The 71505-nt window shown below is 46.0% G+C and overlaps 2 protein-coding genes and 1 non-coding gene across 4 annotated transcripts; 1 reads left to right on the top strand and 2 right to left on the bottom strand.

Moving 5' to 3' along the window:
* Nucleotides 1-14716: 14716 nt before the first annotated feature.
* On the bottom strand, nt 14717-40948 carry LOC115318951. 2 transcript variants are annotated; one of them, XM_040213826.1, is made up of 8 exons: nt 40620-40948; nt 39779-40126; nt 36521-36571; nt 36309-36368; nt 35833-35889; nt 33695-33781; nt 17438-17508; nt 14717-14996 (listed from the first exon to the last, which is right to left on the bottom strand). In XM_040213826.1, the coding sequence occupies exons 3-8, from the start codon at nt 36567-36569 to the stop codon at nt 14727-14729; spliced, it is 594 nt and encodes a 197-aa protein (XP_040069760.1). In that variant the 5' UTR covers nt 36570-36571; nt 39779-40126; nt 40620-40948; the 3' UTR covers nt 14717-14726. The 2 variants fall into 2 exon arrangements, with proteins under 2 accessions (XP_040069760.1, XP_040069761.1); XM_040213827.2 differs by lacking the exons at nt 39779-40126; nt 40620-40948 and having other exon boundaries at nt 36521-37103.
* A 104-nt stretch (nt 40949-41052) lies between these two features.
* On the bottom strand, nt 41053-51556 carry LOC115330582. Its single transcript, XM_040213830.1, has 9 exons — nt 51545-51556; nt 51294-51448; nt 50797-50958; nt 50621-50710; nt 49631-49650; nt 49433-49578; nt 47846-48064; nt 46112-46198; nt 41053-41070 (listed from the first exon to the last, which is right to left on the bottom strand). The coding sequence occupies exons 1-9, from the start codon at nt 51554-51556 to the stop codon at nt 41053-41055; spliced, it is 909 nt and encodes a 302-aa protein (XP_040069764.1).
* Nucleotides 51557-56209: 4653 nt separating this feature from the next.
* On the top strand, nt 56210-56282 carry Trnak-cuu. The gene has a single exon. It is a non-coding gene; the product is annotated as a tRNA-Lys (tRNA).
* The last annotated feature ends 15223 nt before the right edge of the window (nt 56283-71505 follow it).

Below are 71505 nucleotides of genomic sequence, written 5' to 3' on the forward strand. Positions count from 1 at the left end.
TCGCCGGTATAGTGCTGTTAATTGAGGAAGCGTACCCTCTAAAACGTTTTTCTTTGCTTGCTTTCGAATCCACCTCGCCTGAGCCCTTTTTCTTTTAAATTCATGAAGATTGTGTGTTGTAGGGTAGCGGCTAAAAATACCCCAAGCTCGATTTTGTTCTTTTTTGGCCGAACGGCAATCTTTGTTCCACCAGGGATTAGGTCTCCTGGGTAGATGCGAGGACGTCATGGAGATGGAAAGAATGGAGGCCTGTAAAATGTGTCGAGTGATATGTTCAGTAGCTCTGTCGTTATCGAGATCGTCAAGTGATGTGCTTGCCAAAAGAGACGATTCTTTGACAGTTGACCAGTCGGCGTTTTCGAATTTCCAACGATGAGAGCGCGTGGGGACTGTCATAGGAAGATGGTTAAAATCTAAAATGATGGGAAAGTGGTCCCTTCCGTGAGGATTCGGGATGACCTTCCATGAAAACAATGGGAATAATGATGGGTGACAAATAGATAGGTCAATGGAAGTGAAAGTGTGAGTTGTTGAACTAAAATATGTGGCTTCATTTGTGTTAACTAGGAACAATCCCGAGGAAAGAAGAAAGCGTTCAATGGGAGCCCCTCTGGGATCTGGTCTGCCACTCCCCCACAAAGGATTGTGTGCATTAAAATCTCCCAAAAGCAGAAAAGGTGGTGGGAGCTGACTAACAAGGTCTTCAAGCTCTTCAATCTTTAGCTGATAACTGGGGGGTATATATAAGGAACAAACTGTAATTAAACGATCTAACAAAATGCGGGCTGCCACAGCCTCCAGCGAAGTCTGCAGAGTCACTTCACTACATGGGGTTGAGCGTTGCACTACAACTGCAACGCCTCCAGATGAATGAACGGCTTGTAACCGGTCCTTGCGAAACACCTGGAAGTACTTTAATATATTAGTGTGGCTCGCTTTTAGATGTGTTTCCTGCAAGCAAAATGCAATGGGGCCGTGATCATCTAGTAGCTGGCTCACATCGTCATAGTTAGGAAGGAGGCCTCTACAGTTCCACTGAAGAAAAAGAAAGATTGATATTCTAAAAGGAAGTCAGTTCAATATATGTACAAATATATATATATATATATAAAGGAATATGTGCAGATGAATGAACCGTACTTAATCCAATGAATCAAAGAATCCAAGTTTTCAGGAACCCGCCGAAAGCCAAAAAACGGCGGAGCCAGGATTTGAACTCTGGGCCTCCCAATGTCCGGTCGGGTGTGCTAACCACTCCACCACTCCACCTTGGCTTTCTGGCGTTTCCTACCTGTCTTATTAATGCACAAGAAACGAAATGTGTCCAATCGGAGGTGTTCTGGAAGCACACGCCTCCGATCCTGGCTCCGCCGTTTTTTGGCTTTCGGCGGGTTCCTGAAAACTTGGATTCTTTGATTCATTGGATTAAGTACGGTTCATTCATCTGCACATATTCCTTTATATCCTCCTCGGAGACCACGTACGATGACGTGAAGTGCCAGTGTTGTATATTCAATAACGTGGCTCTTGATTCTCGCAGATGATGATGATACCGCGTCTCTAAAAAGCTCATAAACAAAGAATACTACATGTACACGGGGCGAGACAAACAGTGGGAGGATTTCTGGAGCACAAACGAGCACGTACCACGTGACACTAAGCGTCGTACCGCGTTCCACGCGGCGGCGTGGAACGCGGTACGACGTATATATATATATATATATATATATATATATATATATACACCAGAGAAAGCTAGAACATAAATTTGCGGGGCTTTTGGTGCCTCAACAGGTGGGATTGTTTTTTTCTTAGAAGTGTCCTTTGGTCATCCTACAACCTCAGAGGAGACCAGAGGAAGAGACTCTGTTTCAGGGAGAGACTGGTCGTCTTCAGAGATCGGTAGACTCTCGTCCATTTTTTCATCCGGCGAGAGCGTTGGCCCTTGGACGGAGGAGGAGGTTGTTTTGTCCGCCTGGGCTTCAGGTGGCTGCAGGAAGCACGAGGAGAGAGCCCACGACCCCTGCCAGAAGGGCCAGCTAGTGCCGCTGATGGCACCTCTGGTATCTTGGAGGGAGTGGTACCCTCCTTGGAGGGTACAGCACCCTTAGAACATGCAGGTGACTGAGTGTGCGTCACCTTCAGAGGTTCGGTAGGGGACCCCTATGGAGAGGACAGGTCTTCAGGAGAAGTCTGTGTCGCCACAGATGCCGTAGACAGTGAGGGTCCCCTCAACGCTGCCAGGGCATAAGAATCCCTTGCCTGAATGGCGAGCTGTTCTTTGGCTGCTTGTAGCTAAGGTTATGTTTTACTTTAAAAGTCAGGACATCTTTTTCCTCTTTCCATTTTGGGCAGGAGCGAGAAAAAGTAGGGTGAGCTCCGCTACAGTTCATACATTTGACTTCATTTTCGCAGATGTCTGCTACATGGTTAGTACCACCGCACTTTCAACACGTTTCTTGGCCGCAGCAGTTTCGGGAACCATACCCGAAACGTTGGCAGCGGAAACACCGCTGAGGATTTGGGATGAAAGGGCGGACTCTACCGGTCAAGTACCCTGCCTTCACGGTCGATGGAAGAGCATGGAGCTCAAATGTGAGTATCAGATGGCGGGTTGGTTTTTCTTGTCCGTCACGTTTCAAGGTGATTCGTCGAACAGCAACGACAACACTCTTGCGCAGACATTCGAGGATCTCGTCTTCACTGCATTCGAGAAGGTCATCTTCTGAGATGACACCACGAACAGTGTTCAGGGTACGGTGGGGGGTGACAGTAACCGGGTAGTCTCCCAGGCTTGTCATCTTCAAAAATGCTGTGCTCTGTGGCTTATTTTCTACCTCAACAAGGAGGTTTCCAGCAAGCCTGTTTGCCTTATAACATTTTCCAACCACTTGTTCTAAATGCTTTGCAATGACAAAGGGAGAAACTTTTGACAGATGCGCAGCGTCACTTGTAGAGTGAAATACAAGAAATCGAGGATATTTTTCAGGTTCATTAGCTTTTTCAAAAGTTGGGGGAGCGGGGCGAACCCTTTTCGGGGGTCGCTGTGATCGGGATTGAGAAGAGAGGGGCGCCATAAAAAGGCAAAGGGTTTTCGGAATTTGTGGCGCGCCGTTCACCACGGAGCCCAACGAGGGAATAGGTAACACCCCATAACAAATATGACTTTGCCGGAAGCATTACTCTATTAGCGCTACCGAGAAACTATAACCAAGTGTTTATCCGGACGAGAGTATCCGTCACCACCCAAGGTTAGCCTTTTGCCGCCAAAGGAGTTGAAAAGGAAAGAAGAGAAATGAGAAGAGTGAAAAGAAGGAGAAGACAAAGGTGAAAGAAGGGAGGGGATAGTAGAAGTGGCGACTAGACTGAATCATCCTGGCCGGGCATTACCAGGACTCCCGTCTATGAGAAGCGGGGGCCGAAATGGTGTATTGCCTCACCCGGGGGGCCCCGAAGGGTCCAAACCTACGCCGGGCTCGGCTCAACCACCAGGACGCCCTTTTCCCCAGACACGGGAAAGCAACGCACATCCAGACGTGGGCGGGCGAGCCCGCATGGCTCGGGGTCCGTGGAGACGCCACTCTCCAAACACCTGCTTTCACAGGTGCCCCCTGCGGGGAGTTTGAAATAGAATATTTGATTTGCTTTGAGCATGTTATGCTTAGTAAAAGAAGGACTGCTATGAAATTCGCGAATATTGCCATGGTAGTTTTCCAAAATTCGCAGAAACTTTTTTTTTTAAAGTATATTTAGTGTACCATCGTTTGTATACGTGGTCGTTCCACGTACCATAATTCTATAGGAGAGCCTCAAGTAAAAAAGGGGTAATAGAAGTGTTTGAAAAGCCAATTGGTTATTAAGTTTGCTATTTTATACATGCATCCGACCACCCTTGATAATCCCCCCTTTAATTTATTAATGTGAGTTGTCCGGGTCAGTTCTTCTTTAAACCAGATTACTAGAAACTGTTGTTCTTACTTGAGCTATTGAAAGGCCATTGAATTGTAGATGCATTTCGCTATTGCCACGTTTGTTTATGGGTCTAAACATTATATGTTTTGCTTTTTTCCGCATTAAGTTTGCGTTTGTTTTCTTCCAACCATTTTAAGAGCTTCACAAAGTAATCATTAGCCTGTTGTTTTAAGGATGCTTTTGCAATGCTACTGAAGAAGACATTTGTATCGTCAGCATACGTTACCAGATGTGGAGAATTGGGAACATCGGTTATTTCGTTTATATACACGAGAAAGTGAAGCGGACCTAACATAAAGCGTTGTGGTACGCCATGTTTTATTCCTAATTCCTGGGATCTGATTTTATTGACAGAAACAAACTGTTTACGGTTTGGAAGGTAGGATTCAATTACGTTCGATGCTATTCCTCTTTCGCCATAAGGCTGAAGTTTTGAGAGTAAATTATTATGCTGTATAGAATCGAATGCCTTACTTAGACCGAGAAATAATGCGAGCGTGTACAATCTATTTTGTGTATTTGTCATAATTCTGTCTTTTATATCCGTAAGTGCGAACTCAGTTCATTTTTCTTTTTGGAAACCGTGTTGGGACTCTGTGATTACGTTGTGTTTGGTAAAAACATTCGGAATCTAATGTTTTTCACACCTTCAAATATTTTAGAAATATTGGCAGCACCGATATTGGCCAATATTTCTTCAGGTCATTTTTATTTCCGCCCTTATACACCATGCTAACCTTTGCTATTTTGAGATCGTCTGGGAAAATTTCTGTCTGGAGCATGATGTTTACGATATGTGACAGGGTAAGGCTTATTACATTGAACTCAACTTTAATTGGTAAGGGTTTGATTTCGTCTATCCCAGCTGCTACACTCGTCTTAATTTGTTTCATCAAATCAGTTATTTCATTTTGGAATATGGGTGCAAGCATTATAGATCTTGATATATTCGATGTCTTAGCTATATCAGAAATTTCACAGTCAGTATCTTTTTTCCCGCGGAGCGCCAAAATTTATAAAATGTTCATCCATGATACTTGCAAGTTCTTCCCCGGCTACATTTCCACCGTCAACGGATATTGCCCTGCTCCATTTCTACCGTCAACGGATACTATACGGCCCCTTCTGTCTGTTTATCAGGTTATTTACCATGTCCCATAGCTTTTTAGGGTTATCGTAGTTCCCTTCAAATTTGCGTAGAAAATTCTCCGATTTTGCTTTTTTTAAAGTATATTCATAAACTTTTTTTTTATATTCAGTTAGCAAGTTTTTGTCACAGGATTTCACAAAAGCGTGGTACATATTGTTCTTTATTCTAATTCTCTTGTATAGTTGATCATGCAGCCGTGGCTTTCGGAATTTTAATTTTACCTTTCTTGACCTCTAGGGAAGGCGAGGTCATATATTTTCCTGAAGTCTTCTGAAAATTTTCGAAAGGCAATTTCAGCACTGTGTTCTGAATGGATGTTTGTCCAGTCAAGTCACTCAACATGAAAAGTTTAAACACAAAATAGACAACCTGAATCCGAAAGCTCACATTTAAATACCTACACACTAGTGATGGGGCAGAACTGACTACTTCAGCGGAAAAGGGAGTGAAAGAGGCAGAAAAATAAATGTGGGAGGTAAGAAGGCAGAAGAGATCGGCTCTAAAAACGCACAGGTCACAAGAAGAAGACATAAGAAAGTAAAATATGTTCAACAATTCACTGGGAATTTCTTTACTGTTTCAGGCGAGAACGGGAGTTTTTGAGGACGGAGACGTATAGGGCTAAATTTCAGGAGACAGACACAGTACGTGCTGCCTGCCATAAATGCTCTAGTGATACATTAGAGCACTTGGTTTTGAAGTGCACGGGGATTCTCCTTGGCCTCCCTGAAGGGGTAACAGATTTGGCCGGGGCCCTAGGTTTTGCTAGCGACAGTGGAAGGACAGAAGAGACAAGGATTACAGTCACAAAGAGGCAATTAGACGATGGTGGTAATTATCTAGGGAAAATTGAGTGATGCACAACTAACTAGCACAGCTGCGGACACACGGGACAGAGAAAAATTGGGACTGCCCCCCGCGTGGCTCCGGCTTAAAGTCTCAACCCTGTACCCCAGTGGGTCAGGTGTTGGGGTACCGCCGACAAGGTTTGACCAGAGAAAATTGGCGACTCCCTCGGCGGGGGGAAAAGGCAGGTGTGATGTTTTTAGTTTTTTTTTTGCCCGATCTTCCAAAGGTCATTTTCGTGATATCTCACACTGACCGGTGATAGTTAAGGGGAGAAAATTGGCTGAGAAGGGCGGGAGGAATCATATGGTTGTGTTTTTAGACTGAGGCTAGGTGGCGCAACCTGCCGCCCGTTACGAAGGGTATAGCCATTAGCACCCATCCACTGGAAAAAAAGCAGCATAAACCTGCTGACGTTACCAAACGCGGAGTTGACTGAAAAGTATGCAAAAGCTTCCTCAAAGCCGTCATTCTACTGAGCCGAAGGGCGGTCGCACAAAGCGCGACCGCCCTTCGCGCTTTGTGCGAAGGGCGGTCGCGCGATCAATCGCGCGATCACGCCTAACAGGCTGCGAGTGTTCGCAACGCTAGCGTCACACTTTGACGGAGTCTGGGCATTATGCAAAGCTTCGTTTATTTATGCGAGACGAAAAACCGGGTTTCATTTTCTCGATCGAACCCACCCAGAGTAAGATAAAGCGTGACCTCTCCACATTCTTCTGCCGATTCCTTGCGAGTAATACACAATGCAATCTGCGACATGCCTCTTACATACTACCTTGGTCAATTGAAAACTGGAAATCATGAATTGGCACACTTAATACCCGATGTCCTAAACAAACATCCATCCACCTTAGAGAAGAACTGTGGCTCAAAGCACAGCTTTGAAGACAAAATAGAAAACTACGTTAATTCTACGACGCCCGATGGAATAAATGTTTTAAAATGACACTTATTTTCTTTGCCCGATTACCTTCTCTCACGCCCCAAACAATTGAAGTTTTAAAACGCAATTTCCTTTGTTCACTTGAATTTTAAAAAAAGAAATGCAGCCCATGCTTTATTTCATCTATAATCCTGTACAATTTTGTAAGTAGCTGCAGTAGGTGTGAAGTGCGTTGTCAGCACTCTGGATTTTATTGTCACTCCGCGCTATGTGGGACTCTGGCATTAGCTCATAAAAAAGGCCGGAAAACTCACAACAAAGCAATGAGCATAAGTAAGTCCTGGCCGGCGTTTAATAAGCTGTCAATGGTTGTGCATCCATATTGTCTGAGAAGAATTAATTCTTGGATATAAATACAAGCCTACAGATCGACAACTACGCTTTCCGCTCTTTCCTCTGTCGGCTTTCTGTGTGTAGATAAAAAACAAACAAATAAACACAGAGAAAAAGCAACATCATTATTTTGTTATCTACAAGCTTGATGGGCAGTTTCTTTTGAAATTGCCAAAAGAAAATGCGGAACACCTGGCAAACGGTGGAAACGCAGTTTGCATTTGTGGCGAGTTCATCAGTCTTAAGGACAGTTGGTCAAATTAGACTCGCTAGCCGGAAGTACTGCGGTATTGATGTATGAGTGGAATTCTGTCAAAGTGTGATGATGAATGCGTGATTTGTTTTCAAAATAGAAGCTAAAGAAATATAGGTGAGTACACATATGTTTTGGTTTAGTTCCATACGATTCTTTCGCTTGACACCATTGTGCTACACTGAGGGTTATTTCTGTTTGCCCTCGCCGAGAAAAAACAAACTCACTGGTGGAAAATGTGCGCCGACTTACATGCGCACTCAGTAACAGGACAACACAATGGCAGCTGATATGATGTCGGTGTAAGCCATATATATATATATTAAAATGGGGGTTAGAGAGAATGGGCGTATGCACTTTATGAACCTAGTATGTGCTTTGTGTATAAAATGAAAACAACCGAGAAATCCCACAGGTCATTCATATGTTATACATAACTGCGCTGCTTCGGTATAAGTAGCTCTCTAATTTAAAAATCAAGCTCTGTACTCTGAAAATAAAAGTTTTCCGATGCCAGCAATCTCGTGTCTGAGGACAGACACTGAGAGGATAGGATTCGAAGGATAAGGTAAAAATAATTATATTATTAACGAACACACGATTCCTTAAATTTGATACTATCAAAACTATTTTCGAAAGTAGAGAGTTACGTTTTTCCGTAAGTTTGTAATTTACTCTACGCAGTGATAAGTGTACAATAATTTATAATCCAATCAATATGCTAATAATAGCGATACTTATCAGCTGAACTTATGAACGGTTTTTGCAACTTGTACAAGTCATGTGCTACTAAGGGAGGAAGAAGGGGAAAGGGGGGGGGGTTAATGTAGCGGCTTACGGCAACACCGCGATTCTCCCCCGCAACGCGACCGCTGACTTGACGACGAGACTGTAAGAGGCCTTCGACCACTGGTTTGCCTCGGAGCTCGTCGGATTAAGCAGTTCTAAATTCATTCGGTGGGTGAGCCGAGACTCCAGTGCGTTTTTTGTTTTCTTCTTCGTCTGTCTGCTGCATGTCATGTGCAGTCTTAAGGCCTTAATTTAGCCAATATTAATATTGAATGTTTTCATTTCAGTAGAATCACATCTATATCTGCAGTAGTACTGGAGTAAAAAACAAGTTCCATGTGATATTGAAAAAATCCGCCTATTAAAATGCATTGACAATGCCTAATGTATTGGAGAGACATATTTGTTTCTTTTTTTATGCCAAGCTAAAAACGTAAAACGGTGTTCTTGAAGAAAAAAAACTTAACAAAGTTCGAGTTTGGCTACGACATCTTTCGGATTTCTTTTTTCATTGGGAGAGGGGCCATTCCTGAGCGTGTTCTGTTACCAGAGGAAAAAAAAGTGGACAAGCGTGTCTGAAGTACCTGAAGATGTGAAAGCTCTCAAGAAGGCTTCTGGAGAGCCTTCACGGGGCCGTGACATATCTCGCGAAGCTTTCGATTTTGGCCAAGGATCGATTGAGAGTGATTTTGTTTTGCCGAGTTTTTCTGTGGCTGCCGGTGGCAAATACAAGACGCTCGAAATGTGTGTCGTCAACCGAACGTCGGTTCGGTTGGCCGCGGGCCTCCCGATATATTGATCTATTTTGGCCGCGTGTTGTCGGCTCTCTCGATCACTTAAACACGGAAAAGTTTCCAACGCGGAAAACCTGGCAGCCACGTTGGCTTTGGTGAGGGTCATCTGCCAGCTGCCCTTGAAAATGAACACTATATCGGCTCCGGCACGCCGTTTCTGCGAAACAGGGCACTGCCGAACGTAATGAGAGGGCAGACCAACACCCCGTCGCTTGTTGCGACACAGGGGCTATTATTATGTATTGCTGGAACACACAAAGCTACGAAAGCAGCTAAGCACTCCCTCGGCAAGAAATAATACGTTCGAAATATTATCACGAATGACAGACAATGGGGAAGGAGAGAACTCAATGAGCTAAAGATTTAATGGGGGCCGAACTTCTGCCAAACAAAAGATGAAGTAACTGGGCGTCGCAGGCGTCGATGTCGGCGTAGCAGCGGGATCGCGCGCTGGCGAAAGACTGACTCCGGCCGCCACGCGGAGCTGCTTCTGCACACACGTGGGCTTCTGGAACATTCGGCGTAGAAGGTTTGGCGCATACAGCATTTGGACCTCGAAGAGGCAACATGATTCTCAGATTATCCAGAACGCAACATTTGCAGAAATAACAATAAGGTGCGTCCGCTGCCAGGCATCGAACCTCGACCCTTGGCGTGGGAGCCAAGAACGATACTATTCGGCCATAAGCGCTCTTTTGTTTCTTTATTGTGCGAACATACAAAACACACCAGACACAACAAACAAGATTAAAACAACAAGGGCCCTTACTTGGGCCCGTTGGCGGCGCTAAATCTCTTTCATGCCTAATAGCATACACAGCAGGTCAATCCACTCAGGCGGGGTCTCATTTTTTTAAATACACTTTTTACCTGAATTACAAGCTCAATAAAAAATACGTACGACAATATCGGTTGAAATTCAATGTATCGCACCGGCAAGCGTGACAGCCATAAACTGTACAGCCCTAGTGCCATAAACAAGTCATATGGCTCGTTAACTTAATTGTAAAATGGTCAACGCACAGATGTTTTTCAGGGTACGTTGTAAAACAGCCCTAAAAAAGACACCGTCCTAACAGTTCAAGAACACGTGCTCAATCGTTTCCGGCAGTCGGCAAAGCAGGCAGTTTACGCCCCAAGGGACGTACAACCCACGCTCCTGAAGCCTTCACTGGCAAATTGGAGCTGTGCAGTCGACAGAAAAACGTTTTGACAGCCGGCGGCATACACCTTCTCTTAACACGGGCTAGTAGATCTTGTCCAGGTCTTGAGACGTACTGCAAACGGTACAGTGGCACAGGAAAAGGACAACAAGAACGTTTCGCGTCAGTCTTTTACGCGTGACAGTCGCCAGATACTCACGCGAAAGTCTTACATTCAAAAACTAAAAAAGAATCAACAAACTCCTTTCCGAAGCCAACGCGTTTTGCAGGGGGGCCAAACTCTGAAGTTATAACAAAAGACGGTAGCGCTTCTGGTAGTCGGGTTTGTATCATAACTGGCAACAGTGAGTTCTGTTGATCCCGCAAAAATATAAAACGAAAAACAGTTTTTTGAAAAAAAAAAGGCTTAGGTTGACTCCTCCTTTGGAGACTCAACGGAAAAGGTTACAACGGCACATGGGTTCCCTATCCAACAACCAAACAAAGAGCGCAAAAACTCTGCGCATCTTCTGGATGCAGCTCCTCGTACCTGCAGAACATACCATAGCTTTGCAGTTAAAAATACATTGCAAACAGTCGCGTGAGCAAACATGGACAAATTGTGGTTGCGCCTGGCGCCAACTAGATGTCTTTTTCCTAAGGTCTTCGACGACACTCTCCCCATGCGGAGGGCAAGTTCGTCTGCTTCTTGCGCAGGGGGTAGCGGTGACGTCAGAACGCAGAGCCCTGATTGGCTGATCGCGACCCCCTATCTGAGCGTCGTCTGCTCCTTTGCAACGTCGTCTGCTCGCAACGTCGTCTGCGTCTGTCTTTCCTTTTCCTGCGACATTCGGAAGTGCAAGTCTTTACGAGCGAGCTCGACTTCGCCTTTCAGAGACGGCAGACGAAATAACTCGAGCGGCACGTTGTTTTTTTCTAACAACTGGCAGACGCGCATCAAGAAGAGAAGTCAAAGGACTCACTGGCAAGGTGTCCCGAGGCGCCGAGGTTTGTTTGCTAAGAACCGAAAGTGAGCGTGTTAGTATCCGCAAGTTCCCTCCCAAATACTTTTTCCCTCCTTTCGTGTGCGGCGAGACTCCTCACTCTTTAACGGCGTCGGCGGGTTGGCGCGGTTGGCGCAGTTAACGTCGTCTGCTTTATGTCTGCTAGTCAAAGCAATGGCTGCTTTACCTTCCCTGCGTCTGTCGGAGATTCACCGCTTTTTCACCAGCGAGAGCGCGGCCCTCGAAAAAGGCGAAAGGAAATACCTTGAAGTAAACGTTATTCCTTTTGAGGTGAAGGATTTCACTCATGTCTAGGCGTCGTTTAAGAATCGTAGCTACGCGGTAAAGGTGACGCTCTCGGATAAGGGTGACATTTTAGAGAGTCACTATGAGTGCCTTCGCGGGGCCGCAAAGTGCAGCCACATGGTGGCTACCGCACTTTACGCGGCTCTAAATGTGCTGTCCAAGACGGATTTACCACAACAGTGGCTGCAACGCCCCAAAAGCAGCATGCCGCGGCAGGTCGATCGCTCAGGTAAGAAGTGAACACCATGTTCGTCGCTATGCTAAAACGTTTAGTTGCACGAGCTTCGTGAATGGTGCCTCGCGTTTAATGAGTTGTTCAGAGATAATCAGCTAAAGACAGATGACAGCCGATGTAGTGACTGTAAATAAACAAATGCGGCTGTGCGATCGGTACTGTGAGCACATCATAGCCCAAAAGTGCTCGATCGCTGCTTGTTGTCACAGCTTTCTCGCTCGATTAAAAGACTGTTGTCATTTAGCGTATTGGGGTATGTATGTGTGGCGTAAACCCAAGTGGCAAAAGTTCGAGAACCTGTGCTAATTTGTGGAAGAGAATCCGAGCAAGATTGATCGAGCTACCCGAGCGGCGTCAAACGTATCACGGAAGTTATGTCGGAGACTCGTTGACATTAAGAAGTAAATATTGTTATAATGCAATTAAATGTGAAGGTGCAAGCGAGCTGGACAAGAATGATAAAGGACAAACACAAATCTTTTTCGAAGGCCGCGTTCTCGCTGGGGAAAAAGCGGTGAATCTCCGACAGACGCAGGGAAGGTAAAGCAGCCATCGCTTTGACTAGCAGACGTAAAGCAGACGACATTAACTGCGCCAACCGCGCCGACCCGCCAACGCCGTTAAAGAGTGAGGAGTCTCGCCGCACACGAAAGGAGGGAAAAAGTATTTGGGAGGGAACTTGCGGACGCTAGCCACCCTCACTCTCGGTTCTTAGCAAAGAAACCTCGGCGCCTCGGGACACCTCGCCAGTGAGTCTTTTGACTTCTCTCCTTGATGCGCGTCTGCTAGTTGTTAGGCAAAAACAACGTACCGCTCGAGTTATTTCGTCTGCCCTTTCTGAAAGGTGAAGCCGAGCTGGCTCGTAAATACCTGCATTTCCGAAAGTCGCCGGAAACGTAAGACAGACGCAGACGACGTTGCAAGCAGACGACGTTGCAAAGGAGCAGACGACGCTCAGATAGGGGGTCCCGATCAGCCAATCAGGGCTCGGCGTTCTGACGTCACTGCTACCCCCTGCCAACATTATTAGATTACCTCAGTCGTGGAACTCCCGCAGATGGGGGTACCCTCCCTCACTCACTTCAATCCGCCTAGCGTCGTTCGAAGCGCCATCTATATTTTCGTTTCATAACTATGCGTTCCAAAGAGCCCAGCTGAAGTGCCGAATGGCGATCACAACGCCACCATTTACCCTGCAGCGGTCACTCGAGGAAGTGCGCCTAACATCTATTTTGGCTTCAATCGGCCATTTCAGAGCCGAAACAGATACAGTGGAAAGGGTTACAGGGATGCCACCCCCGTCTCCCACAGGGGACGCGCCGCGAATTTACTCCAAAGTTAAGATGAGCCTAGGTCGGCACACGCTACACTCTAGAAAAAAAGGAGTCGACAAGTGTCGACTCGACTCTTTTTGGAGAGTATCCGGGTTGTCGCAAACCACACTATGGAGAGTAACGGTTACTCTTCAACGACAAGAGTAAGTTTAACTCCCCCATGCAAGTGTTCATTTAACTCTTCAATAGAGAGTCACGCTAATACTTTTGCGAGAGTCACGACCACTCTTTTGATGTGTAAGTGTGAGAGTTAAACGCGCTCATTTGTGTAGAGTAACTATAACTCCATAAGGAAGTGTTTGATGAGAATTCATATCACTCCTTTGTGTAGAGTGACTATAACTCGATCAGAAGTGTTGCCTCAACTCTTTTTTTAGGGTTAAGGATGCTCTCCAGGCAGAGTTATCTTCACCCCTTCGTGTAGAGTAACTTCAACTCAAATATTAGAGAGTTGCCTGAACTCTATATTCAAGAGTATGTTTACTCACCAGGAAGAGTTACCTTCACTCCATCGTGAAGAGTAACTACGACTTCATTAGAAGTGTTGCCTAAATTCTGTATTCAAGAGTTAAGCATACTCTCCCAAAAGAGTTGATTTCACTTGTTTGTATAGAGTAACTAGAACTCCATTAGAAGTGTTGTCTAAACTCTGTATTAAAGAGTTAAAAAAAACTCTCAAGGAGGAGTTGATTTCACTTGTGTGTGCAGAGTAACTACAACTCCATCAGAAGTGTTGCTTAAACTCTATATTAAAGAATTAAGCATGCTCTCCAGGAAGGGTTGATATAACCATTTTGTGGAGAGTAAATACAACTCCACTAGAAGTGTTGCCTACACTCCGTACTAAAAAGTTCAGTATGCTCTCTAGCAAGGGTTAATGTCAAATAACAGCACACTTGAGCGGTTTGTGTGACCCCTTCTAGGAGAGTGCTTAACTCTCCGAGAGTTAATAGAGTTAACTACTCTACACAAAGAATTGTGTAAAGTACAGCCCCGTTTGACGTGTTGCCTAAACTTTGTATAAAATAATTAAACACACTCTCCGGAAGGGGTCACACAAACTCCGCTGTTGTTTTTATTGTGCTGTTGAGCGGAAGTTAATCCAGTAAAATGTAATGTGTACGCCTGAAAACAGAATTAGAAGAATAGAAGTGTAAAATTGATGCTTTGTTGGTCAAAAGTGTGCTGGAAAAAATGAATAAACACTACTGGCAAGTGGAATTTCTATCCTGCTGATGTGCGACCACTGTACTTTTCTTGCTGCAACTATTTTGTGGAATTTCAATAACTCCCTTGAGTTCCCTGTAATGTGAAATATTTCGGGCCTTATCGTAGGAGCTGTTGCATACAACTAGGGACAACTCAAGTATTTTGCAATAAACAGTTGCCCTAAAATCTAAAAGTGGATGTGCTTATGTATACAAGGGGATGGTAAAGTAGGAAATGTGGAACTGCAGCTGAAAAATGATATAAAAGATGGAGCATGAGCATGTTCAGAGGCTATAGGCTCTCACGAAAAGACAGCATTGAAAGAATAAAAACAGTTGGATACAGCTCAATAAACAAATATTTTAATTTTTGCAAATGGCAAAAAAAAAAAGAGGCACACAAATTTACTCTCTCTAACAAGTTTCTAACTTTGTAATAAGATCCAAAGCCAAGATGGACTTTATCTTGTACTTCAAACCAATGAAGTGCCCGATCACTGCAAGTGAACGGCTTGCTTTTGGACGGTAGGAAATGTCATGGACCCAGTACAGTGCAAGAACGAGCGCTGTACCAGCCAGAATATCCGTCACCTCAAAAGAGTGGTCCTCCAACACCACAGTTGTTGCACTTGAGTCCTCGTCGGTCCGCATCACCGGATACGTCGCTCGGTCTTGTCCGTCCTCCTGTGAAGAATGAATACTTAAATGGAGACTCAGCAGTATTAAAGGGGTACGGAAACAAAATGTTCGCACTTTTATTTCTTTGTTTAAATGTGGTCCATGTTTTACCGGACCCTCAGAAACACTAGCTTAGACTAGTGTTTCTGGGCTGCAGAGAGAGCATTTAAGAAAACCAATTAAAAAAAAAATGAACAGATTTGAAAATTTCCTGCGATATTCATACTTTTCGTCGTGTTGATCGCAGCGGGTTAGCCCCCTTGAGCGCGCTTCTTCTCAAGCACAGGTGCACTGCGGAGAAGCAATACCCGCAAAGCGGACACAGCGATCTTGAGACTCGCTTCGCCGCATCGCAGCCATGCGCTTAGGAGAAAAACACACATTCAAACTAGTATGGTGCACGTGCACTGTGATTGTTGATATTACCTGCAGTAAAATCTTCAAAATGTAGCTGTGGCTGTTATGCAAGTGTACATGTTAGGCAGCGATGTTCTAAAAACCTAGATTCATTATTTGTGTTTTGAGTTTTTTTTTAAATTCAGAACTGAAGAAAATATTTTTATATAGGAATATTTATTAATCTCATGAATTAGGTATGGCTAGTGCTCCTTTATAGGTTTAATTTTAAGTCAAATCTGTCATTTACTTGCCATCTTAATATAGGTACTGGACGTTCTGAGGCTACGGTCTAAAAATATAAAGCTCATGAGTGGGCAGTTAGGAACAGCCTTCATGAGTCCAGCTGAATTTTTCTTTAAAGGCAGACGACCAGACTCGAGAGATTCTGCAAGGCAGATGATCCTCCCTCCCCCCCCCCCCCCCCCCCCCATGAGGAGGAAACAGGCAACGGTGGAAGGGTAGAGGGAAATGTGGAAAGCGCGAACTGGTCGCTGGTCTTTAAGCATGGTGTAGGAGTAGTAAAATGCATGGAGAAAGGTACAAATACTCTTCAATATTCAATTCAGATATATTCGGTCAAAAACACTATACACATTAAATTTGCTTTGAACCAAAAATCCATTATTTGCACATGCCTAGCGAAAAGTAATCGGTTTTTGTGCTCACATCGATTACAATGAAAAGCTAGCGCTACTCGTTGTGATCAGTTAGAGTAGCTATGTGCTTTGCTTAGCTGCTCTATGGACAGCAGCAGGTTGAATACGAGCGAGGGCAGTGTGAGACGCATTGTGTCCGTTTGATGTCGAACTCACTACAAAGTAGTCAAAAACATATTTTTATGTCAAACACAGACCAAAGATGCAATGGTGCTTTTAACAGGTTAATTGAGACATCTACAAAATTGCCAGCGTACGGTTGTTCATTAAATAAATAAATATCTGTACAGGCCAGGTCTTCTTTAGGCATAACAGTTTAGTCTCCCAATGCTCCAACAACTGCAGATTTTTCTACGGGCTAACTTTTAAAGAGATTGTATAAAACTTTCTGACATGAAAGCTCAAAATTGTTTGCTCCAAAAGTGGGAATCTCTGCTCCAAAACCCGTTTTTCCCTGCTACACCAAAAAGAAAGATGAACCACATCTAGAAGTTTTTTTGCGTGACACAAGGGACAATCACAAGCGAGCAGACACGGACAAGTGCGCTTGTCCGTGTCTGCTCGCTTGTGGTGGTCCCTTGTGTCGCGCAAAAAGCTTCTAGACTGCATCATGAACCAACTAGGGCAACAACAAGTTTTAATTGAACCACATCTCTTCCTTTTTTTCATTTGTACACAGTGGCGGTCATAAGGGGTGGCATTTATATATAACAGGCAATCCCCAATATTGCACCTACCTACCAGTGGCATCAGAACAAGGGGCAAGGGTAGGGGGCAGTTGCCCCCCCCCCCTCTTTTCTGCCTGACATTTGAAACAATTGTAGCAGAAAATATGGGAGAGGGGGACCTTCCAAATACTACCAACTCAGCTGGCCCCTGCCCATAGCGGTGAAAGACATACCTAGTCTAGCTTGGGAGGTAGGATGAATGCAATTTCTTAACATCTGCATTCGTCCAAGTGGCATACAATATGTTAGGAATAATTTAAAAGAGAATTCTACAGCCACAAAACCGTCAAAAGAAGTCCCGACGTTTCAAAGCCTACTTGGCTCCTTCAGGAGTGACTATAAGTCGTATGGCGGAATCACAGCTTCAACCTTTTTACCTTCTTAAATGAGAAAACATTATTTGCTCTTTTTAAGTAAGCGGTATTTTGATCACTGTTCTTGTAACGTGACGTAGGCCTTGCACGTACACAGACGGTAAGGCACCAAGAGGTCTGTTGATATATTTATGTCAGAACTGCTGGAGCCCCCTGCTATACATTCGTGCTCATTTTATGCATTTTGCAAGGGTGGCAGCGGCTCCCTGCCTCTGTCTGCTCTCTCCATTGTAAAGCAAAAGAAGTCAGGGCTGAAATCTTAAGAGATTGGAAGAAGTTCCATATCATACCTTCTCGACAAGACAAGCTGCAGAGTCCTTCAAGAGTGCTGCAAGGCTTTTGACGACCTCCATGGCAGGAGCTGCAAGAACAACAGTTTACCTTGTTTAGTGAACAAAAATTATCACCAGCAGTTCTAATGTAATCAATCAATTGCTTATATGCAGCAGATACCCCTAGCTGTTGTGAAAAGGTTACTGACTGCGGCTGATAACTCTCGAGGACACCAGCTTAATTGTGCAGTCTGCCTCCACTAAAACTATGAGGTGACTAAATAGATCATAGAAGTGACTTTTTATTGTCTTTATTTTTAAATGAAATAATTGGATGTATATAAAGCAGAGGACAAATGTTTGTGTCTATGTTCTGTGTTATAGATTCCCGTATACAACTTAGCTTTTATTTTCCTTAAAAACAAGGGCTAAAGAGGGCAATATATGAAAACATAAATAAAATTTAAAGGCTCACATCCCAAACAAACGAAGGGCATCTGGCATGCACCAGCAGGGAACTGAGGGTTAATTTAGGGCAGTTGAGGATGGAGGTGGCTTTTCCGCACTAAGCTTGTCATAAAAATGCAGAACCAAGTAACCTAATAAGTGACAGGTGGATGCGCAATCAATACATAAAAGAATATAATTTGTCCTCCTAATATTTATATTATCACTGAAGGATAATGCAAACGGCGGTGATGGTGCTCAAAAGTCAGGGGGCTGCAAGCTCCAGGAAGGATCTCAGATCTTCATTCAATTTTGACGGGTGGTCTGAAACTCTACCTCAACGCTTTAATAGTCTTTCAGAAAAAATATGACATTGGGAGTTAGCCACATCAATTTGATCTGCAAATACAGTGCAACCAGGTTTGGCACAACTGAAGTTGATTTAGTGAACATCTAGAAGGAGCTTTATCTCCTCAACCTCTCCCCCGATTTCCTTTCCAAGATCCCCCTCCTCTTATAAGAGGCTTTAAAGGAATCCTGATCTGACATTTGGATTTCAAGGGATGCTAAAAACTCCGAAACGTCATTCATGCAGCAATATCTTGAAAGGATGATCATATCTTTGAAAAAAGAAAGGCACGATTGAGCTCCAACACCTCTCTTTGCTTCACGTCACCCCCTTGAAATGCCCTCAACTGCCTGAGCTCGGGCAGCGCGTGCAGCAAGGAGGCCAAATGAAGCACAGAGGAAGCGAGGCTCAATTGTGCCTCTCTTCAGATGTTGTAGCATCCCGCCTCACAATCCTGCCTTGTTTGGTGAAATCCAGATTTTGGTTCACCATTTTTAAGCCTTGAAACACTAAAGAATAAAACCCATAGGGATGGACACACACAGACAGAACAGTTCTTTGAAAGAACTGTCCTGTCTGTGTGTGTCCATTCCTATGTGTTTTATTCTTTCATCTTTCAAGTCATCTGTGCCAACCTGCTCTGTGTTCATGTTCTTTAAAGCGCTGGTGGCACTTGGCTAGATGAATAAAACAGTATAAGTAGAACTGATTCTGAGAAAAAAAAATTAAATACAGATATGAAGTGCCACGAGGTCAAACGGTGTCTGCTGTTCACGAGCAAGAGATCAGAGCTGCCTCCAGTGTAGCCAGAAAGCCAGAAGGCTTTATTGTTGCTCCCAGGCTCCGATTCTAATATTTAAAAATCGGCGTAATGGGCTTTCGATCCCCGTAATAAGTGTGTGAAGTATTGGTAATGCTAACAAAGCTGAAGGGCACACAATGTGTGTGCACAAAGATTAGCAAACACTGGCATACGATGTGTGTCTGCGGTCGTGTAAGCTTCGCATGGTAGGACGTTATGCTTTGCATAGAATTTGTTAAGCTTTGCGTGTTGGTGTGTTATGCTCTATGTGGTACTGTATGCTTCTAAATTGTAGTATCCGAGATTGTAGTAATACACAAAGTGCAGTATGCAAAATCCCATGAGTCTAAAATTACAAACACACATCCTATGTTGGTTTTTGCCAACATTTGTGCACATATTTATTTACTTATTTATTTCAAATACTGCCAAAACTCGCAGGTTGACCAAGGCTTCGCAAATTTTCCGTCTGCCCGCATACGTACGGCATTTGTCTGCCTTGTAGGAGCCATAGCAACGCAGCATTCTACTCTGGCTGCTCTTCATGTAGGCTGAGAATATGGGGGCCCTGTGATCGAATTTGCCTCATATGGTTATAACTAGATAGCAGGCCCCATGTGCCTTGATTAAACATATAAACATGACATCATACATATTCCATCTGTTGAAACATCTGTTGAAAAAGCTACCAAGAGGTCACCTGCACTTGGATATCAATCTCTCGATCCCTATTAATTAATTCCAATCTATTCATTATTAATTATTTACTTTTACATAAAATTGAGCTGTGGATGGTTGAACGTTACATTAGAGCCTAACATTACCGATTTTTTATATGAGCCAGCCGTAAAACAAGTTCTGTGTTACGAAGAAAACACACTGTCAAAGGGGAGGGCAAAGTAGAATAAACTCAATGAAGAAAGGAAAGCCAAAAACGAATGCAAAACAATGCACCTTTTTCCAGTAAGGAGCGCCGTCTAGCGGTTTCTCTCAAAACTTCAACCGCAGGAAAACCCGGCAGCCTCCAACCCTCGAACCAGCCTCCCACGGTCCGAGGTGCTTGCGCGGGCTCAGTCTTGTTTATGTTTGATCCGGCTGTTATATACCTTCGTTTAATCGTGTCCAAGCTCTCTTTTTTTTTTACTTTTCTTACTTCGCTGTTCTTTTTTGTATACATCTGCGCGTTTATATATTCGCACAAAGATCTTGTCGTGCGGTAGCGCCGTGATGAACGGCCCCGTTCCCACGTGCGGTACGCTGCTCAGCGTGTGGGACTCGCCGGGTTGGATGAACGACCTCGTTGACGCGCCTGCGTTTGGAAGAGAAGACGTCCGGTCTGATTTCGATAGGCGTTCTGACATCTCGAACCGTCAGCTCACGCGAGGATGGAACTTTCAAAAAGAGAGGAACATCCGAAATGTGCAGTGGCGCCCCAACGATGCAGACACCTGCTTTTCCCGGAGCACCTGCGTGCCCCCACTGAAACCTGGCCACTACAAACAAGTGGTGATGATGGAGCGAACGCCACCCCAGGTTCTTCATGCGTGCTGCAGCTGCACAGCTGGGTATGTTGTTTTCACCGTTCGATTCCGTCGCTTCCCTTGCCAAACTTGTAAGCACAACGCCGAGGCTCTGCGCGCCTCGGCGTGCTCCCGATTGGTGACGTAAGTGGAGCAATGTTAACCGAAATCGTCTGTTCGCACGTGAGATCACGAAGCGGCGAAGTTACCAGAACGCAGACGATCTCTGACGTCGCATTACGTCATATGAGCACCTGCTGGAAGCCGATCGTGTCCAAAACAGACTCTCTGCATCTTGTTCTGTCAGTGTCGTGTTACTTCTCCAACGCGGGAAGCTCAAGCCTGTAGTGCTTGCTCATCTTGCCGAACATTAGACAATTGCTGCGAGGATGGTTCGTGCAGTACAGTAAAGCACAAGCTATGTAAGCATAAAGACAAGTGTTGGGCTCTGTCCTATGCCTGAGCACATATGTGGCAGCTTTTTTTTTAAATCCCATAGAAATGCATGCTCTCTCTCTCTCCCTCCCTCCCTCCTTCTTCCCCTCCCCCCTCCCTGTCTAGAGCCACAAGCCCAAAAGTAGATCTCATCACTCCAATGTGCTATTTATCCTTAGCAGAAAGAGCTGGCACGTGTGCCAGATGGGAGAACTGACAAATATTGCCAAGCTACCGCTTCAGAGTTTGATGTGTAAATTAACGTTGCCGTGCTTACCAGTGGCAGTACTCTGATAGTAACATACCTTGGTCTCATACCCTTCTTACACACTCAGCGAGACATGCCAGCATGTGGCAGGACTGATGTACGCGGTTGCTGAGCTGAAGAGCCCGTCGTGCACAGATGTCCCATGCGGGTGGGTGGTGCCATACAAAGGTAAGAACAGTAAAGAAATAATTTTACTTGGTAGGTTTTGGGTGCAATGCCACCCAACACCTGTGGAGCCTGTATTATGGAGTCAGTTTCTAAATTTAAAATTTTCACACTTGTTTTCCACCTGCCCATCTCCGCTCACCCTTTAAGGCCTGTTCACACATACAGCGGAGCGCTAAGTTAGCGCTACGTGAGCGCTCCAAGGAGCGCTCATGTGGCGCTTCCAGCGCGTGACTTCGTTCTAATATAGCGCGTGGTTAGCGTTTTAGTAGCGCCTTGTTAGCGCTCCAGTAGCGCCTTGTTAGCGCTTCTGTAGCGCCGAGTTATCGCTCCAGTAGCGCCTTGTTAGCGCTTCAGTAGCGCCGTGTTAGCGCGTCATTAGCGCTTCTTGTACCGCGGTGCTGCGGATTAGCGCGTGCACTGCAGTTTCGGTTCCTTTGATTGGGTGTGCACCAGCAGCACCATGGCGGACATGTGAGATGCTGAAATAGAAATGCGCCAAATGCTCTTACATACGCGATTAGTGCATATCTGTGTGGACGGCTTAACTCCCAGAAGAGAATTCTGGGTGCGTGAAATATTTCGCCACCGAGATACCGACGGGTACCCGGCGAACCTTGTTCCTAGGCTGAGGTACCGAGACACAGAGCTCTTTCGAAGGCGATTATTTTTACCTGCGTGTCCTTGAAACCAGCGTCACACATATCGAATTGAAAGCTACGAGGTCGTACCCAATCAATTAGTCGCTCAGAGTCGATGACTCTGGGTCGCCTGCCCGACCCTCTGCTTAGAGAGCGGCTCTTTTACTTCCTATTCTTTCAATGCCAAAGGAAAAACAACATCCGAGGAATTGCCGTGCACGCGCTATTCAGAAGCAGCAAGCACGGCACAAGGGGCGTGAGAGCGCTAACAGAGCGCTTCTGGAGCGCTAACAGAGGGCTAACAGAGCGCTAACAAAGCGCTTCTGAAGCGCTAACAGAGCGCTACATCACGCGCCAGCAAGCGCCACATGAGCGCTCCTTTGAGCGCTCACGTAGCGCTAACTTAGCGCTCCGCTGTATGTGTGAACCGGCCTTTATCTGCCCAAACAAGTATTCACATGGTCTGCCGACTCTCTTTCTTGTTTTTGTTACGTAGGACACAAGCGGCCAGCTCCCATTCCAATGGAGGAGATTGGGTTTTGGAAAGTGGCCGAGAAGAAGCGGAAAGAAACTCCAAAGAAACGAAACTCAGGATCCTATGCGCCAGCACACGGCGATGCCATCAGCGAGTTGGCTGTACAGTTGGAGGCCGTTGACAGCAAGCTGGTGTGGCTCCGCTATGCAAGGCCTGCAAAGAAGGAGAACTTCCTGCCACTCATTTCTGATGGGGAAGACCTTTGGAGCCCAGAATCTCAAGCCATTTACTACCGCCACCTCAAGGCCATGAGGCCTCTGAGCACTGAAGAAAGGGAAGGCGGTCAAGCCAACACCATCGGCCAAGCCACAAACGACGCCTGGTTCAGAAAAGGGTGGGAAAGCTCACAGCCTCAAACTTCAAGAAAGCTGCGCGTTGTCGGAAGCCGGAGTATATTGTTCGAGAGATTTTGTACCCCAAGCCCAGCAAAGATCTGCCTGCCAGTGACCCTCGGGAGTATGGGAGGCGCATGGAGCCTCGAGCCATAGAGAGCTACGTTTTGTTACGGAGGTACTACGACTTTGACACCACGGTTACCTCCACTGGACTTTCTGTGCACGCCGAGTATCCATTTCTGGCAGCGTCGCCTGATGGCATTGTTAATGAAGGGGGAGAACAAGGCCTGCTCGAGGTCAAATGCCCTCAATCTAAGGAGAACATGACGCCCGAGGACGCTTGTGCAGACGGGAAGTTCTGTTCAGCCATGGTAGGCAATGTTGTCACGTTGAAGAGAGAGCATGCATACTATTACCAGATACAAGGACAGCTTGGCGTGACAGGGCACAGCTGGTGCGATTTCGTGATCTTCACAAATGCAGAGTTTCTTGCGAAAAGCATTTCCGTTGAGAGGATTTATTTTGATGCGAAATTCTGGGAGGAGTACCTGCTGCCAGGGCTTCTCTACTTTTACACTCGGGCAGTAGTGCCAGAGATACTTACTAGACGAGTCAAGCGGTTCAACAAGCTCTACTCGGGGGATTCCAGGTACCTCCCCTACCCGGAGTACCTGGAGGCTGCGCAGGGTTAGCCTCTTGTGCCAGAAGCTATTTTCGACATATTCGACAAATCTCTATCGAATTTTCTTACATTCAGAAGCTATTTTGTTATTTTTAACTATTGCCATTGGGTGCAGTGAACCATAGTGACGTGCTTCGCTTAGATTCCGTCGACGAAGCCGTCACTGCTTTGACGGAGGTAGTGCTGAACGGAATGCAAAACTTTATACCCCAAAAAAAACCCCAAAAAACTCGTCAATCCAGCAGATACCCCCCTTCGGTTTTATCGCGAACTGAAATGTTTCATGTGCCAGAAATTGCACTTGCATTGTCTATGCCGTTCTACGAATAGCGACAAAGTTTATGCCAGGTTCAAGATATGCAGAGCTACTGTTAAAGGGGTTATGACACGAAAATTAAACGGGTAGATTATTCTTGAAATGGAATGCTCATAGGCTACTTAGTACGTACATCAAGTTAATTTATTTTTAGAGCTCTGGTAATTGGTATATTCAATTTACGAATTTTTATCATTTTCATCTGGTGACCAGGCAACACTTCCCAAGTTAGTCACACTATGGTGACCATAAACCACGTGACCATGAATGCTCTCTCATTCTAGGCGCCCCCATTATCGCCCAAGCTCTCACCACGGTACGATCAAAACTGCTCATGTAACTTGGTAATCCGAACGCTATTCTTGCCCTCGCCCCCGGCCCGTTGACCTTCCACCCTGCATGCGCCTGCAAAATATTCCCAAACGACGGTGACCATGGCGAGTTTGTCCGTAACTCGCCGTTGCTGCAGCTGGTTGCCAGAGGGTCGCAGTCAAAATGAACAGCTTCCAACATCTCTTGATAGCAATCACTCTCATCGCTGCTGCGATCAATGTCGAACGCTTTGACAAGGCGAGCAATGCCGTAGACGTAGTCGTCGCGGACCGCATGCTCGAAGCACGCAAGGTAAACGAGGAAGCTGAAGCTCGAGACACCAACAGAGCCAAGTCTGTGAGTGCATGCAAGGGGACACCGGGCAGGAGGCTGGCTACGTAGCCAGCCTCCAGCTCCACCCAGATCCCCCCCTCCGAGGGACCCCCATATAAATAGATTTATCCACGAAACTGTAGCGCCATTTCCAAAACAAATTTAGCAGGATTATAGGAACGTACAATGGGTCCTTGCAGTATAGTTATCTCATATTTCATTCACATGCTGTTCAATCTCATATCACATGCTGTTCAAGACCACGTTCTACCTCCTCTTATCCGTCTTGACGATGTTATAAAGGCAATTTGTCAGCTCCCATCGAAAAACTCATGGGGCCTTGATGGCATACAAAGCTTTATTGTTAAGGGGTGCGTCGACATTCTAGCTCCAGTACTTCAACACATATTTAATTTGTCAATGAAGCAATCAGTTGTCCCACTTGCCTGGAAGAACGGCTTAGTAATTCCACTTTCAAATCTGGTAACACAACAAATGTTTGGAACTATAGATCGATAGTCTCGCTGTTTTTTGAAAGGTGTTCGAAAAGATAATCCACAAGGATTTGGCATGTCATTTCACGTGCGTAATACCTGATACGCAACACGGTTTCATGAGTGGTCGTTCTATTGAGACGGATCTTGTGTGTTTCTTAAATGTTGTTGTACCCACTGTTTCTTCTCGAGGACAAACTGATGCTGTGTGTTTTGCCTGCAGTAAGGCATTCGACCATGTTTATCAAAAGCTATCGTTTCATAAACTTGCTGTCTACAGTCTCGGTGACAATTATTGTTCTTGGTTCGACAGTTATCTTTCTGGAAGAGCGAATAGTGTCGGCTATGCTCATGCAAAGTCATGTTTCTTTTCTGTACCATCTGGGATAGCCCAGGGCTCCAGCCTTAACCCTCTACTTTTTAATGTATTTTCAAGGACGTCCAAGATGTCATTCGCAACTCACGCCTCTTGCAGTTTGCTGACAATCTCAAAATCTACAAAAACATATTGACATTAAGTGACTGTATTCTACTTCAAGATGTTAATGCCATATGTCAGTGGTGTCTAGTCAATGGTCCTCCTCTCAACTTCGAAAAAACCAATGTCATATCTTTTATGTGCAAGACTACTACTACTCATTTTGAGAGTTTTTGCGGACTCTAACCAAAGTTTTATTTAAAAAACACATAAACCCGACGTTTCGGGACCCGCTCGGTCCCTTGGTCACGGGTGACTGTAGGTGGGGGCGCGGTGGGGAAGGTTGCCCAGGTGGTTGGCCTTGCTGAGGCTTAACCCAGAGGGCGCGGGGGAGGGGGCGCGGTGTGAAAGGTTGCCCGGGCGTTTGACCTTGCTAAGGTTTACCCCAGAGGGCGCGAAGTCCAGACACGTACGCGCTCGGGTGAGTGCCCTTGGACCGGTTCACGTTCTTACTCGTTGTTTGGATAAACCAGGACTCTAGATGAAGGCGTTTCCTCCAATGTCCCTCGGTGGCCACGATCTGAGTCTCGTCGAGGGAGAAAGAGTGCCCTGTTTTTTGCTCGTGCTCTGCCAGGGCGCTGGCCTCAATATCTTTCTTTCTCACGTCGTATTTGTGTCGTCGAATACGATCCGGGAAGTTTTTCGTTTCCCCCACATAAGCGACTGGGCAATCCGCGCACGGCACGCGGTACGCGAGGCCTTGAGCCCTTTCCCTTCCTGGTCTGTCTTTGGGGAGAGGAAGCCGCCGACGGATGGTAGACACGGGCTTGTGGGAGACGGCGATGCCGTGTTTCCGAAGGACGCGTCCGACGGTCTCACTCACATCTTTCACATAAGGGAGACAGATCCGATTAGACGGTCTCGAGGTCGGAGTCACAGGGGGGCGGCGTAGGCGTTTGTAGATGTCGTTAATGAACCGCTTTGGGTAACCATTGTTAACTAGATCAGCTTTGATCTTCTTAACTTCTTCTCGTAGGGCCTCCTCCGTAGAACACACGGACAGCGCCCGTCGGAAAAGGGCGCTGACCACTGAGGCCTTGTGCGATGTGGGGTGATACGACTCGAAGTCCAGGTATCTACCGGTGTGCGTAACCAGACAGACCTCTGTCAAAAATGTTTACTACTCATTTTGTGTACTGCTTAGAAAGTTGGGTGGCCATTAACCGTGTACTGTGCGTAAAAGACCTTGGGGTTTTGCTTAACTCCAAATGTATTTTTAACTTGCATGTGCCGCATGTTGTGAGCTCTTATTTCAGACTTCTCAGTGTAATCTCACGATTTAGCAAAGTTTTTCGAGTGTATATCTTTTATTTGTGCTTTACCCGAGCATAGTTCTTCCAAAACGTTATTTTTGTTCAGTGATCTGGGACAGTCTTAGCATAACTGCTTCAAAAAACCTAGAATGTATACAGAAAAGGTTTGCTAGAATTTATCATTAGATCTTCACAACTCATTCGTATACCTTGAAGTACTGAAATCATTACAGATATCTGAACTTGGAACAAGAGGGTGTTTGCGCAACCTTGTAGATTTGTTTAAATGTGTACAGTTATTTCGACATTAGCGTCATCTGCGCACTGTCATATACCTGGAAGAAATATTTGACATTGCTCTACGCTCCACGTTGACCCCACAAACTTTGTCACCATTGGGTCGTATTCAATCTAGACTCATCTGATATAGACACTTTCAATACAGATTTTTGCCGATTTAAAAAGTGCTTGCGCCATGTATGTGGTTGATGTAAATATGTAGTCTCTGTGCTGATTATTTTGTTGTATTTCTTACCTTTCTTATTTATTTATTTGTATTCTTGTTCTACTCCTAACGAGTGCACTAGTGCCTAGGCTTCGGCTGTTACTGGGCACAATAAATAAAAGTATTATTACTATTATTATAGCTTACTCTTGCTGATACTTTCACACAACAAATTCCCTCTAGTGCTTTTGAAATGGTTTGGCAGCTATCTAACTGACCATCATCGTGTTGCGTGCATTTCAAATAGTTTTTCCCGAGCCCCTTTTTCTTCTTTGTCTGAAGTGCCGTAGGGCTCCAGGTTGTCCAGGTTGGAAGCAAATTGTTTTAGATTTTTATTAACGTCATTGAAACATGTATTGGCAACTCCAGTGGAATCGACACAACCTAGTGGAAACGCCGAGCTCAGGAGAGGAGGTCGTTTCAACTCTGTCGTCTGCTATCGCTGCTTGGTTCTCGTAGGCAGCATAGAGACAAACATCGTTTCCAGTAATTATTTTTATGATTCCGCCCTGTCATTTCTACGCACCGACTAAATGGTTTTATATGTAACGATTTTACGCTGCAGTGCAAGTAATGTATGGCGGTCCATGTGCTGAATGACTAAAACATCTGCTATTTTGCTCGACCAGCGCACCCCCTATACTTCGCTGGAGTCGCGAATAGTTAACTCAAAAGTGCCGTTATTCCATGCCAACATCACACCATTTTCGAGTAAATGTATGCGTGATGACTCTGCTTCTTCAGAACTATGTGTTGCATACAGTAAACTGTTGTGTGGAAAATCTTTTAGTGGTGACTAAAGGCCTCTTCACACACTTACGACTTCTTGGGACTGGAGGCTAAAACTCGTTTTTTAAGCCTTTCACCACGGCTTGCAACCGTCTCCGCAGCAGCTCAGCCGTCACAGACGGCTTAAAAATCGCTCACGTCCCAGTTGATCTAATAGTTTAACGCAAATGTGCGAACAAGCCTTTAAGTTTTGTCTTTCCATAAAAATAGATGCTTTTTCGTGATGCACAAGCTGTATGCCACTTAGCCGTGAGCTAGAAAACCAATGTAACAGATGAATAATTTGGAATTTTGTTTATTTGATAGACATCAAACCCAGTGCCCCAATATTGTCCCTTTTCTCTCCTGAACACCTTTGAAAATACATACAATACACATTTACACAGCAGGCGCACATTTCCCGGGTTAAACCCAATGTTGTCCTTTTTTTCTCCTGAACACCTTTGGAAATGCATACAGTACACACTTACACAGCAGGTGCACATTTCCCGAGTTAAACTGGAAAGGTCAATCTGAAAGCAGAAGTTGAGCACAGAGAGCTGTCATATCAACGTGTTGGGAGTCACTTGGGTTGTTTTAAACGTTAAAACCTGTGCACAATGTTTCTCTAAATGAATGCAGCTTTGGTGCTTTCGTCTGAAAAGAAAGTTACTATACTATTTTATAGGTGTACCTCTGTGGGTCACGTTTGCGTAAAAGACTGCAAGCAGCCTGCAATGTTCCTTCAACTACCCACCCACACCTGCAGAGGTGGCCGAGTGTGCTATAGCCTGTTGAAACTCAAGAATCTAGGGCGAGAAAAAAAAAAGGCCGGGGAGGAGGAAGCAGACCAAACGCTGGAGAGCGGAGGATGTTCCCCCTCTCCCTTCCAGCGTTCCGTCTGGTTCTTTCTCCCCAGCCTTCCTTTTCCTTGCCCTACTTTATTGAGCTGTACCTTACTCTAGCGCAGTGGTTCTCAGCCACTGATGTTTCGCGGGCCCCTTGTGGATCGGCGGGGACGATGGAGGACCCCGTTCGTGATGAGGAAAAGGGACATTATAGGTTAATTATGATAAAGATTTAATAAATGATTATAGCTAAGTGCTAGTGTGAAGTAGATTTCTCCTATTGATATATACATGAGAAAACTCCCCCGAAAATCGGAATGTTTCTTCTCAAGCTAAGAAAAAAAAAAAAACCCTTTATTGCCGGGCTTGACTGATGTGAGGCGGGGACCCCCATTTAAGAACCATTGCTCTAGCATGTCGCAGGTTAGATCCCATGTAGGGAAAGCTTGCCTGGCTGAACCCGTGGTTTGATCATGAGCATCGCAACTGACACGTTACATGCAATCGCCACCGCGTGTAACGCACTAAAGACCCCAGACTAGCTGTACTGGAGAAGCAAATTTTCTCATCTAGAGTGGAGACATTGCACACATTCGAGGCAGACTAACTTCTTGCATCTTGGCACGGGGAGATGGGAGCATTTTAGGCTTGAATCAAATTCAAAGCACACAATAATTTTCATCAAATGCCAGTTGTATGACATACCAATGTTTCACTAAATTGGAACGTACAGAGCGAACAGAAGTTTAACGTGCCAGAGACCGGGTTCATATCACAAGCAAATGACGTTTTAGCGAACAGCGACGTTGAGCGAATCGACGTCTTAGCAAATAATGGGGGCGTGTGTTGAAGGGGCCCACAGTCCTATTTTAGAGTCTACCTTTTGTGCGGTTTCCACATCTCTTGTGGTTCGGGCAACCCAGCGGGCATGGAGAGTAACTAAATATTAGGGCGTCACATTTTAACCGGACGACGCGGAAACCTCTTCCACTTACGGGGGCGCCCCGTTGTTACCGAACGCGCGCGGCACGCGATGCGACAACATTGCGACGTTGTTGGTCCTGGCCAGCTCCAGCCTTGTCCTGCCTTACGACTGATCAGAGGCACTAAAAGCATTTCTTTTTAGTTGAAATAGGAAATATAAGTGTTGCAAACCGTTTAAATTATTTATGAAAGTAGTTTCTGCTCAGTATTTTAGATCAGAAAAGAAACAAATGCAGTTTATAAAGTACGGAAAGAAGAAATGACCCCTCGACATACCTGGCACTAAGCGGTGGAAAAGGCGGCGCATACTGGAAAGGGGTAGTGGGATCAGGTGCCAACGCTATGGTGCCTGGAACGTGTCTCCGACTGGTGTGTTTACCGTGTCCAAAAAAGTGGTACCTCGATTTCTGCCTGATGACGTCATACAAGCGTCATGCTGTCGCCGATCGCGACGCTGGTGGTGTCCCAGCAGCTGCGGTAAATGTGGCAGACGCCTGTTCTGATGCAGGTCGCTCTTCACTTTGACAGTCCACGGAAGCTACAGCAGCAGGAAGTTGGGACGCCGTGACAACAGGGACACTGGCGTTCGCTTGTACTTTTTGCCAGCATTTCTGCGACCAACCGCCTGGGTCGCGGCATGCGACCGCATGACACTTCGGCTTCTGTGACATCATTTGTTGCCATTTCGGGACTACTTTTGATGTGTGGACAGCGTAGGAGGCTAAACAAACCAGTCGGAGACGCACACCAGGCACCATACCAACGCGGAAAGGTCCCGAAAGTACACTTGAGCGCTGCGGTTGTATGAACTCGAGGACCCGAGCGTTCCAAAGGCCTTCGGCGAGCAGGTTCGGTTTGTAGTCTGTTTGTTTGGCGGTTTGGCAGCGCGAAATGGCTCCCGTTATGAACTATCTATACCCCATGTTTGCTGTCGTTTGCGGGCAAGTGTCATGCCAAATTAGTGTTTATTTGCACAGCAAATGCAATGCGAATCGCCGTGGCCGCCCGCTTCATCCAGCCTATCCTGCACATGCTTTAGTGGTGCCCTCTCGAGCCATCTACACAGAGTGCGGCAGCCGTGAGCGCTCGCTGAGCTCACTACCCCTCCTCTAGTTCACAGCAACCCAAGCCAGGACCAAGGACGTCATGAAGGAGGTTATCTTTCGCTTGTTTTTGTTACTTTAATTTGCCTATCACTTCTAAAATAAAGCGAAATTTGAGAAACGAAAAGGTTCCCTAAGTTACTACGTTCACTGCACTCAGGTTCGGTGCAAAATAAAAAGCACCCAGACAGTCGTTGCAGGGCCCCTTTCAGCCACCTCCACTTTGCGGCGGCTCATTACAAAAATGTGAACCCATCTGGCCGACTCTTCGCTAAATTGTCGTTCGGTGAACACCGGCATTCGCCAAACATCATTCGATCAAGTGAGTGCCTCCTGCCTGACACTTTTATGCGCCCGGCATATAAAGAAAAGCGTTTCACCGCGATTAAGAAAACAAAAAAAGCGAAGATGTCGCACTGTTGTTTGTATAAGACGCAGAAAGAAAATTTTTTAAAAAGAACCGCAGTTTTTACACCAGGAAATATGGTATGTGTTGTCTTGCTTAAACATAATCGTCTCAGCCACACACACAAAAAAAATTTTCCTCTAACAAATTTATAAGAACTACTTTGCACAGCGCACAAACCATGTGTTAATAAAGGGGTACTCCGGCGATTTTTTGAGCTACCTCAACTAACTATATTTTCTGACTCCCCAGCCTTTACCCTTTCCGGTATGCTGTTCAGTATCGCGAAATCCATAATAGTTATTGTGAAAGCGGCAAATGAAAATGATGCAAAAACCAACATTCAAATATACCCGCACTTTTCAGTGCCGTGACGTCAGTGGCGGGCAGGCTTGCCAGTCGAGCGAGCAGTCTAAAAAATAGAATATGCCAATCATTACTTCCAGGATGGAGTGCGGGAACTGGAGCGAGCTCCGAAAGCATTCATTTGACACCATGAAACTGCTTTGAATCAGTTGGGAACAAATTCTACAGCGCAAAGAGTGAACACCTGCCTTCCACTGACGTCACTTTTTCGTTGTTGCAAGCAGAGACTTTCAGTTTGAGAAACACGGCGAGGACCAAAACTGTAAATTCAATAACTTTGTGGGAAAAAATATTTTGACTTAATATTTCGGATACTATTTTAGCGATGTTTGGCGAGTTTAGCAAAATTTCAAGCGAATCGGGGACCATGAAGAAATCGCCGGAGTACCCCTTTAAGCACCCTTACTTCATGAGTTGACAAGCATAGTATGCGTGCTAAGGTTTTGATTTGCCTGTCTGATAAAAATCAGACAGGCAAATCAAAAACTCCTATGCATGCTTAGTAGCTATGCTTCCTATCACCTTCTGCGATAAGTGGATGCTTAAAATTGCAGAGCAATGCACATGTTTGCAAAACTGCGTCCCCTATGTCTGTCATGTTCAGGGGGTACCCACTGTCCCGGATATGAAATTCTTTGATCCTCCGAGTGACGCACTCTATGTGCACCCGTGTACTAGCTATTTTTCGGGTGCTGTTGACATTTTCCTTGCTTATTTGGCCCTTGCTAGGCTTATTGAAAGGAGGCATATATGCTCTAACACCGGGTGGCAGAAGGTCAAAAACTTTAAAACCTTTATCCATCATGATAGCATCCCCGGGTTCAAGCAAGGCAAACAGACCACTCTGAAGGACCTTCTCCCTGACACTCACTGACCCGCCTCAGGCTTTTGAGACAAAGTTTATATACCCATCGGGCGTGGCACCAATGAGCACTTTCATGGTGTTCCCGTGCTTATACGGGGAAAATGTCTGCCGCTAAGCATTCATGGAGGACGGTGTTTGTATTTTAATTTCAGTTCCATCTATGACAATTCGTGTGTCAGGAAAATTCCTGAAGCATTTAGGCTGCTTTTCAGCCACCTCTGCAAGCGTTGGAAATCTCGTTATGTCCTTCAGTGCTTTCTGCAAAAACAAAATCCACCTAGAAAAAACTTTGCTGAACTGCGAAATAGACATGTTGAAATTGCGGGCAACTTCCTTAACCGGCATTCCTGTCCTGAGGCGCACAAGCACCATAAAAACTTCCTCGGCAAGCGTCTGGCAAGGTGCAGGTCCCTTCTTAGATTTTGACAGCACCTTTTCCAGGTGGCCAAAAAGAAGATAGAACACCCCACTCGACGGCAGACCAGTGTAATAGTGGCAGTCGTGGGGGTCTTCCAGTGTATTCAGACCAAGTCCCTGCGCCTTCTTTCTCTCGTACTGGCCTTTCCAGTAGTCGGCCTGCTGCTGGGCATTAGCCAAGGCAAGCTCAGCTGCCTGAAGTTTTGCCTGCAGCAAACGTGTGTCCACACTACCCAAGGAGAGTAGGTGCGCGTCAGCAGGTTCTGCAGAAAGCATTTGTTGCCCAATAAAATGCGAGTAACGTATGGCATGTCCCAAGCGTATCATCATGGCAGGTTCATCCGAAACTAGCTGAATCTTACGAGACAGGCAATACAAGAAAGTGCTACAACTTACGAAAACATGGTGTATACCAGACAACCATGTTCTACAGAGTAATTACCATCCACAGCAAAAAAAACAACAAAAAAAAAAAAACGAGAGGGCAGAGCACTATTGTTTTTTATGTTTCTCAAAAATGTAGGGGGCTAAAGTATATTAATGTGCCAGAAATGAGTCGCCTACACAAGGACTAAAAGCAAACAAGGCGAAAACAAGCGTCCCAATGCCCTTCTGTGATGCTAGCATCTATAATGTGTGCAAACTCACCACTGTCGGTTGCTGACTGTACATGTTCTTGGAGCAAACATTTCTCCCGACTACCCGAGGAGAGCAGAAGGAGTGCGTCGGCAGCTTCTGCAGAGAGAATTTGTTGCCCAACAACTTGAGTAACACATACCTTGCCAGAACATATCATCACGACAGGTTCATCAAAAACTAGTTTAACTTTATGAGATACATGATCCAAGGTGCTATATCTTACCAAAACAGGATTTATATCAGACGAGTTTGAAAGTTAATTAGCCTCCACAGTGGCAAAAAAAGAAAAGAAAAACCGCATCTCCACGTGGTGAATGATGTTGATTAAGGCGAAGCTCTGGTGGTGCTTGTCTGCGTAGACGCTGAGCCGCAGCCTGCCAAGCCTTTCGTTCATTTTCATCCATGTCACGCTGCGGTCAAATGCTCAAGTGCGTATATAACCACGTTCCATACCACACATTCTCTTTCATGGATGAAAACGCACGAAAGGCTCGGCATGCTGAGGCTCACCGTCTACGCAGACAAGCACCACCAGAGCTTCGCCCCAATCAACATTATTCACCACGTGGAGATGCGATTGTTTTTTGTTTTGTTTGCCCTACACGAGCACGGGAGCACGTGCTCGTGAGCTCACGAGCAGGAGCACGTGCACCTGACGCCATACGGACATGGCTAGCCCCTAAGGAGCTTCGCCCCTAAAAGAAAGGGCACAGCACTATTGTTCCTTCCCTTGCTCACAAACTTATGAGGCTGAAGAATTAATGTGCCGGAAATGAGTCGACTTCACAAGGACAAACGACTTCACAAATACTAAGATCAAACAAGGCATAGGCAACCATCCCAATGCCCTTTTGTAATGTTACTGCATCTATAATGCATGCAAACTCACCACTGTCAGTTGCTGTCTATACACTCTGCTGAACTGCATACAAAATTGATAATTAGCTCTGACTGGTTGTTGATTATGGGCCTTATGGCGCAAAGCTGCTATGGCCATACTACGCCAAGCTTGTTTAGTTGGGACATACTCAGGACTTTCTTATACAAATTATCTAAAAAAGGTTCATATGACAAGGTTAAAAGACAGAATTAAAATTACAACTCCAGTAGGAAGCCGGTTTTTCTTAAGTAATTTATGACACGATCAAACGGTACTGAGTCTTCCCAATTAGCAGCGCTGGGTGAAAAGGAATCTGGTGTGAAAAAAACTCGGGGAAATGTGTACGTCGGTCTTGCTCAAGCCCTGGGCACAGCCACAAATAATGTAAAATTGTTAAACGCTCCCCACAGTTATCACACAGGGGTGGGGCTTCCCTCCTGAGCAGATGTCTGTGGGTAAGGTAGGAGTGTCCAATTCTAAGACGACACAAAAGAACTTCATGGCGGCGAGTTTTGTGGGATGCACTCTCTCACATTCCAAGAGCTGGTTTAATCCTGTGAAGTTTGTTTTCGCATTCCAGACTCCACTCCGATTGCCATTGTTGGAAAACTAATATTTTTGCTAAGGGCTTTATGTCTTGAAATGGGATTTGTGAGGTAGTTGGCAGTAGGTGCTTAGAGCAGTGGCTAATTCGTCTGCTCTTTCGTTACCTAGGATTCCCATATGGCTAGGCACCCAGCAAACTTTTATGTCTCGGCCAAGCCGCAGACCACATTGTACCTTAGGTCGGACAAGTTGTACCAGTCTATTTTTACTTCCCTTCATTGAGCAAAGTGTGGTGAGCACACTTTGAGAATCCACAAATAAAATAGATTTCATCGTCTTGCTGGTGAGAATATACTTCAAGGTCATCAGCACTGCATAGAGCTCTGCCGTGTAAATATTTGCACATTCCTTGAGACGCTGAACCTTACTGAATCCTTCAGAGCAAACTGCTGATCCTACAAAATGCAATGATTTGGCACCATCGGTATAAAATTGGGAGTAGTTACCATACTTCTGCACCTCAAGGAACTCTTGCTGAATCATCACTGGGGGACGTCATGTTTATTAAATCTAGTAAAGTACCAATCACAAAAGACAGGCAACGCACTCCACGGAGCTTCATTTTCACCCTTCTACAAAAGGTTGGTCTCGTCAAGGGTGAGCCCTGCCTGGAATTAATCACAAGTTAAGAAGTATTTTTATGTAGCTGTGGAATACACACCGTTCTGTGGTCTGAAGTCGTGTGGAGCAGCTCTACGACTGGTGCCTGCATCGTCTCCTGCAATACCACAGTCAGTTACTAATGAACCTTTTTCCAGTAAGCATGGGTACACTTCCGCTGGCACCGTTTTCGCAGGACACCGGGACGCGGTGGCCTGCCAAAATGGCGACAGGAACATTGTCAGGATCTGTCTTCTTGCGTATTTAGACAATTGTGATGCTTTGTTTTTTAATATTGGTAGTATGGAGTATAAAAAGCACTGAAAACCGATACGACACAATGCCAATGTGTTTTGACAGGCGGAAGCACGTTGGGCTGCTCCTCTATTGTAGCTCAGACAACTCCCCAGACTGCGCACGTTACTCAAAAGAGGTCCATTGTATATGCCCTTGATGACTCGTACATAACTAAGAGTTAGTTTGTCATGGAAGTAGCCCGACCAAGAAAGCCTCTGAATGTAGCTGCGGACGACATACCATTTTGAAGTCTGTTATCAGTTGCGAAAGCTGTACAACTTATGCCTGCATCGTCGACATCTGCAACACAACATTATTGTTTCATTAAACAGAATGAAAAAGCAGCCAGACCATATGAAAGAAACGGGCCTTTGAAGCCAATGTCTTGCGTGCTAAGTGCACCAGTATAGTAGCTCACATCTACATTTATTATTGCGTATTGGTGTTCATACCTTCATTCATTGAGTCTCCTCTGCTGGAAGCTGAAAGTACCACAAACATACCTGAAAATATTTAGTATAGTGTGAATCGCATCAACTGAGACTCAAGGTGCATGCCTAGGCAGGCAAACTCCTGCTTTGCACATTCACTGGGTTCGGCTTAGTATTTCTATCCAGCTCTAGCCACTCTCTGTTTTGCTTCAGTGAATGTGTAATCGCGCGCGGGAGAATTCAAGTATGCCCACTATTCCGAACCAGAACTCGGCGTTCTGATGCAACGCGCGCTCTCTTCTGCTCCTCTCCGAGTTTGTCGGCGCAAGAGCAGTCTAAACAAATATCTTAGCAATACTCAAGTATCCTTGCTAAATCTCGAATTTGAAAAACATTTAGTCACAACATTGCAGCCCATTATATACGAGGGGTAATCAAAAAGTGACGGGACTAGTTTTGTAGTGTAGAAAGTGAGGACAGTACAGTGATGCATGCGCAGCAGTCAAAGTAAAGAACCTTCGTGTCTCATTATACTAAAAAGTGTCGCTCTGTGAACATTTGGAGCTGCGCTACACTAGTTTGTTTGACCACAGGCACGAGCATGATGGCAATCTTTCCATACACTGCAAACCAGGGCGAGAACGAATATCAATTTTACGTCAAGCTCAGCAAACATAAAAAGAGACCTCTAAAATGGTTTAGAAGGCTTATGTAAAAAAAAGTGAGGTGTGCGAGGTGTTTTGAGTGGCACTCGTGCCTCAATAATGGCAGAACGTCAACCGAAGTCAAGGAGAGGTCGGATAAAGTCTACTACCGCTCTTCGTCTTCCAGCGATGTTCTGCCGTTCCTGAAGTGCGAGTGCCACTTAAAACACTTCGCGAAATTCACTGCTTTTTACACAAGCCTGCTGAATCCTATTGAAGGTCTCTGCTTTATATTTGTCGAGTTTGATGCAAAATCGATGTTCGCTCTCACTCTGGTTTGTAGCCTATAGTAAAATCGCCATTGTGTCCATGCGCATGGTCACTGTGCTGCCCTCTCTTTTTACGCAACAAAATCAGCCCCCGAAACTTTCTGATTACACATCGTATATATAATAACTGCAGCTTTATTCAGAAATTGTCACGTTCCGCTTTGGAAGAATGCTTTCCCCTTAGCACGCAAGTACGCTGTGGCAAAGCAAGATAGTCGAAATAGCGATGCTTATTTTGTGGTTGTCGCTTCACTGCAGAACATTAGTGCGCAGTGAGAAGCACACTCAACAGAGCTAGCTAACCTGTCACAACATACCACGCATACGAGAAATATCTGGAAACTTCCGGGTAGTGTCAGTGTTTGATAAATAATGAATCAAATCTACGACGTGATACCGTAAAAATCCGGCCGTGTAGCGGGGCCTGAGCCATTGTATTTTCAAAATCAATTAAGTGATATTGACTTTTAGCAAAATGTTGGAGCAAATTCGTCAAATTTTGGCCAAATGTAGCAGGGTTTAGCAGGTAAAGCACTTTGGCGCACATGGCGCAGAAATCACATCACTGCTAAGGTTGTACAAGCTGCCGCAGCTGACGAAGGGTATAAACGATTGCAAACAGGGCATCGGGGCGCTGCCATGTTCCTGCTCGTGTGAGGAAGTACATGCGACTGCAAGCCGGCCAAAGCCGCCTTAACATGCATGTGGCTTGCGCTCCAACGCAAAGGGGCACTAATCGGGACCCCATGTTTGCAAACGTGTATACCTGCTGTCTATTAATCCATTCATTCGTTGCCGATGTCAAAGTCAAATATGGCGGTTTTACGTGCCAAACCAACGACTAGGGTGACCACTTTCCTGCTAGCGGAATGCGGGACATGCAGAGCAAAGGGGGGGGGGGGGGGAGAGGCGGTTAGAGGAATTTTTTTAACATGCATACAACAAACCGAGGCTCTGTTAACACGTTTATTATCCTGTAGTGTCTATACATCTGCTAATTGTAATGCAGCAATTGAGTGTAAATAATTTCCACTCCCAGTGATATATTTTATGTCATGCAAACGCGTTATTAAATGTGTCGAAGTTGAAAACACAAAAGTAGACTCTATCACAACTCAATGCATCAAATGAAAATAAGGAACAGTAAATCTTTTTCGGGTTAATGTTTCCTGTCAATGCTTACTTTTATCAACATGATCCTTTAAAATTTTTTAACATTATGTTCTTTTTCGACCGTTACGAGTGTGGGTGTCTTCAATAAAAAAAAAAATTAAAAAGCCCACAGCAGCCCTTTTGCATTGACATAGCGATTTTAAAATAATTACTATATTTTATATTTAGACTTGGCGAGCAATTTTTCTTAAAATATTTGCCACCAAAGGGAGAAGCACGACGGCACATGCGTGATGGATTTCCTGCAAGAACGACGGTCGCTTCCCGCAATCCTTAGAAAATGGCGTATCATTTTGATTCGCACAATTGCCAGCGACCTCCGCGGTCCCCCGTGCCCCGTTGTTGGGCAGCATCATAAGTTCCGAAACGAATTTTACGAGAATGTGAAATGCGGGACATTTTGAAGGTTTTGGAATTTCCCGTGGGACGCGGGATACGAGCCCTCAATGCGGGACAGTCCCGCGAGTCGCGGGACGGGTGGTCACCCTACCAACGACGGGCATCTGGCACGCCCCAGCGGAGGACTGAGGATTATTTTGGACCACCTGGGGATCTTTTGACGTGCAACCGAAAGCTCAGTTACACGGCGCCTCCTCCGCAATAAGCCTCCGTCAGATTGCGGGCACCTCGGCCGGGATTCGAACCCGCCACAGGGGATCCGTAGGCCGGCACTCTCGCCTCGGAGCCACCGAGGCGGCTCGTTGCCGGTGTCGTCGCTTGCACGGCATGCACGCGGTATGCCTTGGCAACAGGTGGACCCGGTGACAGCAATTGCTCGTCGCATCACCTTGCCAGTCGCCTGAGAAATCGCTCGCATGCGGTTTTCATTGGATTTGCAAAAATGTGTGCTTAACGAGGCTGCTTTTTCTTTTTTGATCAAGGACAGCTACTAATGGGGTTCATTGCTTTTCTCGGATTCCGAAGAAATCGGCTGGGGAGATTATTTTGAGAGCTTATCGGTATATACCAAAAATGCAGAATGCCAGTTATTTGCCCCACATACGTATGTTGAGACTATAAATTTTCGAAGAAAGATCGCTGAAAACTATATTCAGCTTCTAATTCTTTTATTCAACTCCCGAGCATAGCAAGTAGTTGAGACATGCAGTGACGTGACTGGCATCATATCATACCTTCTGCTTCCGGTAGACAGACGGCAGCTCCAGGCTGATGAATGGCAGCTAGGACTGTCAAGTAGAATAGCACCAAAAATGGTAAACTGAATCTATGAAAAGAACAGTTTATACAGCATTTGACCTATCAGCTTCAAAACAGGCTGTTAATTGACCAAGCATGCACATGTATTTAAATTTGACTTTTAGGATAAATAAAAGATGACTGGATCTCGTGACTACGGTACAAACCACGCTTTCCGCGAAGGTCAGCCCGCTTGTGCCAGCGCATGATTCCATCCCGAGCTGGGCAGCCATTTAAGATTGATGGCACATGATCTGGGTGAGTCGACAGCCGTGCTGGTTCACCTAAACAGAAGAAGGTAGCCACAGGTTATTCAATGGCTGCACATAAAAAGCCAAGGGAAAATGCGGGATGGATAATACCAGTTTTGGTGAAAACACAGAAAATGCATATGAGCTATACTCGGGGTGAACTTTTTGTGGCAATCTGAAGAGGAGGAAACTTTACACACAGCCGGCCAGTGCCGGCGGGCCGCGACTCCCCGCCCCCGCGGCCCGCCGCGACACCCCCCTGAGCGCTGCACCCTGGGCGGTCCGCGCCCCCCCCTTTCCCTCCCCCCCCCCCCTTGTGACGCCACTGGTTTGATTAAACTTTTGTGATGAAACGACGTCTGTCCTCTGGCTTTTTCAGCGCCTTGCAGAGCTGGATCGCGACGAGGTGCGATCACAAGTTCAGCGCAGTTAGCAAACTCAACAAAAAAGCTATAAAGTCGTGAATGTGATGTGATGTGGCGTGCGGCATCGAAGACAGTCGTGCGATATGTTATAGTGAACTTACCTGTGTGGAAATGCGCGCCGCATATCCGAGCGTTGCGCGTCGGCTGCCACGGCGTACCGTCGGGGTTTACACGCCGGAGAGCCGCGATCCACTTCTTCCGTTGGTTCTTGTGCGTCTTGGACGACGGAAACCGGAAGAACCGCGCTCCACTCTCTTTCCCTCTTCGCTTGGAACACCCGACCGCGGAGCACGCGTCTGGCATTGCAACAAAACGAGAAAGCGTTCCTTGCGCGATCCACACGAAACTCGACCTCGACGGGCGGTGGGGCAGCGACGGTGGCGGAGGAGCGGCAGAGAGTTCGGTAGAGGCACCGTTGTCCTGCAAATATGGCGGCAGCGAAACGGCCGACTGGGAGCGAGAGTAGACACTGGTATGCGCATGCGCAGATGCGTACTGGAAAATGGTCCATTTCATTCACGGAAGCAGAGTTGCTTAGATGTAATAAGAGATCTACAACAATAAGAAAAAAGTGAAAATTGAGAAAGTTTCATTTATGTAAATAGGGAGATTGTAATACTGCCTGCTGATCTTTCTGACACAGAAATTTCAGACATGCCCTATAATTCTGGCTTTTCTTACAGGACCATCGCACACCCCATAGAGTTATAGTACAACATTGACTGAAATTTCGGACTTCATACATTTTTTTGGTTTGATGTTTCTGACATAAATTTCACATAAAAAAAAAGAGTTTTTATGGCAGCAGATCCGGTGGAGGTTACCGAAAAGGAAGAAGGTTCTTCCCCCGACGTGTGGCTTCTCCACCTTGGGGGATGTACAAGTACCACCATCAGTAGGGAAGGTTCTAAGCCTTGGTCCTAAGTTCTGCCTGCAACCAAAACTCCAACCTCCTCAGCTCCTGACGATAGCTCGAAGTGTGTCGAACAAGGTCAATGAAGACTTCCGACCACGCTGTGTTTCGGAATGTGTGGATGCTCTTTACAACCTGCCCGCTCGTCGTATGCCTTCCTATGATCTCCGTCCAGTGGTCAAGTTTACAGTGGACAATCAGCTCCGTATATTAGAAGCTGACAAGGAAGGTTCGTTTGTTCTTATGTCCGAAGAGATGTACCAGGACAGAGCCAATGCAGCTGTGATCAAGAACTTCCGATCGGAGCCTGTTAATTTAAAGGAAGCAAAGCGCCGGGCAATGGACCTCTGTAACAACATGACACTGACCCAACTGGCTGGCTCCATCAAAAAAGCAGAAGGGTTACATCTTCATGTGTTCTTCAGTGCCAAAACTCATAAGGACGCTTGCCCGTTTCGCGCCATCGTTACTGAGCGAGGGACCTGGCAGCGCCAAGTGGCGGCCTACCTTCAAAGGCACCTGAGGTACAGCAATCATGGTGTTTTCAGTGTGGATGTTGAAGACCTTTTCTATTCCCTTCCACACCATTCTTTGCTTGCCTCGGTTCAGTCATGTATTGAGATTAACGGTGAGCTCCCCTTCCGAAACGCTACCGGCATACCCTTGGAAAGATTTCTAGAGCTTTTACTGTTCTATCTCAATTCAATGTTTATTGGATGGAAGGATGCTATGTTTTTGCAAAAATCTGGCATTTGTATAGGGTCTTGTGTGGCCCCTATTCTTAGTGACATTTTTCTGTCCACTGTAGATCATGCTATTCACATCGCGCTTAGCCCTCTTCCGGTACGGAAAGTTTTTAGATATGTCGATGATTTTTTGATTGTGTATGAGAAAGATGTAGAGAGTGACATTGTAAACCAGGTGTTGCAAACCTTCGTTAGGTGTGGCTTAGGCCTCAAGTTCACCTTCGAACAACCCAAGGCTGGCACCCTGCAATTTTTGGACCTTTCATTATCCGTCCAGCCCAATCACCTCTGCTGGTCCTTTTCTCCCCGATCAAAGAAAGGCATTCTTCCGTACACGTCTTCCCATTCAAAGGTCGTAAAAAGAGGAATAGCCGTCTCCATTTTAGGATCGGCCCTGTTTAAGTCCTGTTACCATGCGGTCAAGGAGAGTTGTGGGTCTCAGCTTGAACGCCTAAGAGTGTGTGGGTTCCCACCGCAGGTGCTTGTTGAGGTATTGGGGTCCCTGTTACGGAAGGTGAAGGGGGTTCACAAGGACAGACCTCATTTACAGAGAAAGCGCCCGGTAGTGGTTCCCTACCTTCATAAATTTTCCCACAATTTAAAACAAGTTGCCAGCAGGTACCAGGTCCCGGTGGTGTTTTCTGCTCCCTACAAGATAGCCAAGATCTGTTCTAAAGTGTGTTCTGTTATTGACAACCACTCAACACCAGGGTGCCTGAAGCGTCACAAGCACAAGTTTGTTCCCTGCTCAGAGGGTGTTGTGTACAGGATCCCCCTAACGTGTGGTGGTTGTTATATAGGACAGACTGGACGTTGTCTTAATGACCGACTCCGTGAACATTTCTATTCACTTCACGCCACAGTGGGTGGCCTCCTGCCCTTACACTGCCGCACCTGTCAGTGCTCGCCAACTTTTTCGGAGACAACAATATTAGGACGATATATAGATCGGCAAACTAGAGAAATCTTAGAAGCCTACCACATCCAAAAATCAGGCCAGCTGTGTGTGAGTCAACCTTCACTATCTTTGAGTGACAGGGAGGTAGACTTCCTAGCCAGGGCATACGAGTGATCTTGGCCGGACTGTACGTTTTGCAAATGTGTTTTGTTTTTTCTTAATGCTTCTTCTTCCTTTTTTACTCCATTTTTGTGTCGTGCCTTTATATTGTAGTTGTTTTCTTCTTTTCTTACCGCAACTGTTTTTCTCTCTCTTTTTTTTCTTCGTTTTACCCTGTGGGTGCGCGTAGGTTTCAAACCTGAAGCTTCATCTTTCTCCTTCTTTCACAATATATGTTGGGAGTCAGCGCTCTTTCCTGTGTCTATTCTCTTCCTCTTGTGTGTGTGCGCTGTTTTAGGTATGTGTTCTAAATACCAGCTAGCTCAACTCTCTACATTACTACACTTGAAGTTTGAAGTTTATTTGGTTTCTCACGGGCCAGGCCCGGTAGGGAGGTAGAGACAAAAGGCATTTCTGCCTGACTGGGCCTCTACCCCCCACAGTTTATTACAGCAAAATTTGCATTAGTTGCCATTAACGTAAAGAAAGTATACAAAAATACATATATCTACATAGCTACAAACATGGACACTTGTTGCACAAAATCCTAGAAATTATTTTACAAATATAAACAAGGATTAATCTGTCCTCAGATGAATACAATATTACAAGAAATAAGAAAACAATTCACAAAACGCTTTGAAATTCTAAACCTAGCTAGATTATGCCACCCAAAGTTGACTATCATTTGTACGACATTGATTCGTAATCACTGACATATAATCAGAAAATGATTAAAGCGGCGAAAAATGATTAAAGGAGCAAAATATAGAAAACAATTCGCAAAACGTTTTAAAATTCTAAAGCCAGCTAGACAATGCCACACAAACATGATTATCATTTGTACGACATTGATTCGTAATCACTGACGCATAATCACAAAATAACCAAAGGAGCAAAAAAAAAATCACAAGAGATATGTACACAAAAGGTTACAGCCATGTAACAAACAGATTCGTCATTGCAACACTGGTAGGCGCAAAAACAAAACAGTTTCTACTACGCGTAATATATATCGTTGTGTACAAGGGTGTGTCTGACGTTACTTTTGTATTTATTAAAAAATACTGTGAAATCAGCACGCCGTTCAAAGATATTTAGTAATGGAGGAACCTGATAATTTAGTTTTTGTTTTCCATAATTTGTCCTGACCTTAGGAGTTTTGTGTTTGGCGTTTCTAAAAAGATAAGTTTGCGATGGCACTTCATCCATTTGATAGAGTTTTTCTTTGTATATTGTCCAGATAAGTTTAAAGTAATAAATCTGCTTTGCTTTAAGCATGTTATGCTTTGAGAAATATATACTGCTATAAAAATCACGAACATTTCCTTGATAGTTTTCTAAAATGAGCAAAACCTTTTTCAGGAGAATAATTAATTTGCTATAATTTGTGGAAGTGGTTGTCCCCCATGCCATTATTCCGTAACAAAGTTTTGAGTAAAACAAAGAGTAATATAAGTTTTTGATAAGCCACTTTGGTAATACATTTGCTATTTTATATATACAGCCTACTGTTCTCGATAGGTCACCTTTTAATTTGTTCACGTGAGTGTTCCAAGTAAGTGTTTCATGAAACCAGACGCCAAGAAACTTTTGTTCTATAACCTGAGATATGGGAGTGCTATTATATATCAGATGTATTACACTATTGTCGTGCTTATTAATAGGTCCAAATATAATGCAATTTGCTTTGTCCACATTTAGTTTAAGAGTGTTTGTTTCCAGCCAGTCTGAAAGTTTTTGAAGATAATCATTTGCCTGTTGTTCTAAGGACGCTTTTGTATTGCTGCAGAAGAAAACATTGGTATCGTCAGCGTACATCACTATATGTGGGGAATTCGGGATGTCTGTTATATCATTTATATATACGAGAAAAAGTAGTGGGCAAAATATGGAGCCCTGGGGAACTCCATGTTTTATTTCTAATTGCTGAGAAGCGGCGTTATTGACACCTAGCTGTGTTTGGAGATTTGTGTTTGTCCTTTGTCCCTCCTGTTCCCCTTCTCCAGGGATTATTTTCGTTATTGACATGTACAAACTGTTTACGATTTCGGAGGTAGGACTTGATTAGGTCAGACGCTACGCCACGTACACCACAAGTCTGAAGTTTTGACAGTAAAATATTGTGCTGTATCGAATCAAAGGCCTTGCTGAAATTTAGAAATAACCCGAGTGTATACAGTTTATTTTCGATGTTGGTTATAATTATGTCTTTTATATTCGTAAGAGCAAGTTCAGTCGATTTGTCCCTTTGAAAACCATATTGGGACCTAGTGATTACGTTGTATTTTAAAAAAAAAAACCTTTGCAATCTAACGTTTATCAAGCTTTCAAATATTTTCGAGAATATTGGCAGAACAGATATCGGTCGGTATTTTTCTAGGTCATTTTTGTTTCCCCCTTTATGCACCGCACTAACCCTTGCGACTTTGAGTTCGTCTAGATATATTCCTGTTTGTAACATGTTGTTTATAATATGTGCCAGGACTAGGCTCATTATATTTGACACCGTTTTAACTGGCAAGGGTTTTATTTCGTCAGCCCCAGCCGCTACACTTCTCTTTATATTTTTTATCAAATTATTAACTTTCATGGGGAAGTAGGCTCGAGCATTATAGAGCTTGAGATATTTGTAGTTCTATTTGTGGAACTGATTTTGCCGTCAGTTTCCCTTTCTCGCGGAGCACCAACATTCATAAAATGCTCATTCAGGGTATTTGCAAGTTCCTCACCACCTATATTTCTACCGTTTATAGTTATGTTATTCACACCACACCGGACATAGTCTTTATTTGTAAAGCTATTAACCATTTCCCACTGTTTCTTCGGTGTATTGTAAATACTATTAAACTTGCTCAAAAAGTATTCAGATTTTGCCCTTTTAAGGTCTCCTTTGCTTTCGAAGAACTTGGTCACTTCCACCTCAACATGAATTCCAGTTATCCTGAAGCATTCGTTCAGGACCTGTGAAGTACCCATACAAACAGATAAATTATAGGTAACCGCCTACATTTTTTTAGATTTTATTATGATCCAGCAAACCTTCAAATGTTGCCAAAATTACCTTATTAATATAAGTGGCTGCTGGTTTGTTATTTTGTTCACTAAAAGATAAAGATCAATGGTATGTTGATACTATGCCATGAGTACAGTAGCCTCTCGTCATTGCTGTTAGTAAATTTCTATTCTTTCATTTGCGTCAAGCTACTTATATAGTTCAGGAATCAAAACGAACTAAAAGATAAACGATTTTTCAGAAATATTCAATCAACATTTGGAAACACAGTAGTTGTTTTGGCAACCAGGATTATTTTTTACCTAGCTTATCTTGATGTCGACATGATTCGATCATATTCTAATATCTTAATATTAGTCAGTGAACAGGAAACTGTCTACTGTCGACCTGTACTGAAATCCATTCTTTGCTGTTGATGAGAAAAATTAGTCAGTTGACACCTGCGTTTTTGTTAGTACCACTATGCATGTGAAAGTCTTTAAGAGCAGCATGACTGATGTATGACTACCTATACATCATAATTACGGTTCAGTGTTTTCTGGGTATATTTTTTGTAAAATTCAGAGGGTGTTTTTCGGAGATTATTTTTTATAAAAAAATTCAGCGTTTGTCAGAGTTTATTTCTACTAAGTTCCCAGTATAACATCCGAAAACGTTGACTACAAATAAATAATAACTGGTCGAATCAAAGTGTTTCTGTTGCCAAAAGGTCTCACTGTCACAGGTTGCGCAAAAATGCACAATATTGCGTGTGACAGTGCAGGGGCTAATCATATCAAAAGTTTAGATCTGAAAACACAGAGCCCTAATCATAATCAAGCCAGCAGCTTGACAAATAAATAAACAAAAAAAAGATAACTTTGAAGACAAACTATGGATTTCACAAAATGAGGCAGGAGCACAAAGTAAGGTTGCCGTATACAGGGCGGGCTCTACACCATCAAGCGCCCTGGGCAAATACCTGTCATGACCCCCCCCCCCCCCCCTTTTTTATACGCCCCTATCTACTGGGTACGACAGCAAGTTGTTAGTAAACACGAGAGTAGTGGCCCAACAGAAGTGTTTTGTCAAGACGAGACCCGTATTCCAAAATCGAATGGCGATCGAGCATATAGAGTCGTGTTAGCACCGTCATCAAATAAATAAAAAAGGCTAAAAAAAATTCGAGGGGGTTGAGAAAGCGCCCTCTTTTTGATGGCGCCCTGGGCAACCGCCCAGGTAGCCGCCCCTAGGGCCGGCCCTGGCCATGTATTTTATAAAGGAATCGGGCATTACCTTATCGCAAGTAATGCCCGCTTCCTCCCTTCCTGCCCGCGAGCACTAAAGCAGCCAAGGACACTCCATGGTGAGAAGAGGTGAAGAACACCAGCAAGGATCGTGACACCACATACTAGCCCTTTCTTTTCAAAAATGTTGCTATCCGTTCGAGATATTTCTGTACGTACAAGTGATGTTTTTGTGTTTGTAGCATCCCATGGAGGCACTTTCACTGCCTTGTTTTGTAAAATCCGAATTTTTCTCCAGCATCACATTAAACAGGCTTGCATCAGGCTGGCAAGTTTTATACAATTCTCTGAAACAACTTAATGTCATACCTCTTCCTTCAGGTCCAGCGTAGGGTACATTTCCAAAACCTCATCCACCGTGCGGGGTTTCTCGAGGATCCATTCACGTCGTTTGCTGAATGTGCGGTCCATGGCATCCAAGATCATTGCCTGGTTTCTTGTCTCAGCGGGTTTCCTCATCTCTTTCTTGAGGAACTCCGTATGTGCTTCAATTGAAGCCTCGTCCTCCCCGATGGCATAGGATGACAGCTGTAACGAAAGTTAAAATGCTTGAAGCTTGAAAAGCAGAATATTGATTGAGTTTCACTTTTATTCACTCACTAAGCAGTGGTGCAATGGAATGGTTTGACGAGTCAGTGATTTAGATGTGGTATGCTATCGGGGACCGTGTTGTTGATTCCTTTCCATCATTCGCTCTCTCTTTTTGCATGTAACCAATTATTCGTTAGCACCTTTTTTGGTGTTCGTGAATTTCAGGAGCACGAGTAGATCTATCGATAACGGAACTCAGAATGCATGATTGGGAGACTTATTTAGATTAGATCTCAGAAACCCATGTTTACAATGTTGTTTCTTTTTTTTTTTGCAGTCACTCCATCAGCACCTGCCAAAGGCAGTTTTTCCATGCTCGCCGAGTTCATTTAGGCATGAGAGAATGAGCTGTCCCCTCACACCCTGGCTCACCTTAACTTTGAACACTACCTGGTGTAAATACAAATTGAGTACCAGCTGACGCACTTTTATATCACGGACTGCTCCAACAGAAGTCATCAATCATAATACAAACTAAGAAAAAGCTGCCCTGCCCGTAGGAAAACATAGGTCAAAGGTTCACCAACATGTATTCCTCAGACATTTCAAACCAGAAGTATGCAACATGAAACCACCTTAGATGACACTGCTTTGGCACAAGGTTTCTGACTGTAGATCACCAAGACAATAAATCAGAATGTAGAACTTTGCATATTTTTCATTGGAGGGTTACTGCTATGGCAAAGGTCCATGACAGTTGTTTACATAGTAATCAAGAGTTTCCAACATTGTATATACATAAAACTGGAAGTAAAAATGGCAAAAACAGTGCCCCTAGATTTCACTTAAGGTTTTTGAAATTCCGTTGCAATGACCCTTTGTGTCACAATGAATCAAAGTTTGTGATATCGGTCACTTGCAGGCATATCATGTTTTTACGATTCTTTTTTTTTTCTGCTGCTAAGTGAATAGATTAGAGAACTTCAACCTCATAGAGGAAGAGAAGCAAAGTGTATGAGAAGGCAAACATTCTAATAAACACACTTGGGATGTTGCAGGCAATTTGCGTACCTTACATTTAGTAAGACCAGCTTGCCTGCTCTTTTCCTTTTCTAGGAATGTTAATTTGTAGAAAAAATTTGTGTGATTTGTTCATAAGTGAAGGTTAAATTTTTCAGCGACACTCAGAATTAAATTAAATTTGAACACCTCGATGAAGTGGCCTTTTATAGGAATGTTAGCGAGTCGTGCACCTGCTCATGTGCAAAACATGAATGTGGGGTATACAAAAGTGAAACTGACAGCCATATTTTATCTAGAATTTTAGCTGTGTCTTCAATGATAGCAGACAAAAATTCTGCTTACAGTTGTTGCAACACAGCGCTGGGTCAGCCCACGTGCCGTAGTTCTGCTGGTGGAGCGGGCGACTTTAGCCCACTTTGCCCGCTCCTCCGCGACTTCTCGGATGTCTGCCATCCTTTTCCGCTGGTTTTTTGTGCGGGCTTTCAGGGCTCATGTGTCCATGAGCCCTGAAAGCATGACCATAATCAAAATACGGCCTACAGTACAAAAACATCAATCCACTTCCAAAATGTGGAAATTATGAGTGATTCCACAACAAAAAGCACTAATATGGCCCTACAAATTTGGCTTTGCAAAATGTGGAATATTTTTTATGCAATTCTGTTTTCAACATGAGCTGAAACCGAAACATTGGTTCCGACAGGCAACGTTGACAGAGGCGGTGGGGACATAACCGAACACGTGGTACAAGCCATCGCATGATTCTCCACATGGAGATGACACGGACAGCGGAGAGTGAATGTCATCTGCCCTGCCTACGACGGCATCTACGCCACTGCAGCCTTAACACTACGCCTAATTGGAAATAATGTCAAGTTTCCTCACATGATTATCTCATAGGCATTAGTAGAGGGAGAGGTCTGTTAAATAGCAGATAAATAAGCACAGAGTATGCACGAGAGTGCAAACCAAGCATTCATATTAAAACAAAGGTGAAGCAGACGAAACTGAGAAGCATGGGGAGCACAGTAGTGTATGCATGTTCTGCTGATCATGTGGGCATCGCTGAGCCAATATTGGGAGGAGATGCTGCTGTTGTCAATGGAGGCGAACTTCGCCCGGAGAAGTAACAGCAAACAAAACATGGGTGTGACGTAGTGGCTTAATGTTGGGTGCACCAACAGCACAGTATTGACTGCGCTGTTGATTGCGCCTCTATTGTCCATGAGAATAGCAATAGTAGATTTCAGCGACATGGCTCGTACCAAAGTTTTCTGGCCCGTTTCTTATAGATTTATATAGAACTTGATTGACACTTCACTCTACATTGATCGTACTTAATATTAGACGTGTCGCCCTTTTAGATGAAGGGACAGAAAATAGACAGGACGACGTCTCAATGAGACGTCGCCCTGTCTATTTTCTGTCCCTTCTACGTTTTGATGTTTCTTCTCTACCCCAGCTTTAGGGTAATTCAACATGGATAATTGTCATTACAACATCCTTTGTATAAACCACAAATGCACTTACAATGCCACAGCATGTAGATCCCCCAACGGCCGATACTTAAAGACGAGGTGCCTGGCAGCTTCACTGTACAAGTCCCGTTTTGCAGGATACCTGAAGAATCATACATGGTATTGCAAATTAAGAGAGTCGGCCAAATCCAAAGGATTTAGTATCTATTGTCGAACAAGGGGACTTACAGGTCGTACTTGAACAGGTCGGCATGCAGCCAGCGAATTATCCGGTGGCGCAGCTGGTTGGATGCTTTTCCTTTTTCGGCTTTTGCGATCATCTCTTTTAAGTCGATTGTGGGCTCCGGCAAAGTGTATGCCGTTGCCAGTCCAGTGCACAAGGCTGGCAAGCTAAATCATGGCAATAGAAAAAACAATTCTTACATTAAATTTGCATGCAGATATATTGTGTGTCACCTTTGTTCTGTGCAGGTGCATATTCATGTCAAAAAATTATAGCGGATGCTTCGATCAATATTTGAAGCTAAATGCATCCACGTCTGCTTGCCTTGACCATGATGACTAAGCTCCAATATTTTTTAACTTTTTCCTGCAAAGCAGCCACCTTGGCTGCAAGCTCCACATTGCATTTCAGTAATAATTTAAGCATGCTTGCAATGTAACAGAGAACTAAACAAGTTCATAATCTTGCTACCTATATCATACAAAGCAAATGAAGAACCTACCTGACAGCAGTTTGTGGTGTTGCGGGCAGAGGTGTTGATGATGTCGAGGGAAGTACTTCAACAGGCTCTTCCACTACCAGATTGAGTTTGTCATGCAATTTTATAGTGTAGTCTTGATCCACATCAACATATTCCTCGTACGTTGAATTATAAACCTGAAAAAAGAACAGCATGTAAAATGCTGAAAGATCTTGATACAGTGGCGTGAATTCGCAGACACCTTGGATTACTTAGCGGAGCATATCTCGCACAAGATGCCACATTCTTTATATATCTCGAAGAGAATTAAAAAATTAGAATTTGAGATTTGAAGATGTACTTGAGTGCTCGAGCAAAACTATCATTATATATTGTTAAAGGAACACTAAGAATGCTTTTGAAATGGTCGGCTTGTGTGAATCCCTGACAAAAGCTCACAGGACAAGAGCTGTGGTCGGTTTGCCTTGCTGCATACCCGACCCGGAGGAATAACACGGAGCCAACGGTTTCAACAACAAGAAACTGCATTTAATGGGACATGGACGAGACGATTAACATGGTTACCAGCGGTGCCGGAGTCCAGGCAGCGACTCCCTGTGCGCCGCCTCTGATGCGCTTTATCAAGGCGGCGCACGCGATGTGCGCGTGGCTGGCGTGACGTCGCCGCCGCGCGGGAAAAGTTCGGCACCCTTGCCTCGCAGTCGGGCAACTGGGCTGGGGAGCCACCAGGGTGCCCACACTTCCCCCCCCCCCCCCCCCCCCCCCCCTCAAGCTTCGGCCGGCATGTTGCTGATCGAGACGATGTCGTGGGCGTCAGGGGATGAATGGCGCTGCTGGGCGGACTGGCGTTGCAAGTCCGACCGGCGCCTGCTGAACGAGCGCGATGGCCCGTTGGAGGTCGCGCTCGCCAAGTTGGTGGACGCGTGCTATGCGTAAAAGCAGCGGCTCGGTGAGCTCCAGCTTGTCGTTTGAGCTCCTTGCTCAAGGTTCGGCTGGCTGCCACCTTGCTGCTCTGGACCGTCTCCAGCAGGTGGCTGCTCTCCATGTGGTCCTTCTTGATCCGAGCCAGCTGCCGCTCCGTCCTGTAGAGGGCGGCCGCGGTCCACGATGAGACCGGCCGCCGTGTCGTTCCGATGGCGGCTGTGATGAAGGTGTTGTCCATGGGCCAGCTTCGTAGAAAAACAAGGAAGCAGACGACATGGGGCTCAGTTGAGGGTTGAGCCTGACGTTTTCTTCGCACCCGTTCCAGAAAGTTTGAAATAACGGATCTGAGGTGGGTACATAATCTTCTCCCCCCTCTCTTGAAAAGGGGGCAGATCCGTGGAAGTAGAAAACTACCCCCAAAATGCGAAAGAGGCCAAGGAGACAAAAAAAAAAAAAAAAAGGAAAAGAAAAGGTTCCTCTCTCTTTAGTGTCACCGTCGTCGCAGGTTATACCGCCGCCTTGGTAGAGACAAGGGGGTTTCCGGAACGGGACTGCCGTCAGTGTCATTCCGGTCCTGCGAGGAATCTTCGTCTTCTGCTTGGAAAAATCGTTTAAGGTACGTGACATGAACAGGTCCGGTTTCCTCACTAGACTCACAGTGAACTAGTTTGTAAGTGAGCGGTGAGCACTTTTCATGCACGCGAAACGGACCTTCCCACCTGTTGGCGAGGGAGGCTGCGAAGCCTCGAGCGGCGTCACTCAGTGGGTGAGTACGCCGGAGTACAAAATCTCCCACCTCGAACTGCAAGTCACGTCGGCCGTAGTTGTACTGTTCTGCCTGCTGCACTCGGGCGACGTCGAGATTTTCTCGGGCCTCTCGAAGGTTATTGGAGAAGCGCTTTCGCAGGTCCTCTGCGAACTTCACGTAGGGGCGAAGCCTTCCCCCAGACTCTGTAGAAAGGAGACTGTTAAAATCGGAAACGCAAGCTCCTTGTCGAAATTTAATTGAGCAGGAGTGAGTCCCGTTGACCGATTAGTGGTCGTACGGGTTGCGAATGCCAGCTCGGGCAGTTTCGCGTCCCAGTCCTTGTGGCGCTCGGTGTAGGCCACTAGCATCATCTTAAGGTTCCGATTTACCCTTTCCGTGATGTTTGCTTGAGGGTGGTATAGGGAAGTTCTTTTGTGCTTAATTACCAGCACCGCGCATGCATCCACAAGCACCTTACTCGTGAGATGGGAGGCATTATCGCTTACAAGCTGTGCAGGAAAGCCAAACCTAGCGAATGTTTCGAGTAGACACTCCCAGATTTTTTGCGAATCTAGCTTCCGCAAAGGGAATAACTCGACCCGCTTCGTGAAGTGGTCGGTTACCACGAATAGGTACTGATTGCCACGGGTACTACGTGGGAAGGGGCCCATGACGTCACAGCAACAAATCTGCCAAGGGCTCCGACTCGAGATTGGTTGCATGAGACCGGGGGGGCTGGCCACCACGTGGTTTTGCCTTTTGGCACACCGAGCAGCTACGAGCATATCGGAGTACATCCTGCCTCATGCCTGGCCAGGTAGCAATTTGGGATAAGTTTTCGTAAGTCTTGCTCCCACTGCTGTGTCCTGGCAAGGCAGAGTCATGCATGTATCGGATGAAAAGCTTACGTAGCTTGCGGGGTATCATGGTCCGGAACGCCGAGCCTTCCGGATCGTCGTCGGCCTGGGGGATGTAGCGCAGCAGGAGGCCGTCGTCGCTCATCAAGTAGGTGTCGAACTCCTCGTCACTTGGGCGGTCGACTGGACCTCTTGCTGCCAGCCAAGCGGACACGCGTTGGCAGAGCCCGTCATCCAGCTGCGCCTTGCGAAGCTCCTCGCGGCTCACCAATGTACCCCACCGTGAATCTGGGGATCCTCGTGTCGTGGCCGCGACGGTCACCAAGCCATGGGTATCCTGCGAGTGTTTCTCGGGAAGTGAAGCACGAGAGAGCGCATCAGCAACTTTGTTAGTTGACCCCGGGCGGTACACAATGGAGTAGTCGTACTGTTGTAGCGTAAGCGCCCAACGAGCAAGTCGTCCAGCTGGATTCTTAAGTCCCCTTAGCCATGATAGCGCTAAGTGATCAGATTGAATCTGGAACGTTGCGCCTTCTAGGTACATATCGAAGCGCTTCAAAGCATGAATAATGGCGAGACATTCACGTTCTGCGACACTGTAGTTGCGCTCGGCTGGAGTTAGCGTGTGGCTCGTGAAAGCAACTGGCCGAAGCACACCGCCATACTCCTGCAGCAATACAGCACCCAGGCCACAGTCGCTTGCATCTGTCTGCATAACGAACGGCTTGTTCAAGTCTGGAAGCTGTAAACAAGCGTTGTCAGTCACGGCTTTTGAAAGGGCTGCGAATGCGCATTGTTGTTGTTCGGCCCAACACCACTTGACGCCTTTTTTTAGAAGGTGATTGAGCGGTTGCGATATCTCGGAACAGTGTGGAATGAAATCCCTGTAGAACGCAATCATTCCGAGGTATCTTTGTAGGCTCTTTACGTCATGTGGGCTTGGGTATTCCGTTAGCGCGCGCAACTTATCTTCGTTGGGGCGGAGCGTGCCGTTATCCACAACGAATCCAAGGAGGTTTATCTTGGGCGTGGCTAACTGAACCTTCCCGGGATGAATCGTGAGCCCAGCATTACGCATTTGCTCAAGTACAATGCGAAGGTGCTCGACAGGCACTTCGATAATTCTCGGGAAAACAACCACGTCATCCATGTATGCCATGGCAAATTCGTACTTCGAGTTCCCAAGTACAACATCCATCAGGCGTTGGAAACTCGCTGGAGAGTTAGACAAGCCAAACGGCAGCCGGGTGAACTCGAACAACCCTCTGTGGCAGATGAAAGCCGTTTTTGGAACGTCTGATGGGTGAATCTCGATCTGAAGGAACCCGCGACTGCAATCCAGTGTTGTAAACACGGTCGCGTTACCGAGTGCGTACATCACAGAGGAAATGCTGGGGAAAGGGTAGCTGTCTCGTACGGACATATCATTAAGCCGCCTGTAATCCACACAGAGTCTTGCTGTTCCGATTTTTTTCGGGGCGAGGACAACGGGGAAGGCCCAGGGGCTCTTCGACTGAGGTACTGAACCGGTGTCGATCATTTCCTCGAGCGCCGCATCAAAAAGTGCCCTTTTGTGGACGCTGATCGGTCGAGGGTTGCACCTTCGAGGCGGCGCGTCACCGGTTTCAATGCGGTGCAGCAGAATGTCAGCCTTTCCAGGTGTTTCCGTGAACATCGGTCAGAAAGACTCCAGGACGGCTTGCAGCTCCTGCTTCTGCTGGCTGCTTGCGGGGCACTTTCGCAACGATTCTCGAACGCCGGCAGGCAAGACGTCTGGCACCGTGTTGAAGTGGGCTGCAGTGGTCGAGTTAAGGATGCAGTCCTCCCTTTAGGTAAGCGGAGTCAGCTCCGGTTGTTGTCCCAGCCGGTATTCACCATCAGAAAAGTCGAGTGTCATGCTTTCGCCTGTAATGAAATCTCGGCCCAAGATCACGGGTACCACAAGTCCTGGCATATAAAGAAATCGCTGACGCCGCTTCTTTCCATTAAACCGAATATGCAGCCTCACGGCTCCTCCAGCTGCTATCGCTGTACCAGAAGCTAGCTGCAAACGGGTTTCGCACTCCCGGAGACTTATCTTTTTTGCTTTGCAGAGTTCGAAAACGAAATCCCCTATGAGCTAGATAGCGGCCCCGGAATCCAAAAGTGCGGCAATGGGAAAATCGAGCAGTGAAATCGTCATGCGCTGTTCAATGATGTTAGGCTCGGGCTGGATTCGACATACCGTTGGAATCTGTGCCACGGCCTCACTGCTCCCAGGGACTGCAACGGCCGTCGGCGAGTGACTGTCTGGTTTCAGCGTCGCCGGCCGTAGTAGATTCCCTGGTTCTGTTCCGGCCCTTTGCCGCCGTCTCGTGCCACCTCTTGTTTGTAGTGTCCAGAAGTCTTGGACACTGGTTTCGGTGATGGCCCGGCAAGCTCAGTCGGTAGAGCATGAGACTCTTAATCTCAGGGTCGTGGGTTCGAGCCCCACGTTGGGCGCCATTGTGGTCGGTTTGCCTTGCTGCATACCCGACCCGGAGGAATAACACGGAGCCAACGGTTTGAACAAGAAACTACATTTAATGGGACATGGACGAGACGATTAACATGGTTACCAGCGGTGCCGAAGTCCAGGCAGCGACTCCCTGTGCGCCGCCTCTGATGCGCCTTATCAAGGCGGCGCACGCGATGTGCGCGTGGCTGGCGTGACGTCGCCGCCACGCGGGAAAAGTTGTGGCTTTAAAAAAATTCTCTACAGACGCCAGCACCTGCTACGCGCATACCTACAATTCGTGCATGCAGCCTGAAGCTTGGATATAAATCAGAAGAGCACATATTGAACCTCAGTCCCCAGCGGAGGACTGAGGATTAATTTGGACCCCCTGGGGATCTTTTGACGTGCAACCGAAAGCTCAGTTACATGGCGCCTCTTCCGCAATAAGCCTCCGTTAGATTGCGGGCACCTCGGCCGGGATTCGAACCCGCCACATGGGGATTAGGACAAGAATTAAAGAGGCACTGACATGTAAACATATATATATATATATATATAAAGTAATAAAGTCGCACTTCGAAACGTTGTTGGAGTTTTAAAGCATTTAGTGAGTCGACGTTTCGGCCTGAGACAGGCCTTCTTCAAGACTCGTTGCCAGAGTCGGTTACAGGGTTGTTTTCGCTTTCCCCACCCGAGCCACGTCACCTGTCAGATCACGTGTGAAAATGCCCAAGTAAAAGAGCCCAAATGAAAAAACGCTGCTGTACTCCCCCCACTACACGCACGGCCGCAGCAGACGCCGCCAGCCATCGGAGCAAACCAAAGGCCACGTCAGACTTCGTGACCCCAGGAACGTCACGTGCGGAAGGCGCAGTAACGTTCACATAGTTGGATCGGCCCAGATGGCCAGCAACGCACGCCGCGGACAAACGCAAAATCAAACAAAGCAAAAAAAAAAAAAAAGAGGGAGGAATGTAATAAGCGCACACAGTAAATAACGCCAAAACGCATAGAAAAAACCCTACATAGAGAAAGAAAAGGTGAAATAAGCACACAGATTAAATCAATGCCAACGCGCATAGACAAGTCCCCCGCAATAAAAAAAAAACAAAAAAAAAACAAAGCGCACGCATTAAATTAGGCAAACGCTCGGCCGAAAAACATAAACAAATATCCTGCAAAAAAAAACAAACAAAAAAAAACGTAAATATAACAGTGTTAACCACAGTCCCAGAACATTCAACAAGGAGCAACAGGTGGAAGATGCCTGTTGAAGGACATGACCCGTTGAGTCATCGACAGGTTATACAGAAAGGTACACGAAAAAAATTAAAGGGTTGAACGAATGGGATCGAATTAGCTACAGTCACTCCGCTACAGGGGGATCAAGGTAGATTGCATGCATAGATGACATTATACCTGGATCTTCATTAATACCGGCCCGGATTGAATTAAATTTGTAAATAAGATACGATTCTCTCTGCTCGCGATCACGGTTGCTTTTGAAATTGGATTGTAAAAATGTAACGTCCAGTTTGTCAAACGTGTGTTTGGGTAAAGCCATATGTCTTGAAAGGGGGAGTTTGGGAAATGAATTTACATGCGCCCTGTGGTTGTTAAACCTCAATCGGAAAGGTGTGCTGGTTTGGCCCACGTACTGCTTACCGCAGGTGCCACATGTGAGGAGGTATATCACGTTACTTGTGCTGCAGTTTAAGTTTCCGTGGATTATGTAGGTGAAATTGGAGTTCGTACTCTCTACCGTGGTTTTAGGTGTCACGTGTTGACAGACCTCGCAATTTGTTCTTCCACAAGGGCGACTGCCAGTGCTTTCAGTGTAGGTTGTCTTAGACCTAACTATGGCGTCCCTAAGGTTGCGTGAGCGTCTGTAGACCACTCTGGGAACGGAGGGGATAATCCTTGCGAGGCGTTCACTTTATTGTAAAATGTTAAAATGTTTTCTTAATATGGGTGCGACATTCGGAGTCTTATTGTTGAAAGTTAGTACGAGGTTCGCCCGACGGTCCTCAGTCTGAGGGCTCCGCTCACTCAACAAGAATCCACGATCAAGGACCTGTGCCTTATTGATCGCATCGTCTATGATTTTTTCCGGGTACTTCTGTTCTTTCAGGACTTGGCGTAATTGATCGGTGCTTGTGTTAAAATCGTCGTTGTTTGAACATATACGTTTAAATCTATGAGCCTGACTATAAGGTATGCTATTTTTGCAGCGCCGTGGGTGGCAGCTGTCGTAGTGCAAGTATTTCTGACGATCCGTAGGTTTTCGGTACAGTTGAGTGGCCAATTTAGAGTCATTAATTAGCACTCTTGTGTCTAGAAAGGTAATTTCAGATTTTGAGTAACTATGTGTAAAAGAAATGGAGGGATGCGCATAATTAAAAGCTCTAATGAACTCGAGAAGCTCTTCTTCCGAATGCGGCCAGATAAGAAATATATCGTCAATGTATCTTTTATAGAAAAGTGGTTTAAGTGAACGCGATGCCAAAAAGTTGGATTCTAAATTTCCCATAAATATATTAGCGTAGTTAGGTGCCATCTTCGTTCCCATTGCAGTGCCGCTGGTTTGAAGGAAGAAACTTCCATTGAATTCAAAGCTATTTAACTCAAGCACCAGTTTCGAGAGAGTAGCCACGACATGCTTATCTGGTAAATCGTCACTACTGTGAGTGTCGTACGCATTCACAAGGGCCTCTATGCCATCATTGTGGGGGATGTTCGTTATAAAGACGACACGTCCATCGTAACAAGAAAAGCATCTCTAGGGATATTAATTTTAGAAATTTCTCTAAGGAAGTGGTTCGTGTCCTGAATGTAAGATGGGAAGCTGGGTGGGATGTTCCCAATCAAGCTATCAATATAGCTAGATATTGGTTCGGTGAGGGTTCCTGATCCAGATATAATGGGACGGCCTGGGTTCCCTTCTTTATGAATTTTTGGTAGCATGTAAAATCTACCTGGCACGGCGTTTTTAGCAGTTAATGCCTTCGCCGTATTTTCGGTAATTTCCCCCTGTTCTACCAGCTGGCCCAGCTGCTCCCGTATGATGTCGGCATGTTGCCTGGTCGGATCGTTTCTGAGATGACAATAGAATTTTGCATCGTTAAGTTGTCTATGGCCTTCCTGTAAGTAATCGCTGGTGTTAAGAATGACTATGGCGCCCCCCTTGTCGGCAGGTTTTATCACGATGTCGTCTCTCTCGCTAAGGGACCTGAGTGCCCTCCGCTCTGGAGCGGAGAGGTTGTAGTGGTTAGGCTGCTGTTTTCTAAATGCCGCTACGATGTCTTTCTGAACAGCATTAATAAAAATGTCTAAATGCTTGTCTCTGCCAGTTTTGGGAGTCCAACCAGTCGATCTGGATGGAAGAGCAGACGCGCCTTCGCGGGGCCTGTCGAAAAAGAACTCCTGAAGTCGAAGGTTGCGAGCAAAATTGTCTAGGTCTTGAAGCAAAGAAAATTCATCATATCGGCCTGTTGTGGGGCAGAAGTTGAGACCCCGCGAGAGGAGCGACGACTCGTGGGTGGACAGTTTTATGTTTGATAAGTTAACTATGTTAGTGGATTCGGGAATACAATTCTGCGTTTCTCGTTCGCACACTCTCCTCGGTGGATCCCGAGTGGGTAGTTCTACGTCTGATGAGCTAACTGCGTTATGGGATTCGGCCCTGCAGCTCTGCACGTTGCGTTCAAACACACCTGCCGGAAGAGGTCCAACATTGTCCCTAGTCAACTTGTTTTCCTTTACCTCACTGAGCATTCCCCGTTTTCTCTCTTCAAACACTTTTAAAGCCACGGTTTCATGCTGTGCTAAATCACGATCGCGGAGTAAATTACGTTCGGCTTGTTTAACCGCGGTTGAAGCTGTTTCGCAATGTTCAATAGTTATCCTCACCAACTCGAGAGACGCGTTAGTCAGAACCGTATTCCATCTCTCCAGTTCACTCTGAGACAGCGCTGTCATGCTAGGCTTCAAGGTAATTTGTAACCCACGGCACTGCAAAAATAGCATACCTTATAGTCAGGCTCATAGATTTAAACGTATATGTTCAAACAACGACGATTTTAAAACAAGCACCGATCAATTACGCCAAGTCCTGAAAGAACAGAAGTACCCGGAAAAAATCATAGACGATGCGATCAATAAGGCACAGGTCCTTGATCGTGGCCTCTTGTTGAGTGAGCGGAGCCCTCAGACTGAGGACCGTCGGGCGAAGCTCGTACTAACTTTCAACAATAAGACTCCGAATGTCGCACCCATATTAAGAAAACATTTTAACATTTTACAACAAAGTGAACGCCTCGCAAGGATTATCCCCTCCGTTCCCAGAGTGGTATACAGACGCTCACGCAACCTTAGGGACGCCATAGTTAGGTCTAAGACAACCTACACTGAAAGCACTGGCAGTCGCCCTTGTGGAAGAACAAATTGCGAGGTCTGTCAACACGTGACACCTAAAACCACGGTAGAGAGTACGAACTCCAATTTCACCTACATAATCCACGGAAACTTAAACTGCAGCACAAGTAACGTGATATACCTCCTCACATGTGACACCTGCGGTAAGCAGTACGTGGGCCAAACCAGCACACCTTTCCGATTGAGGTTTAACAACCACAGGGCGCATGTAAATTCATTTACCAAACTCCCCCCTTTCAAAACATATGGCTTTACCCAAACACACGTTTGACAAACTGGACGTTACATTTTTACAATCCAATTTCAAAAGCAACCGTGATCGCGAGCAGAGAGAATCGTATCTTATTTACCAATTTAATTCAATCCGGGCCGGTATTAATGAAGATCCAGGTATAATGTCATCTATGCATGCAATCTACCTTGATCCCCCTGTAGCGGAGTGACTGTAGCTAATTCGATCCCATTCGTTCAACCCTTTAATTTTTTTCGTGTACCTTTCTGTATAACCTGTCGATGACTCAACGGGTCATGACCTTCAACAGGCATCTTCCACCTGTTGCTCCTTGTTGAATGTTCTGGGACTGTGGTTAACACTGTTATATTTACGTTTTTTTTTGTTTTTTTTGCAGGATATTTGTTTATGTTTTTCGGCCGAGCGTTTGCCTAATTTAATGCGTGCGCTTTGTTTTTTTTTTTGTTTTTTTTTATTGCAGGGGACTTGTCTATGCGCGTTGGCATTGATTTAATCTGTGTGCTTATTTCACCTTTTCTTTCTCTATGTAGGATTTTTTCTATGCGTTTTGGCGTTATTTACTGTGTGCGCTTATTACATTCCTCCCTCTTTTTTTTTTTTTTTTTTGCTTTGTTTGATTTTGCGTTTGTCCGCGGCGTGCGTTGCTGGCCATCTGGGCCGATCCAACTATGTGAACGTTACTGCGCCTTCCGCACGTGACGTTCCTGGGGTCACGAAGTCTGACGTGGCCTTTGGTTTGCTCCGATGGCTGGCGGCGTCTGCTGCGGCCGTGCGTGTAGTGGGGGGAGTACAGCAGCGTTTTTTCATTTGGGCTCTTTTACTTGGGCATTTTCACACGTGATCTGACAGGTGACGTGGCCCGGGTGGGGAAAGCGAAAACAACCCTGTAACCGACTCTGGCAACCAGTCTTGAAGAAGGCCTGTCTCAGGCCGAAACGTCGACTCACTAAATGCTTTAAAACTCCAACAACGTTTCGAAGTGCGACTTTATTACTTTATAGTCTTCGGCATCCTACGCTATATTTTCTTTCTATATATATATATATATATATATATATATATATATATATATATATATATTAAATATATTTTTTTTTATCCGAAACGACTAAACACAATGCCTGGATATTGCCCTCAAGATTCAAAACTTGGGAACAGAGTTCGTGAAGTAAAAAAACAATTTCCCAAAGCTGAATTTGAAGGTGGTGCGCGATCCACGCCAGTGCAGTAACATCAAAGATTGAGTCGGTCGTTTCTCTCACACCTACTCACACCTCCGAACAGTCCCCCAAGTGGCTTTGCCCCATGTGTAGTGTTCACCCGCGTCTCGCGCTCAACAGCTTTTCTCTGTGCGTGCAGCCTATTGGTGTGAGCAGACGACGCTTCCCTTTCGAGATTGAAGTTCTTCTAAGCCCGCTTCAAACGGGGAAACTTTTCCAGCAATTTTGATGTTGCTGGAGGGTTGTTCCCTAGCTTAGCCAAGATGAATTACTATTTTCGGCACCGATTTGGTGTCCAGGGGGGGGGGGGGGGGGGGTGGCCAATGACGTCACGGACGTCCAAATTCTTTTTCGTGTTCTTTGACGTAAACACGTTTTATTTTGGATGCCGCCGACTGCATTTTGAAACGTCGGTCGGTCGGCGAGTGTGTGCGCGTGCTCGGCGGCTCGGTGGTTTACTCGCTGGTGTGTGTCGACGTGCCGCCTGTGCTCGTCGCGCGTCAATTGCCGACATCCAGAAACAGTGTTTTCCAATCTCGTTCGCCCGTTGCCGGCAGTCACTCCTGTTGCAAAAGAAGATTCTTAGTGACTACAGCACCATCCGACGGCACTTTTGCAGAGCGTTCAAGTGACTCCACCGTTGGTACTCTGCCTTAAGAAATTCTTGTATAAAACGAATTGTTAAAACGAGAACTCCAAAGATGCAGCTTAGCTTACATTCTTCTTCCGGCACTCGTTGGGTACGGACGGCGAATCATGAGCTCCGTCGGAGCGGCGATAACGGCCCAGCCGGGCCGCGGTGACAGGAACGAATCTGCAAGTCAGGAATATAAGATAATTTTGCCTCCCCTGCCAACTGGGCCTACGGTGCTAAACACCGCGTTTCTCCATGCTGATGTTCGTGGCCGTCCGTACCGCGTCGAGGACTTCCGCGACACCCTGAGCCACCTGGGACTGCTCCCCGAGGTTCTCGCCTTGGGGGCATACCAAATGAACCACGTCTGGGCCGTGACCTTCAAGTGACTCGACGGAAAGCGGAAGATCCTTGCGGCGGGAGACCTCGTCGTTAAAGGCCATCGCTGCGTCAGCATTAACCCGGGAAACCGGGACATTCGAATTAAGCTGCACTGGCTGCTTTACCACGTGCCGGACGACGAGGTAAGGGCGGCTTTCGCGCCCTACGGCCATGTGAGCGAGGTAGGGACCGAAAAGTGGAGAGTTCAGGGAGTTGTGGGCTACGGGTCAATGACTCGTACCGCTGTCATCCGGCTTAAGCCTGGGCTGAGTTTAGACAAGCTGCCTCATCAGATACGCATCGCTGGCGGGATGGTACTCGTCGTGGTGCCGGGCAGGGCTCCACTCTGCTTGCGTTGTGAACGGACGGGCCACATCCGCCGTGAATGTCGGGTGCCCAAGTGCGGCAGCTGCTACCGGTTTGGCCATGACGCCGAGCATTGCGTGAAAACGTACGCAGCTGCTACGGGTCCTGGAGGAGGAGAGGCCAATAGTGAACACCACATGGACGAGGCAGACGCGGAAGAGGCGGTCGAAGGAGTGGGTTCGTCCGCCGAGGTGCCCATGGAAAAGGCTACAAAGGAACCTGACCAAGTCGCATCGGGTGGACAGCCGAAGCCCGTGGTTAACAAGTCGGCCGTTGTGTTTGCGGCAAAACCTGACTCGGCGACAGGGAGCAAGGGAGGTGTGACAACGAAGGCTGCATCACCGGGAGATAAGTCGACGACGGCAACTGCAGTGCCGCCGGTGAATGAGGTTGACATGGTGGACGCTAGTGTCAACGCGCTAACGATGAAGCGGCCTCGGGAACAGGAGACCGACGCCCAAAAGATCGGGGGAGACTCGAGCGCGGCAGAACCTCCTGTGAAGACAGCCCTGCAAAAGGAAAGGCCAGTGCGACTTCCTTCCAGCCCTGCGTCCGATCCCAGGGGACCGAACAAGCCGGCTGGTTGATGTTGTACAGGTGCAGCGCCTCTGGGTCTCTAGACGAGGTGAGTCCCTGACTCGCGAGGACGCCTAAAGTTGCCGATATCCTGAAGGTAGGAACGCTGAACGTGCGAGGTTTCGCCTCGCGTCGTAAGCAATACCAAGTTCAAAGGCTTCTTATTGATAAAGGCATTGACGTCCTCGCGATTCAGGAGACAAAAGTTCACAGTGATGAAGAGACCGTACGCCTGTTGGCGCCTTTTTTACCGTGTTTTGAGGTTTGCGTGTCACGCGCAAATGGTCTCTCAGGAGGTTGCATGTTGTTTTTAAGGAAGTCGTTAAACGCACAAGTTCAAAATGTGATTGCCGACAGTGCAGGTCGATTCGTTATTTGTGATTGCAATGTTAATAACGTGGAATATCGAATAATCAATGTGTACGCGCCAAACGCTTCAAGTGAAAGGAAAATATTTTTTCAGAGTATGGGGTCATATTTAGATTGTCAAAGTAGTATTCTAATGATGGGTGATTTCAACTGTGTTTGTGACACGCGAGACAGATCTAGTACAATACGTTATGACGATAACAGCACGAAGGTGCTGAAAGATTTGACAATAAATTTCAGTTTAGTTGATGTCGCGACTTTTCAGAGGAACAACACGAGTTTGCGTTACACGCACTACCAATCCTCTTGTCACGCTCGCCTCGATAGGGCATACGTGTCTATTGGTCTCTTATCAGGGCATGATGGTTACAATGTGGCCCCAGTTTTCTTTTCGGACCATGCATTGGTTTCATTTGTTCTCGGTGGGAGCGGAAAGAAGAAAACGAACTTGCGGTGGGAGATGTGGAAGCTTAATAATAGCCTTCTCGAGGACGATGTGTTTAATGAGACCGTTGAGGAATTATTTAGTAAGATGGCTGGAGTAAGTGAAAGCGCGAGTGAGAGATGGAAATGGTTTAAGTGCGAATTTAAATTGTGTGCGATAGAACGCTCCGGTATTCTCGCGTACTGGAAGAAAGCGGAGGAAAAGCTAGTCATGGAAGATCTCCAACGGATACATCGCCTTGAATGTGAGAACCCCGGCACGTTCACAGAGGAGCTTAAATGCGTAAAGTCCAATATCGCGGATTTCGAAACTGAAAAATATAAAGGGGCACTTGTACGAGCGCGGGCAGAAAAGTATGTTTTAGGTGAGCAACCAACCAAACGGGCATTAAGTAGCGAGGCGCAGTATGTAAAAAAGAAAAGCATTGTCGAAATAGAATGTGGTGGTCTTGTAAGTAGTCGTCCCGATGTTATAGAAAAGGCGTTCGTCGATTACTACAGCGCAATGTTGCAGCGGCAGGACGGTGGCAATGACTCGCAACTCGGCGACTATCTGTCGGTGATGCCGCGTGTAAACGACGAGATGAAAGAAAGATTAGAAGAGCCGATAAGCGTCGCCGAAATCGAGCGCACCATCGAGGAACTGCCAACGAAAAAGTCTCCGGGACCTGATGGTTTGACAGCGGCACTGTATAAAAAATATAAAAGCGAAATTTCTGAGCAGCTTTATCAAGTCATACGTGAGGCATACATGACAAACAAATTGCCGCCGTCTTTTCTAAACACGCATACCGTACTCATACCCAAGAATGATGACGCCCATAAGCTAAGGAACGTTAAAAATTATAGACCGATTGCGCTTAGTAACGTTGATTACAAAGTTTTAATGAAAGTTCTAGCCCGTAGGTTACAGAATGTTATTACTGAAATAGTTGGGGAGCATCAGACTTGTGCTATTAAAGGTAGATCCATTTTAACAAACGTGCATATTGCTAGAAGTTTATTAGAGCTGTGCGACGAGGAGGCGGACCAGGTAGCTATGCTCCAGATTGACCTGGAAAAAGCTTTCGACCGGGTTCAGCACAGTGTAATGTACAAAATCCTAGAATATGTAGGAGTGGGTGAAGTTATAACTAGCTTTGTCAAGATGGCATACACCGAGTGTACTACGCAACTCATAATTAATGGGAAGCCGTCTGCGCGCATCAGCGTACAGTCGTCCGTCAAGCAAGGCTGCCCCTTGTCGCCCTTGTTATTTTGTGTTTATTTAGAACCCTTTTGTAGAACTATATTGAAGAATAGATTAATTAATGGTTTTTCGCTCCACGGAACCGAAGTCAAACTACTTTCATATGCAGATGATGTCGCTATTTTCTGTAAAGACAAAGCAAGTATTGTACAAGCCGTTCGTGACCTAAAATGTTACTGCGACCTGACTGGCGCGGCAGTTAATTGGGAAAAGTGTTGCGGGCTTTGGCATGGAACGTGGGCCACGAAGCCTCGTGTATTTCTAGATATCAATTTTATGTCAACGCCTACGCAGTATTTAGGAGTACCGTTGCAGCATTAAAAAAGCTCGAAGGCGTACTGGTCAAATGTTGTCAAGGAAACACGCGATAGGTGTAGTAAGTGGGGTGGGTGGGAGTTGTCTATATTTACACGCGCCACCGTCTGTAACATCTTTTTAATTGCAAAAATTTGGTATGTGCTTCAAGTCTTGGCGTGCGCACGTGTAAATGTGCAAAAGCTGCACCGCGTTTTTGCTGAGTTCATCTGGCGGTCTGGATGGGAAAGGATTTGTCGGGACAATTTGTTTCGTTACGTCAAAAACGGCGGGTTGTCATTGTCACACATTTTTGTCAGGCAGGTTGTGTCGCGCTTCATGTTTCTTAGGGACCAATCAAATCCATTTCTTCGAGCTGTAATTCAGACCAGACTGCCAGAAGAAATTCCTTTGTTTGTCGTTTCATCGTGTTGTCGGAAACAGCGCCACATTGGTAGTTTTCTTAGAGAAGTGGTACAGGCGTTCCGTTTTCTGTCTGTTCGTTTTTCTCTTGATTACCTGTCGGGTGTCACGCGTAAGCGCTTAACGCGTGATATCATTGAAACTGTTTTCCCCGTCCCTTTGTACCGGTCCATTTTCCAGGCAAGTCCTGGGCAAGACGTGTTATCCCGGGTTAAAAAGATGGCAATCCCACCTGGTATAAAAACTTTTTTCTTTTACTTACACACAAACACCCTCCCTGTGAAAGTTTGGCTTGAGCAGAAAAATATTTTTGTTCCATGGGGTGTTCATTGTTTTCTGTGCAAGAAATCTGAGACCATAGAGCACGTATTTTTAGACTGCTGGGACGCTTTGCTGTTCTGGGATGTCCTTCAGAGGACTATCAAAAAAGAGTTACCGTTAACGCCCCAAGGCATCAGATTCCTTCCTGTTGATAAAGATGGTGAAACTCCTGTTGATTTTATTATGGTTTTGGGTTTGCACGCGATTTGGCAAAGCAGAATGGCTGTGCGGCACGCGGATGTTGATGCACGTCCTGTGTGGATGTATTTCGTGGAAACGGTCCGCAGACTGAACTCAGTTTATGCCACGCTGAAGTGTCCACCTGACTGTGTGTCAGTTCTGAATGTGCTAGAAAATATGAGACATTTTTAACCCTCATGCACGTCGGCCATCCGTCGTGCATGTGTTTTTATCCATGTGACTGTTTGTGTTCTTGTCTAAGCAGGCAATAAAAAAAAAAATGCAGCTTAGCTTAGCGATTAAGATGTCTGATTGATGCGCATGTGGACGTGGGTTCAACTCCCAGTGGAGGCTTGCTTTTTTTTTTTTTACTTTTTTAACATTTTTATTTGTTGGGGCATTTGGCGATATTTACGACACTTCTATTTACAATTAACGGTGAAAAACAAAACAAAAAAAAAAAAAAAACGAATGTTGTCGACGACAGTGCTAAAAGCGCGAGCTTGTTGCTTTGGATCACGGGGAACGAGCAAGGTTACTCGCTCGCCGCTTGCACAGCCTTCGCAGCTATTCTATGCAAGGGTGATAATCCGTCGTATTACACACAGATACAGCTCCAGAAAAATTCGCACGAAATTACTGCGTCGGGGCTCTGTCGCCTCCGGCACACGTAATCTTGATTTGCAACAGGAGTGACGGACGGCACCGGGCGAAGTTTGAAAGTGGTGAACGCTTATTTTGATGCTCATGAGAACGCGACGACTACAGGTGGCAACGTCGACAACACGCACCAGCCGCCGAGCACCCGGCCACACACACGCCGAGTGACTGACATTTCAAAATGCAGTGATGGCATCCAAAGAAAACGTGTTGTTGACGTCAAAATAACTAAGACGTCAAAATAAAAGCTGTTATTCGTGATGTCGTTGGCCACGCCCCCTTGCTGAGACCGGGCAACACTAGGTTATGTTGTAGTAGTACACCATAACTAGGTGGTATTGGATCGGGTCCGGCTCGAAACAGACGAGCAACTCGAACTGGAAGCAAGGAGGTTGCTGGAAGCAACTGGGAGCCATTTGAAGCGGCAGCAGCCAATCAGTAATGTGATATTTCCACGTGATACCCCCGTGGTGGTGATGATGACAGCTAAAGACTTGGTTCTGGTTTAAAATGGATCGTTTTTGGAAACAAACCTTTTCAGAAAGATGAGTTAGTATTCTCCATTCGAAGATATAAAAACACGTATTTAGCGCGTAGCTGGGTGTATGATAGCGAGTCGTATTCGGTTGCTGCGTGTGAACGCGGACGGCCGGTGTTTCTGGTGTTGCGACGTCAAGTTGCTGGGTGAAATTGCTCCGTCTGAAGCGGGCCTTATTAGGGCTCTTTCGGCGATCTCAATTTCTTTGAAACGGTGTGAGGTCGAAGAGAACGCGCAGTGGACTTTTGTAAGCGACGTGAGGGGGCACGTCGCGCCGGTTCTGCGTGAAAGGCTCCCCCGGCGGTGTTACAACGGAAACTACGGTACACAGACACCAAACCCAGTTGTTTTGACGGTTTCACGATTTTCTTTTCGAAGTCTGAGAGGTTGCCGGGCTTTTAAAAAAGAGAACTTCGTCCGATTCCCCGACTCACCCATGATACCCAGTCAGTGCTACATGCGTCGAGCGCCGCCGTTTTTCTGAGGGACGATAAAAAGGGCAGCGACTATTTCGACGTTTACAGGCAAAACATCTAAAAAAGATATTTCAACGTCTGTGACGTCACTTTTGTAAAACGTCAAAATAGTGTCTTTATTATGGAGTTTTAAAATAGCGTAAGCGAAAGCTCTGCGTACGTGAAGAGTAGCGTCGTCACTACTGTGCTTGCGCCGAACGCGAACCATGCGCTTTGCGTGCGCTATTTTTCGAAAATTGCGTCCGTACGCAAAGTCTTTGAGCTCCTCCAAGGAGGATTCGTGGTGAGATGTTCGTTAAAGCTAATTGGAACACAGTTAAAAAATGGCGGCTCCGAGGACCATGGCTCAAGTGTGACGGGCGGAAGCGAAGGGCTGCACAGAGCTGCGATAAAAACGATAAAAATAATCCCTGGATGAGGGGAACAAGAGGGACAAAAAACAAACATAAATCTGCAAACACAGCTAGGTGACTGTTGAGCGACCGAAAAAATCTGCCTGGCCCAGGTATGGAACCCGGGACCTCTCCATTACAGGAGGAGCGCTCTACCAACTGAGAGAACCAGGGGTTAGACGTCAGTAGAGCAAACGGGTTTTTATCAGTTGCCACCAGTCTAACACCAACAAGGGTGAAGCTTGCGATTTAAGGTTATGATTAGAATGCAATTGAATGCAAAGGTGCAAGCGAGCTGGACAAGAATGATAAAAATAATCGCTGGAGAAGGGGAACAAGAGGGACAAAGGACAAACACAAATCTCCAAACGGCTCGCCTGCAGACTGCTGCGCACATCGCGGTGGCGGAGATTTTCATCGAAACACACACGCTGCCCCCCGCGCGTGCGTTGAAAGGTCACATAGCTTGTTTATATTTTGACTCAGGTTTCTGGAACTACACAAATTGCGCACGTTTCACCCGTTAAGTGGGTCGTGTGCCTGACTTTCGCGATGAAAATTCCGTGAATAAAGTTTTGGAAACCGCTAGGGGCACTGCAGCCAGCAGACGAGTCGGTGGCCTCCGAAATCCTGAGAGATTCTACATTAGAGAGAGTTTCCACCTGCTCGATCGGGGTACTTGGGTGCGACTGGAAGGAGGCCGCGAGCATTTCAGCTTTCCCGCCTGCTTTCCTCCTCGCCACGCGAAAATAGAGCGCATGAGCACTGGCGACCAATCTTCGCCGGTGGCGTCCGCCATTAAATTACAAACGCACCCCATGGTTTGAGATGGACCTTCTCTACAATCTAGGCTCTAAAAATTTCCATCGCGTATCGCACCGCTCTTTCGACGTCGGCGGCATCCTCCCAACTGCGTCTTTCAATACGGGACGACACTACAGTCGGTTTGGAAAACCCAGTAACGTGGGCAATGCTCACCGGCAACTTGATGCTGCTTTGGATCATGCCTCGGCGGCTGCGCGAGCGCTCGTGCAGAAGAGGGCCTGTCAATGCTACACTCTCGCCCTTGGGCAGCCTTTGCGGAGAGAGTTCGAGCGCGGAAATTATGATTTTACAGCGAACTATGATTTCACAGCGGTAGCTGTAAAATCAAATCCTCACGGGGAAGATACCAAACAATAAGAAGGTTAGTATGCTGCTTCGCACCTTAGAACGGACTAAAAACAAAGACTGTGCAAGCGCGAGACGACCTTGACTGCCTGACGCCCTTGCTGCACATGCTCGTGCAGCCGAGGCGTCACACAACGCAATTAGCTCGCGTTTTTAGCACTTGCAGTCAACAATAAATCGTGCTAAGGTGATACAAATAGATTGTGTTTTCGGGCAACGCTCTTTGTAGGAGGAGCTCTTGCTGCGTGCTGCAACTTCGAGGCACGTCCTAGCGCGCGCCCGAAGCGTTAACAGGCCTCTGAAAATAATCTAAAGGCCGGTTGAGACACTTGCGTTGGAGTGCGCTGGGTTGAGAACCGAAAGAGAGTCACCGGCACATCCGTGCTTCGTATGAAGCGTGGACTCCAATCGATATAAGAAGCAGGGATGTCCTGGTTTCTCGCAGCCGCAGCGAGAAACCAGGGGTGCTATTCTGGTCACAAACGGTCACGTTCGTGTTTCTCGAAAACTCCTCCCCCCTACGAAACGCGCGCTCCTATTGGCCACAGCCCGCGTGATAATTCCACGCGGTTCCCATGGGAACGTTCGCGAAACACGAAAGCAACCGTTTGCCGTAACTGTCGCTCTTCGAGTTCGGACCGTGACGACAAAGTGACGTATGACCACGTCCGACCTGCGTAGCACATAGCGGAAGTCGCGTCACTAGATTAACTGCGGTATTACTCGACACACCCTACTCTCTGTTTCTCTATGAGTGCGAGCTAGTGCGGGTGTAGGAGCTACAAAAACGTGCTCCGGGCTTTCAATGTCCCTGTCGAGCAGGCGCGCTTGCGCAGTGCAAGCCAACG

Source organism: Ixodes scapularis, unplaced genomic scaffold (genome assembly GCF_016920785.2).
Source record: "Ixodes scapularis isolate PalLabHiFi unplaced genomic scaffold, ASM1692078v2 PGA_scaffold0__279_contigs__length_252992795, whole genome shotgun sequence".
Lineage (NCBI taxonomy): Eukaryota > Metazoa > Arthropoda > Arachnida > Ixodida > Ixodidae > Ixodes > Ixodes scapularis.

Excerpts from the sequence above, each read along its gene's own strand:
- LOC115330582 (XM_040213830.1), bottom strand. Across the intron at positions 50,959-51,293 it reads ACACCACAAACTGCTGTCAG|CTTGCCAGCCTTGTGCACTG; the intron begins GTAGGTTCTTCA and ends GCCATGATTTAG. Across the intron at positions 46,199-47,845 it reads CGCTGGACCTGAAGGAAGAG|GTCCTGAACGAATGCTTCAG; the intron begins GTATGACATTAA and ends GGTACTTCACAG.
- LOC115318951 (XM_040213826.1), bottom strand. The coding sequence starts at position 36,569 with ATGTTTGTGGTACTTTCAGCTTCCAGCAGAGGAGACTCAATGAATGAA. Across the intron at positions 17,509-33,694 it reads ACAGTCAGCAACCGACAGTG|CTCCTGCCATGGAGGTCGTC; the intron begins GTGAGTTTGCAC and ends TTGTTCTTGCAG. Across the intron at positions 14,997-17,437 it reads CAGCTTGTCTTGTCGAGAAG|GAGGACGGACAAGACCGAGC; the intron begins GTATGATATGGA and ends CATTCTTCACAG.